The sequence below is a fragment of the Carassius carassius genome, chromosome 49, assembly GCF_963082965.1.
Source record: "Carassius carassius chromosome 49, fCarCar2.1, whole genome shotgun sequence".
NCBI classification, from domain to species: domain Eukaryota; kingdom Metazoa; phylum Chordata; class Actinopteri; order Cypriniformes; family Cyprinidae; genus Carassius; species Carassius carassius.
The window spans coordinates 18,114,192-18,186,280 of NC_081803.1; the positions used below are offsets into that span (position 1 = coordinate 18,114,192).

The 72,089-nt window shown below is 40.1% G+C and overlaps 7 protein-coding genes across 7 annotated transcripts; 4 read left to right on the forward strand and 3 right to left on the reverse strand.

Moving 5' to 3' along the window:
• The first annotated feature begins 9,476 nt into the window (after positions 1-9,476).
• LOC132132768 (trace amine-associated receptor 9-like) lies at positions 9,477-10,593 on the forward strand. Its single transcript, XM_059545290.1, has one exon. The coding sequence runs from the start codon at positions 9,477-9,479 to the stop codon at positions 10,473-10,475; it is 999 nt and encodes a 332-aa protein (XP_059401273.1). The 3' UTR covers positions 10,476-10,593.
• Positions 10,594-16,411: 5,818 nt separating this feature from the next.
• LOC132132387 (mucin-2-like) lies at positions 16,412-18,092 on the forward strand. Its single transcript, XM_059544752.1, has 2 exons — positions 16,412-17,597; positions 17,914-18,092. The coding sequence occupies exons 1-2, from the start codon at positions 16,412-16,414 to the stop codon at positions 18,090-18,092; spliced, it is 1,365 nt and encodes a 454-aa protein (XP_059400735.1).
• A 6,049-nt stretch (positions 18,093-24,141) lies between these two features.
• LOC132132963 (trace amine-associated receptor 13c-like) lies at positions 24,142-25,134 on the reverse strand. Its single transcript, XM_059545592.1, has one exon. It carries the CDS (start codon positions 25,132-25,134, stop codon positions 24,142-24,144), a length of 993 nt encoding a protein of 330 aa, XP_059401575.1.
• Positions 25,135-30,023: 4,889 nt separating this feature from the next.
• LOC132132929 (trace amine-associated receptor 13c-like) lies at positions 30,024-31,016 on the reverse strand. The gene has a single exon (XM_059545499.1). It carries the CDS (start codon positions 31,014-31,016, stop codon positions 30,024-30,026), a length of 993 nt encoding a protein of 330 aa, XP_059401482.1.
• Positions 31,017-36,274: 5,258 nt separating this feature from the next.
• LOC132132910 (trace amine-associated receptor 13c-like) lies at positions 36,275-37,261 on the reverse strand (the record flags this gene model as incomplete). Its single annotated transcript, XM_059545476.1, has 1 exon — positions 36,275-37,261. A coding segment is annotated over one exon (987 nt), but the record flags the coding sequence as incomplete, so codon positions are not given.
• Positions 37,262-43,746: 6,485 nt separating this feature from the next.
• On the forward strand, positions 43,747-44,712 carry LOC132132873 (trace amine-associated receptor 13c-like). Its single transcript, XM_059545414.1, has one exon. The coding sequence runs from the start codon at positions 43,747-43,749 to the stop codon at positions 44,710-44,712; it is 966 nt and encodes a 321-aa protein (XP_059401397.1).
• A 17,162-nt stretch (positions 44,713-61,874) lies between these two features.
• On the forward strand, positions 61,875-62,972 carry LOC132132849 (trace amine-associated receptor 13c-like). The gene has a single exon (XM_059545374.1). The coding sequence runs from the start codon at positions 61,971-61,973 to the stop codon at positions 62,970-62,972; it is 1,002 nt and encodes a 333-aa protein (XP_059401357.1). The 5' UTR covers positions 61,875-61,970.
• The last annotated feature ends 9,117 nt before the right edge of the window (positions 62,973-72,089 follow it).

Genomic DNA, 72,089 nt, shown 5'->3' on the forward strand with positions numbered 1-72,089 from the left:
ACTTTGTGAGTGAAAAGATCTGATTGGGAGATTTAAACTCTTAAAATGAGGCAACCGCAACCATGAAAGCTTGTGGAGGCTTGTTACCTCTGCAAGATACTGCAAATTGGAAATTAAAATTGTGACAATGAGGAATTTTTCGGAAAAACTAAAGACTCAGATTACTTCCAGCGACTCAGCATCATTGTGGAAAGGTCTGAAGGAGATCACCAACTACAAGACACCATCCCCCAGTACTGTGGAGAATCAACAACTGGCAGACAACCTGAATGAGTTTTACTACAGGTTTGAAAGAAAACCCCACACCCGCTCTGAACACCTCTCCACACAACCATTGACACCTCCTGTAACCCCTCTCTCCCCCACACCTGCACCTCAAATCAGTGAAGATGAGGTTTGCCAGGCCTTCCAGAAGCAGAAAAAAAAAAAAACATCAGGCCCACAATGCGTTACTCCAGCCTGTCTGAAATTCTGTGCTGACCAACTGGCCCCCATCTTCACCCATATCTTCAACAGATCACTGGAGCTGCGTTCCACCATCATCCCCATCTCAAAGAACCCAAAATTACAAAAATTAATTACTACAGGCCTGTGGCTCTGTCTTTTGAAAAACTGAAGGACATTACCGGAACCTTACTGGATCCTCTTCAGTTTGCATACAGAACAAACAGGTCTGTGGATGATGCAGTCAACATGGGATTGCCTTATGTTCTCTTTCAGGTTGTCACTTTTCAATGTCACGTCGGTGTCTGACGAATTGGGATCTCGCCAGAGAGCCCAATCTACTTCGAGTGTAACTATACGAGCCAATGCATCATCACTGCTCTCTACGAAAAGTGTTGCAGAGAGCCAATGAATGCGTGTGTTACAGTACAGCAGTGGTGGTCGTGGTCGTGCGGCAATGACAGAGTTTTCGCAGGGCAGACAGCCACACCAGGAGTGTGTGGTGGCCAGCTCCCCTGCGTGCTTCAGTACAAATGAGCATTTCTCTGAAAGAGCAACACGGGTGATCGCGTCTCTGTAAAGATGACTTATCACCTGTGCATTTCTGGATGCAGTTGCTATATGGCACCTCAGGACAGTCATGATTGCTGTCTCACGTGTCTGTGCATCGAGAACGCTTAGCGGGTGTTCGTGGACGGTGCTTGTTCTCCTAGTGGGAACTTGCCCGTCTCTGAGCTGCACGAAAGACTCTGTTACGTCAAACGTGGCGGGGTCCTTCTGCCTCTTCTGCGATTTAGTGTTCATCTTGGCAACCGGGGCAATGCTGCTTCTGATGGAGTCAAAGGTGTTGGAGGATGGTGGAAAAAAAAAATCCACGGCGTCCCTTGGGGTACACAAGCATTCCCTTGGTGGAATGTCTGTGGCCATGCAACTCTGTCCAACAGCAGCCCAGTCCTCAAAAGACCTCCACAGTGCCAGACACTGCCTGAAACACACGGTTCCACCACGATGCAGTCAGACTGGCAAGGACCCCGTGGAGACCCATCTGACCCAGCTGCCTGGTCCATGTTCTAAGGACCCCCCCTTTGATACAACAGAAGTTCAGCTTTCTCCAGGTCAGCGTATCAACAGCTACCGGAATGTAACTCTATGCCCTCCCCACTGCACACAGTCTGCATCACCAGTGGAAGACGTCTCTACCGCCGGACTGATCTCCCGCCTGTGGAACCACCTTAGCTAATACCGGCGGCCTATGTTTTTCTAACTTGTTTTTAAATAACATTTACTTGGGGTCAGCGTTACAAATAATAGCAATATTATTTATTCAGAGATAAATAAGCTGTTTATTAATCATTATTTCAACCAGAACACTTAAGTGGCTCCCGTTAGCAACATCATCTCTTCCATTGCCACATTCAGCTCAACAGCATTGCATTCAGCCATTCTGTTCATTGTTGTTGTTGTCTATTATCTATTAGCAGTGCATATTCATTTATTGATATCGTTACTAGTTGTTGTACTTACTCTTGCATATCTATTGCTAATAAATTTAATTAATCTTATTACAATTGTGTCTTCTTTGTGTTGATGATCCAAGGCTCTACTAGCTAGCTAAACCACCAATCTTTCAGATAAGTCAGTTGACCAACTCCCTCCAGTGTGTGAAATTGAAATTGTTGAACAGCTTGTGGGAAACATGCCCGTACATTGCCAAATTAACAGCCTTTGATTGGTGCACTAAACTAAGTGATGGGAAAGGTAATCTGATATACTCATAACTGCACCTTGAGTGACGTGTGATCCAAAAATCACAATGTCCTTGGTGACGTCTGTCTCACCTACTACACCTGTGGAGTCAGATGCATCTGAGGTCCCTTCGTGCAATCCACATCCCGGGAGTGTTCAATCAGGCTTCCGACAAGCTGTCTCGAGCAGTACTTCCAGGTAAGGGGAGACTCCACTCCCTAGCAGTTCAGCTAATTTGGAGTGGGTTTGGTGATGCTTGGGTAGACCTATTTGCATCTTCAGAAACCACCCACTGCCGGTGGTTCTACTCCCTAACCATGGCAATGCTTGGCATGGATGCACTGACACACAGCTGCACAAATATGCATTCCCCCCAGTGAGCCTGCTCACACAGACACTGTGGAAGGTCAGAGAGGATGAGGATAATGTATTGTCAGTGGCTCCATACTGGCCCAACAGGACCTGGTTCCCTCTGAGGCAGGATCTGCTCTCTCAGAGACAGGGCAACCTTTGGCACCTGCATCCAGACCTCTGGAAACTCCATGTGAAGTCCCTGGATGGGATGCGGAAGTTCTAAGTGACCTACCCCAGGAGGTAGCTCTCACTTTCACCTCAGCACACGCTCTGTCCACAAGACAGGCCTGAGCGCTGAAGTGGAACCTGTTTGTCAAATGGTGCTCCTCCCACCAGGAGGGCTGGCTGACTCCAGTGCAACACTGAGACACTGGCCCAGCTACATTCCCAAGGTTCCTACCACTCCCTTTAGGGACCAGGTGGTGAACCTGCAAGTGCTGCCACTGGAAGAGGCAGACCCAGCCCTAGTTTTCTCTTTCCTGTATGTGCACTACGACAGTACACCGATAGAACTCATAGCTTAGGACCTCAGAACAGTTCTTTTTCTGTTACGGTGGACAGCAGAAGGGGAAAGCTGTCTCCAAGCAGAGGATGGCCCACTGGATAGTGGATGCCATCACCTTGGCCTACGAAGAAGGTGTGCCCTGCCTGCTCAGGTTGTGTGCTCACTCCACTAGGGGTGTCACATCGTCCTGGGTGCTGGCTCATGGTGCCTCGCTAACAGACATCTGTAGAGCTGCAGGTTGAACAACTCCCAACATGTTAGCTAGGTTCATTAGCCTGCGTGTCGAACCGGTTTCCTCCTGTGTCCTCACCTCAAGTAGGTATTGGCACTGAAAGGCCCTGTTCAGAGTCGGCTTGTGGCATCCTAGATGCCTTGTTCTCCAAAGAGTCCCCTAACCAGGCAGACCCTGTTAAGTTCTCCAGCACTCCGGTAGCCAGACGTGGCGGATCCTCCGGCATCAGGCCTTTCAACCAATGAATTCCTGAAATCTGGTGTGAGGCTACTGCCCATATCAGTGACACGGTTGGGATGCCATATTTCACGGTACACCTACAAAGACAGCGATCCCCTGGCAGACCATGCTCTGCCCTCTCTAAAAGATGCAGCCATGAGCCGTCCTAGAGACTTCTATGTGCGGGAGGGACCCTTGGTGGTTATTCCACATTAGTAAATGTCACTTAACCCCCTCTGGGAGGAGGTGACTTCGCATTGTGCCTCTTTCAAATGGAAGGGCACACTTTCCCAGTGTTATCCTACTGTTGGGTTGTGAGGAACAACTGTAGTCGACCTTCTCAGTGTAGAGCCCGTCCTATTGTCTGCCTTATAGGAAGGATCAGGAGACCTACACAGGGCACTGGAAGAGGCAGCACCTGTGGCATGTTGGTAGGGGGTCCCAATTTGTTAGCCACCGACATGACATCAAAAATGACCGACTGAAAGGGAATGTCTCGGTTACGTATGGTAACCCTCATTCCCTGAAGGAGGGAACGGAAACGTTACATCCCGTGGCCACAGTTGCTGTACCACCGATGAGCTGCCAGGTCACCAGCTCGGCTCCTCAATGAAAGCATGACTGATGCAATGCACCTGCTGCCTCTTATACTCACGTTGTGATCAGCAGCAGCTGACTGCAATAATTGTATGCCACAACGTCTCCGTTCCCTCCTTCAGGGAAAGAGGTTTCCCAAACGAGGTGGTGGCAACTGTCCCTTTTAAAAAAGTACATGTCATTGAATCTTTCATTCAAAATATTCCAATTCCTTTATGAATTGGGACACTAACCTACATGAAAAAAAAAACATTATTTCTCAATTCATCCAGAATCTTGCAGCTCTAGTTTACATGTTGTTTATTGCTGCATATAATTCATAAAAATAGAAGTTTGATTTCATAAGGTACAAGTTGATTTCAAAATGCACCTACATTTTTTTTTACATTTGGTGTTTTTCAGTTGAATAAAAGACACATTTTCATATATATTTCATCATTGAGGATTTCTTCAAAAAAGTCAAAAAAGCTTGTCTTGTTCTGATGAACCCAGTTTTGTTGGATAAGTGTCTCGTCACACCCCTAATATACAGGTGCTTCTCAATAAATTAGAACAGGGATCCTCTAATCTGGCCCAAGAGGTCCACTTTCCTGCAGAGTTTAGCTCTAACCTTAATCAAACACACCTGAGCAAGCTAATCAGTGTCTTCAGGATCATTAGAAAAACACAGGTAGATAAGGTTGATCAGATTTGGAGCTAAACTCTGCAGTGCATTGTCCCTCCAGGGTAAGATTTGAGGAACCCTGAATTAGGAGTTTAAATCTTTAGTTATTTTAATTGTGATGGTTTTGGCTCACATTGGCTCAACAAAAACCCACCAATACACTATCTCAACAAATTAGAATATGGTGAAATGCCATCAGCTAATCAACTCATAACATCTGCAAAGGTTTCCTGAGCCTTCAGAATGGTCTCTCTGTATGATTCACTAGGCTACACAATCATGGGGAAGACTGCTGATCTGACAGTTTTCCAGAAGACAATCATTGACACCCTTCACAAGGAGGGTAAGCCACAAACATTCATTGCCAACGAAGCTGGCTGATCACAGAGTGCTGTATCCAAGCAGGTTAACAGAAAGTTGAGTGGAAGAAAAAGATGCACAACCAACCAAGAGAAACACAGACTTATGAGGATCGTCAAGCAAAATCGATTCAAGAATTTGAGTGAAATTCACAAGGAATGGACTGAGGCTTGGGTCAAGACATCAAGAGCCACCACACACATACGTGTCAAGGAATTTGGCTACAGTTGTCATATTCCTCTTGTTTAGCCACTCCTGAGGCGTCTTACCTGGGCTGAGGAGAAGAAGAACTGGACTTTTCAGATGAGAGCAAGCTTTGTATTTCATTTGGAAACCAAGGTCCTAGAGTCTGGATGAAGGGTGTTATAGCCCAAGTTGCTTGAAGTCCAGTGTTAAGTTTCCACAGTCCGTGATGATTTGGGGTGCAATGTCATCTGCTGGTGTTGGTCCATTGTGTTTTTAAAAAAAAAAAAGTCACTGCACCTGTTTACCAAGAAATTTGGAGCACTTCATCCTTTCTTTCCAGCAGGATTTGGCACCTGCCCACACTGCCAAAAGTACTAAAAGTTTTTTAATTGACCATGGTGTTGGTGTGCTTGAGAATCGACAAGGTATTGTCAAGAGGAAAATGAGAAACAAGACCAAAAAATGATGATGAGCTGAAGGCCACTGTCAAAGTGCTGAAGTGGCGCTTCGCGGGACTGCCAAGTATCGGTCTGCTAAATAGTGAGGCATGGCCAAAGCCAGTGAAAGTACTTAATCAGCTGTTTTAGACAACCTTGTCGGAAGAAACAGTCGAGCAACAGATAAGTGCATCAGTTTGTAAGTGTTTAGCCTCGTTTTCTTGTTAGACTACTGCGTGATCGTCGTTGCTAGGATACTTTGTTTTAATTTACTGTGTGTCTTACCCTGGTAAATATGTGCTGAAGTGGCGCTTGGTTTTGCGTTTCCTTGTTGCAGGACTGCCCAGTTTCGGTCTGCTAAATAGTGAGGCGTGACCAGCTGAGTTCAATCATAAGTAATCAGGCAAATATAAAAGTGGTAGTTTTCACAGCGGCAGACCTCGTATGAGGATGAGTGTAAAGACCGACAAATGTAAAGACCATCGACTCTACCTCCACTGAGCAAGGACACAGACAAGGTACTTGATCACTATGTGCTTTGTGATCTCTACTATCACTACTAACACTCAGAGAGCACGCAAGGTACGTCGATGGAAGGCCTATCCGACAAATCTACGGCCTGTCCCACTGACCTCTAATACTACAATCTCTATTCCAGTTGGTCTATGAAAGTGCCAGTCTGCTTTTAACAAAGCAGACTTCATTTCTTCTATTGCTACTCATTCCGGTCTCAACCTAATGGCACTAACTGAGACCACAGCCCTCTCCACTAATTTCACTTGTTCCCACACTCCTCGTGCCACTGGGAGGGATGGAGGTACTGGTCTCTTTATATCAAAAGAATGGAAATTTGATCTTCAACCATCCCCTACAGGTATCGGTTCATTTGAATCACATGCCATTACTGTAACCCACCCTGTTAAAATCCACTTTGTGGTCATTTATTGTCCCCCAGGTCAATTGGGAAACTTTTGGAGGAGCTGGATGTGCTGCTATCAAACTTTCCTGAAGATGGTAATCCTCTGGTACTGATTGGTGACTTCAACATCCACCTAGATAAACCCCAGGCTGTTGACTTCAACACTCTCCTTTCCTCATTTGATCTCAAGCTAGTGTCTACTACAGAGACTCACAAATCAGGTAACCAACTGGACCTCATCTACACATGCTGTTGCTCCGTGGACAACTCTTTAGTTGCTCCACTGCACACCTCAGACCACTTCCTCATTACTGCTGAACAATTTCGTATTTGGCGCCTAAACTCTGGAATAACCTACCTAACATTTTTCGGGAGGCAGACATACTCTTGCAGTTTAAATCTAGATTAAAGACCCATCTCTTTAACCTGGCTTACACATAACACACTAATATGCTTCTAATATCCAAATCCGTTAAAGGATTTTTAGGCTGCATTAATTAGGTAAACTGGAACCGGGAACACTTCCCATAACACCCGATGTACTTGCTACATCATTAGAAGAATGGCATCTATGCTAATATTAGTCTGTTTCTCTATTATTCCAAGGTCATCGTAGTCACCAGATCCAGTCGGTATCCAAGTCAGAGGGTCAATGCAGTCACCCGGATCCAGTATGTATCCAGACCAGATGGTGGATCAGCACCTTGAAAGGACCTCTACAGCCCTGAAAGACAGCAGAGACCAGGAATACTAGAGCCCCAGATACAGATCCCCTGTAAAGACCTTGTCCTTGACTTTTGTTTAAGGCGCTATATAAATAAAGGTGACTTGACTTGACTACTGCTAACCTAGCACTTACTCCTGAAGCGGCACACACTCCAACGCAGGTCACCTTTCGAAGGAACCTACGCTCACTCTCTCCATCTCGCCTATCCTCTGTGGTTTCATCCTCACTTCCTAGACCAGTCTAGACCAGCACGCACCATTCCATCTGCCGTCTGGCTGTCCGATGTTCTCCGTGAACATCGCTCTAAACTCAGTGCTGCAGAGGAAATAGCATTAAATCAAGAAACTCTACCGACCTCAATGTGTATCAGTCTCTTCTCTCTTCCTTCTCTGCAAATGTCTTCACTGCTAAAACATCATACTACCACAACAAAATTAACAACTGTTGTGATGCTCGGACACTATTCAAAACTTTCTCTTCTCTTCTTAATCTGCCTCCACCTCCTCCTCCATCGACTTTTACAGCTGACGACTTTTCAGTTTTCTTCACAAATAAGACAAGAACCATCAGTGATCAATTCTTCACACCGCAGACTGAGGATAACTTCACAATGACTAATGCACACTCCCTCTCCTCCTTCTCTCCAATCTCAGAGACAGACGTTTCCAAAATTATCCTGTCCAATCATCCTACTACTTGTCCACTTGATCCGATCCCCACTCACCTCCTTCAAGCAATTTCTTCAGTCAATTCAGTCATACCGTCACTTAATATATCCCCTCCGCTTCTAGTATGGAATGCAGTAATGCAGGAATGCATTTTACTCATTTAGTTCAGCTTCTAGAGAATAAATATGTATTTGTTTTTTAATAATTATTTATATATATATATATTGTGACGGGGTGAAGAAGTACACGATACGAGGATCAAGGTGAGTTCCCCGAAGGGTGGATTTTATTGACAACCGTGAAAGGGAAATAGCCAACGTGAGGGGTTTCTTCGGCCTTCTCTCTCCTTCTCTCTCTCTCGGTGCGCAGTGCTGTGTGGGTCCGTGAAGTCCGTGTCTGGTGAGGGCTGGCGGTCACACGCTGCTGTCTGGAGGGAAACACAGAGAAATATTAGCCGAGTCTTTTGGAGACATCCCTCACCTCTGTGTTCGTCGGCGCAGCTTATAAAGCCCGTCTTTGATGGGCTGCAGGTGTGACCGCTCAGCCTGGTTTCCAGGGCGACGCTGATGAGAGCTCGGGACACGCGTCACTATATATATATAATTATATTTATATATATATTGATATATATATATATATATTGATATATATATATATATTGATATATATTGAATATTTTTTCAATATATATAATATACATATTGAAAAATTGTTATCTGTAACCATTTTGTTCTTTTATTTTATTATATATTATATATATATATATATATATATATATATATATATATATATATATATATATATATATATATATATATATATATATATAATATATAATTATATTTTATTATGTGGTTCTCATGATAGCTGTAGAACACATGTTAAAACCTATAATGCTTATAGAGCCAAAGTCACTAAAGCACTATATGTGTCCACTCACTCTCATATATGTATTTATGATTCATGTTAGTATTTATAGCAACATTAGTTGCTATACTTTATGTCAAACTAACATTGAATCGTGTATAAGTTTGTATTAGTGCAGTGTGAGTGTACTGTTCTATTCCAGTGATGTGCTTCAGCTCAACCTTGAAGGGAAAACTGACTGAACTTGAAATTTGACTCCTAGACTTCATTAAGAATATTGGTCTCTCTATGGCGATTAACTGTAATTTCCCTACAAATCATGCTCTCTGTGCTTATGAATATTTAACTTATGGGTGTTGTTAAAAACATAACATCAACCCTCCTGTGTATTGATGAGACCAGGTTTCCTATAATATAAATGAATCCATTTGAAACTGGATTATTAAGACACATGACTAACAAGCTTGAGAATCCTTCTAGAACTACAAAATGTTGCTATGATGAAGCTGTTTTATTTTTGAGACCTGTGGTATTCCTAATATATTTTTGAAATGCTTAACAGGGGAATGACAGATGCAGACAAACAAGCAATCGAGTACTGCTTTTCAAACAACAATTTGTCGTGCATCAAGGAAATCAAACCTCAAGTGGAGAGCATTGTTTTATACACTTTTATTTCTTTAGCCTCTGTTATTACGGTGTTTCTGAACCTGCTGGTGATTATCTCTATCTCTCACTTCAAGCAACTGCACACTCCAACCAACCTACTCATTCTCTCTCTGGCTGTGGCTGACCTACTTGTTGGACTGATTGTTATACCACTGATGGGAATCAGATATATTGAGACATGTTGGTATTTTGGAGAGACATTTTGTTCCTTGTTTCCATTTATCCTTTATACACTTGTTTCAGCATCTCTTGGTAATTTAGTTTTCATATCTATAGATCGTTACATTGCTGTGAAAGATCCTCTGCAATATTCAACAAAGGTCACAACCAACAAAGCTGTTTTCTGTATCATTTTAAACTGGCTATGTTCAAGCATATATTCAGTTATCGTGTTATACGATGCTATCTTTAGAAAAGAAAACCCTATTACATGTTACGGGGACTGTATTGTTACTGTTAAGTTTGAGTATGTTATCACAGACCTTATTGTTTCATTAGTGGCCCCTTGTTCAGTAATCATATCTTTATATGGGCAGATCTTCTGTGTAGCAAAATATCAAGCTCGGCTTATAAACTCTGTCACAAATGCCAGCAAGTCAGAAAAAAAGGCAGCAAAAACACTGGGGATTGTTATAGCAGTTTATCTTCTGTGTTGGATACCATATTACATTGTCTCTCTTTTTCCAGGATACGATTCAAATGAATCAGCTGTAATGAACATTATGTGTTGGATTATGTATATGAATTCTTGCATGAATCCCCTTATCTATGCATTATTTTATCGATGGTTTAGAACATCAGCTAAACACATTCTGTCTCTGAAAATATTTGAACCATCTTCAGAATATTTAAGTCTGTTCCCAGAGGTAAATGATCAGTAATCTGTAATGTTAAAACTGATTTTAATATGTTTTTTGCTGGCCAGACTGTAGTAATTCACTCTATGTACTGCAAAATTTATGGACAAAACCTCCTGCTGTTTAATGGCACTTTTAAAGACAATCCACTGTTAATCTACAGCAGATACAACTGTGTGTCAGGAAATAAATAACTAGGAGATAAATAACTTTAATACAAACTATTACTCCATGTGTCTCCTGTTCCCTTGATGATATGCTTTCCTCTAAATCCCAAAACAGTCCGTTATATTCCTGAGACCTAATACAAAATGTTCAGCATTCAGATCTTTCTACATCTTTATTGTGATAACATTACTGAGATATTAAATAATAATAATAATAATAATAATAATAATCAGCTGTGTGTGAAAAATATAAGCAACAAAAATTACAAAATAAAAATGACTATATATATATATATATATATATATAAAATGTCACATTTACTTTAGTTTTCGGTTTGAAACTTACAAAGTAGTCTAATGATTCTATATATAAGCATCAAAATGTAGAAAATTGCTTCACTACAAATAATCAGATTAATGCTGCTTCAATCAACAGTTATGAGATACTATGGTGGTCTGTGGTGCTGTAACCAAATTCGCCAAGAGCAATGTGGCAATGACATATAAAGGTTTGTACAACAAGAAGTACAAGATTTGTAATCTGCCATCTTCACTAGTAACTATCCTGAGCAGCAAAAGATAGGAAAATGAAAAAGTATATTTCACACTTTTAAGACAGAAGAACAAAAAAGGCCCAGGCAAAAGATACACTATAATATTACTGTATGCTTACTAGGATGTTGTTTGCAATTTTTTCCAAAATGCATGGCTAATAAAAAATGCCAATCAATGGAGAAAAAAATCTGTTTGCTTCCAAATGGCATAATTATGACATCTACCTGCAGGAGCTAACAGGGCTACCCTCATGCAAAGAAAATATATTTCCTAATATTTTCCTAATAAAGATCAATATATTAAATTATATAACAGTATATTAGAAAATATATAGAATAATATTTTGTGTAAATATATTACGATATATTGAATAATATAAGGGATTGCCGCTTTCATTTAGTGAAAAATGTGACAATGTATTTACTTTTATATCACAATGAATGAAATTGTATATTCAGTTATACACTTTATAATATAAATGTGCAAGTGATAAGATATGGTACTTCATATGTATAACAATGATGAACATTTATTTACCCATGCTGTATATGCACACATATATTGAAATAAATATTTCTTATGTATAATAAAACATTATCAATATAAATGTTTAATTTAAAAAATAAAATAAATATAGTTTATAAGGGGTGGTGCTAGCGCAGTGGATAAGACACATGTCTTTGGTGTGAGAGACCCGGGTTCGAATCCACTGTGAGACACCAATGTGTCCCTGAGCAAGACACTTAACCCCTAGTTGCTCCAGAGGTGTGAGACCTCTGACATATGTGGCAATTGTAAGTCGCTTTGGATAAAAGTGTCAGCTAAGGGAATAAATGTAAAATGTAAATGTTATAATAGCATAAGCACACCAACTCACACTAAAGCACTTAGCAAACAGACTATCACTGTGTTGAAATGTGCACAAGCATTACTTCTAAATAATCAGAATCAGAATGAGCTTTTATTGCCAGGTATGTTTACACATACGAGGAATTTGTTTTTGTGACAGAAGCTCCGCAGTACAACAGAATGACAGCGACAGAACATAAAACACATAATAAAAGAATATAAAAATACAAAAAATACAAATAAGTAGACAAGGAATGACAATATACAAATTGACAATTGTAGGCAGGTATATTACAAAAATGCAGTTATGTATGTACATGTATATTATGTGCAAAATTTAAGTGTATACTAAGTATGTGTGTTAGATAAATTAAGTGTATGTGTATATAAATATAAAGTGTAGTGTGTTCAGTGTGTTCAGTGTGTATCAGCTGTTCATAAGATGGATTGCCTGAGGGAAGAAACTGTTCCTGTGTCTGGTCGTTCTGGTGCTCAGTGCTCTGTAGCGTCGACCAGATGGCAACAGTTCAAAGAGGGAGTGTGCTGGATGTGAGGAGTCCAGAGTGATTTTAACAGCCCTTTTGCTCACTCTGGATAAGTACAGTTCTTGAATAGATGGGAGAGTTGAACCGATGATTCGCTCAGCAGTCCGGACTACCCTCTGTAGTCTTCTGAGGTCCGATTTAGAAGCTGAGCTGAACCAGACAGTTACTGAAGTGCAGAGGATGGATTCGATGATGGTGGAGTAGAACTGTTTCAGCAGATCCTGTGGCAGGTTAAACTTCCTGGCGAAGGAAGTACAACCTCTGCTGGGCCTTTTTCACAATGGAGTCAATGTGAATGTCCCACTTCAGGTCCTGAGAGATAGTGGTGCCCAGGAACCTGAATGACTCCACTGCAGTCACAGTGCTGTTCATGATGGTGAGTGCGGGGAGTGCACAGGGGTGTCTCCTGAAGTCCACAGTCATCTCCACTGTTTTGAGGGAGAAGAGCAGTGGGGAGAGAACACAGCCCTGGGGAGCTCCGGTGCTGATTGTACGGGTGCTGGATGTGTATTTTCCCAGCCTCACTAGCTGCTGCCTGTCTGTCAGGAAGCTGTTGATCCACTGACAGACGGAGGTGGGCACGGAGAGCTGAGTTAGTTTGGGCAGGAGGAGGTTTGGCATGATCGTATTAAAAGCCGAGCTGAAGTCCACAAACAGGATCCTCACATAGGTCCCCGGTCTGTCTAGGTGTTGCAGAACATAATGCAGTCCAATGTTTACTGCATCGTCCACAGACCTGTTTGCTCTGTAGGCAAACTGAAGAGGATCTAGCAAGGGTCCAGTGAGGTCCTTCAGGTGGGCCAGCACCAGTTTTTCAAATGACTTCATGACTACAGACGTTAGAGCCACAGGCCTGTAGTCATTTAGTCCTGTAATTTTGGATCTCTTTGGGATGGGGATGATGGTGGAGCGTTTGAAGCATGAAGGGACTTCGCACAGCTCCAGCGATCTGTTGAAGATCTTTGTGAAGATGGGGGCCAGCTGGTCAGCACAGGATTTCAGACAGGCTGGTGTAACACAATCTGGGCCTGGTGCTTTTTTCCTTTTCTGCTTCCGGAAGACCTGGCGCACCGCATCCTCGCTGATCTGTATTGCGCACCGCAATCTAACAGTCTTATTGGTGTTTGGCCAATCCTAGCCACAGGCTCTACTCTTCAGCACAATGGTAAACCCACAAACTTACACATACCAGAAAATCATTTTAAATTAAAAAAGAATACAACATTAAACACTAGCATATCTCCCCATATAATATTATTGAGCAAAAACACATAAAATAACACTTAATTTAAAAAATTGTTTACTCTCCTTTAACAGTCTAAAGCAAAACATGCTGGGAACTAGAAATCTGCTTTAATAACTCATTCAGTTTACATGTGTGTATATGGCTGCATCCAAAAACTGAAAAATGCTGCCTTCGGAGAATGCATTCCAAGGTAGGAAGGCATCAAAGCACTTCCAAATTCATCGTTATCTTCAGTTCCTGTCTCCTGAGATGCCTTCATCTGGCCGATTTTTGATGGCAGCATAGATGTATCCTTTGCTGCCTTTGATATCTCACAATCCTGTGCATTCCATTCTGTGACAGTCAGGCACGTGCACACATAGACATGAAAGCGGGCTTGAGCACCTGCCCTTTTTATTCCTGGAGAGAAAGTGCCCTTTTTTCTGGGATGCTTTTTTTTTATTTTTGAAAAATAATATATATTTCTGTTTGCACACAGCATCCCTGTCAAACAAATATATTTATTGAAATATAGTATCTAAATATCAGGTCAGGAGTTCTGAAGCGCTCCCTCTCCCCCGATTGATAAACCTGATTGTATTGCTTCCGCTAAAGAAAATAGAACGCTCCGTCTCTACGGTTAGAATCCTGTGAGTCCATAGCAACGCTCTGTTTTTCATGGCAACGGTCTGTTATACTCCGCACAGCGGTCTGTTGGTTATAACAGACCGCATTCTACATTGGAATTCAACCAAGCCATGTAATAAAATAAGTTAATAAAATAAGCATATATCACCAACAGGTGATATGCTTTAGTTATTTTGTTTATCCTATTTACCTGCATTTCCCTGTCAATTAGATGCAAATGTGAGCATTTTAACTAGTTGACGCCTAATTTGCATACAGAACGTCCCCAGTTAATGACTTACATCAAGAATCTTTCCCCCCGAAATTTAGAAATCTAAATTGGTGAATTTAGAAGAAATCTACAGATGCAAACAGATGGAGGATACACTCTAAAAAATGTAGTAAATCTGAGTAACTGCATCTGGTACATTAATAAATAAAACTGAGTAGAAATAAGTTAACATTAAACTTTTAAAATAACAATATTTATAAATTAACTATTTAAGTAATTTAACTTTTTTTATTTCCTCGAAACCTTTATAAAATAGTATTCCATACCACCACAAATACATACATGACATTGGCTTTTATTGAATTTTTACTCAATTATTTTGGTAAGTTTAATTTTAAAGTGTTATGTATTCTGATAACACCAAAATAATTAAAACGATGTAGTGCCTTGTGCAAAAATAAACAAATTATTAGTAAAACACGCCCCTCTGTTTGATGCAGTTATTTAGGTTATTCTAAATATGAAGAGTTCAGATGAAAAATCCTCTAAGTGCCATCTGAAATTTCCTTCAATAATGATCATTTTTATCAAGCTTGTATGTTTATGTTCACTTATTTCACATTACTGGCAATGAAAATTACCTATTAATTGTCATTTAAGTTAAATTACTGAACTTAAATACGAGCTTGAAAAAAAAAAGCTCATAAGAAAATTTCAGATGGCACTTAGAGGCTTTTGTATCTGAACTCTTCATATATACTTGAAACTAGTAGCATAGAAAATGTTTTCAAAACATGCACATTGTGGAATGGTTTCCTTTGCTGCTCTATAAACCTAGTGAATACTAAGGCGACCATGGTTTCTGTGAACTGATTATTTTGTAGACATCTTTTGAAAATGAAACAATTGCGTAAGTTTGAGGAAAATAAAATATATTAACTTTTTAAATTATTTTTTTTTAAAAGGAAGTCAGAGTTGCGTTAATATATATATATATATATATATATATATATATATATATACTTTTTTGTTTAAAAAAAAAAAAACTAATTATGAGAAGTGCCCTTTATTTCACTTGAGCCCCTGCCCCTCAAAATGTCTGTGCACGCCCCTGGTGACAGTTAAGCCAAAAAAAATAAAGATGGCATCTTAAAGTTGTGGTCGGTGGTCAATTTGTGTGTAAATGTATGTTTTTGATCAACTTTTTCCACTTTTTATGTAATTTGTAGTGAGATATTAATATAGCAGTAATTAAATATCCACCTAGTTGTCACAAAAGCTCTCTATATTTTGCTGTAGATTAAAACATTACTCTGCCTCAGAAGCCTGTCTAAACTCAGTTTCATGAGAGGCCTTCGTGCAAAAATGCTGCCTGCAGTCAATGCCTGATACGGCAGTGAGGCAGCAATTCACCTGTCGGATGGAGCCTATGTGTGTACATATATTCACATATATACAGGTGCTGGTCATATAATTAGAATATCATTAAAAAAAAAATTATTTCACTAATTCCATTCAAAACGAAATAAACATTTGTAATCAGTCTGTTTGTAATGAATTAATACAAGTTTCACTTTTTGAATGGAATTAGTGAATTAAATGTAATTTTATTAATAAGATTCGGGAGGAGCGCGTCAGATACTTAGCCTAACCAACACAGGTGGACCATAATCAAGTAATCAATCCCATAGTATAAATATCGCTGACTTACCTCTATCCATTGACGGTTTATCAGCATTTTGGTCCGCACGCGTAGCACCATGTCCCAAAACCGAGACTCCTCGTCCGAAGACTCATCCAGCTCTTCGCTAGCCCCATCGCCGCAGCCAGTCAGCTCCAAGGCCACCCCTTCCCGGAGTGGCAACCAAATCGAGCCCCAGGCTCCAACCCGCGGGCGCGGTACGACGCGAGCAGCCACTCGCCTACCAAGACGCCTAGGCCTACCTTCGCCGCCTCCGGCGAGAACCGCGGCCGTCTCCCCCGCGTCCTCCTACCGCTCGGCCAGGCCTACGATTACGCCAATAGATAAATGGACGGTGTCGAGTCTGAGGCAGGCCCTGTCCAAAAATAACATCATACCTTTAAGCAAGTTGAATAAATCCGAACTTTACGACCTGTACGCAAACTCCCTAAATAATAACATTTCTCCTCAGTCAACCCCAATTCCAAAGAAAGGAAAAAAGAAAGGAATACCCCAAAATACGCCTCAAAGCACTCCACCATCCTCCGCCGCAAGGCCTAGCTCCCAGCGGCTATCAAGCCGCGGTAAAAGGCCCTCAACAAACCTGGGCCGCACTCCGATCCCGACCGCCGGGGTACCCGCTACGTCGGCTGGAGCCCAGCCTCCCACCGCGGCTTCAATCTCAACAGCACAAGGTGCTGAGGCTCAAGGAGGCTCCTGGCCGCCTCCTCCACCCATCTCAGCCCCATCGCACGGAACTTTTAATACCGTTCCTGGAGCCCGGGCAAGCGCCTGGCCGAACAGTTCGCCATATACAGCGCCGCCACTCGCTTCTTCCAGCTTCGGGCCCGAGGCTCAAGCTAGCGCTTGGTCGAACTGGCTGTCTCACAATGTCCCGCCCCCCGCTCCGCAGAGCTCCGAGCCCGCCGCTCAAGCTAACGTTTGGCCGATCTGGCCGCCTAACACAGCCCCGACTCTCGCCCATCCCAGCTTCGGGCCCGCGGCCCAAGCAAACGCCTGGCCATGCTGGCCGCCCAACACGGCCCCGCAACCCGCATCTTTCAACTCCGGGCCCGCGGCTCAAGCAAGCGCTTGGCCGCAATCGCTGTCAAACACAGCCCCGCCCCCAACCGTCGCCACCACCCTCCTCCAAGCGAAATCCCCCCACTCACTCTTCTCGGCTACACCGATGCCCGTCCCATCAAACGCTGTCGCCCTCGAACCTCCCCAAGTGACTCACAGCATCCGAGCACAGATATTAGCAGGTGCGGACGTAGACCTCTCGTCTCTCCTTTCTCTCCTGCCCACTACAGATTCAAACCGCCAAATCGATTGCGGGGATTTCTCAGTCACGCTAAAAAAAACCCAAACCCCCTTTCATCTCGATTACTCTCCTTCTCCGAATTCACCATTGCATTTAACCGCTTCACCGAGATAATCTGCTCAGCCTTCCCCCACAGGCGACGCGAACTCAACGACTATTTATCGATAATAGCCGAACTCGCGTTGTCCTACGGAGGGGGGCACTTCTACACTTACCACAAGCTTTTTTCCGCTAAATGCGCTATCCGCATCGCTCAGTGGAACCAATGCCCTTATTGGGGAGCAATCGACTCCGACCTGCACAGCCGCATATTCCTAGGCTGCAGGAGTATTTCGTGCGCAGTCTGCAGGTCCGTGGCTCACTTAACCACATCCTGCCCACAAATAAATCCGGACGCAACCCAGCACTCCGATACTCCCCCGGCAAAATCCACTAGCTACGTCCCAAGATCAGCAACCTCGGCAAACTCACGTCTAGCCCAACCAGGAGCAGAAAGCACATCGATATGCATCGCTTTCAACAACGGGAAATGCACCAGACAACACTGCCGCTACCTACACACCTGCAAGTTCTGTGGCGGTGCCCACGCACGCATAGTTTGCCCCGTGTATAAAGCCGTAAATAAAAAATCTAAAAATTACCTATCGACTCCTGTGAATATCTTTCGCATGACCATCGAACTAGCACACCATCCTGACAAAGAATTTACAAATTATCTCCTGTCTGGCCTCAGACACGGTTTTAACCCGGGCGTCGTCTGCGAGCTTTCCCAAAACACGGTCTGCCATAATCTCCAATCCGCCCTCGCAGAGCCCGACATAGTAGCTAACCTTATCAAAAAAGAAGTCGAGTCAGGCTTTATGATCGGGCCCTTCATTAAACCCCCCTTCAAAACGTTCAGAGTCAGCCCAATCGGAGTGGCTACTAGAAAATTTTCAGGTAAGAAACGCTTAATAGTAGACCTTTCATCTCCGCACCAATCCACAGTCCCGAGCATCAATAGTTTGATACCCCTCGACGAATTTTCACTCAAATACCAAGACATAGATCAGGCAGTCGAACTGATAAAAATCGCGGGCCGAGGAGCCTGGCTAGCAAAAATAGACATCACCTCTGCTTTCAAAGTGATGCCTATCCATCCCGACTTCTGGCACCTTTTCGGGATACGATGGCTCGAGAAATACTATTTCGCCGTCCGGTTAACCTTCGGATGCAAAAGCAGCCCCAAAATTTTCGATATGCTATCCGAAGCCGTTTGCTGGATCCTTTCCAACAATTACGCAATCCCACACATTATCCACCTTTTAGACGACTTTCTGGTCATTTCATCACCCAAGGCAATCCCAGCCGCCCATATCCTCACCGTCCAAAAAGTTTTTTCCGAGCTCGGGATTCCCATCGCTCAGGAAAAAACCTTGGGTCCTGCCACAACCCTAGAGTTCCTCGGCATCAACCTCGACTCAGCCGAATTTCAGCTCTCCCTGCCAAAGGAAAAGATCGATAGAATAATCCTCGTCTCCTCCACCTTCCTCGACAGCCCAAGTTGTTCAAAACGCGATCTCCTTTCTTTGCTCGGGCACCTAAATTTCGCCATGCGCATAATTCCCCAAGGACGCCCATTCATCACGCATCTCTTAACACTCGCATCATCAGTTCACGCGCTCGAGGACCTCATCCCCCTAACCCACGCATGCCGCGACGAACTTAAATTATGGATCCTGTTCCTTAGACAATGGAACGGGCTTTCTTTTTTTTATAATAATTTAATTTCGTCCCCCATCGACTTACAGCTGTTTACAGACGCAGCTCCCTCAATCGGTTTCGGAGGTTTCTACCAAGGCCGTTGGTTCGCGTCCACATGGCCCCCCCAGATGCAGGACTCGACCCAGTCCTCAGCTTTTTTCGAGCTCTACCCCCTCATAGTAGCAGCCTTTCTGTGGGGAAACGAATGGACATCTAAAAGCATCTTAGTGCACTGCGACAACGAAGCCGTAGTTCAGTGCATAAACAAAGGCCGTTCACACTCCCCCGCCCTCATGCCTCTCCTTAGACGTCTAATATGGATCGCAGCATGCGACCAATTTATAATTATCGCTAAGCACGTTCCAGGTACAGAAAACCAAATTGCTGACTCCCTGTCTCGTTTTCTGTTTCAGAAATTCAGGATGCTGGCTCCAGAGGCGGACCAATTCCCCACTCCGGTTCCTCACTATTCAGAATTAATATTCCCGTAACCCACCCTTTAAAACCACTCCTCGAAGCATCGCTTGACTCTATTCTCCAAGCAGTCTCTCCCAGAACCCTCCAGTCATACGTGACCGCGTGGAGATGCTTTAAATCATTTCACCTCACTCATAACATCCCTTTCCCTGATTTTTCCCTACTCTCCATAACCTCTTTCATCTCGTTCCTCAACCGCGCCAAGGGTCTCCAAGTCGGATCCATTAAAAGCTACCTGAGTGGAGTCCAGTTCTTCCACAAACTGACGACGGGCGCTCCCTCAGCCGAAATAAATAATTCACAAACCTCCCTCCTAATTAAAGGGATCCAGCGATCCCAGCCCACCCATCCAGACACCAGGAAACCCATAACGCTAGATATTCTCACAAAATGTATCCACACCCTCCGCACAAATTACCAACCCCTCAGCATCGCCCACACGCTCGACGCCATGTTCATCCTAGCTTTTTTCGGTTTTCTTAGGTGCTCGGAGCTTACGATCTCTTCTAAATTCAATCCTAAAATCAACCCCACCGTATCTGACCTAACCATCCTAGATGACGAAACAATCGCTTATTTAATCAAACAAAGCAAAACAGACCAATCCAACAAAGGCCATTTTATATACATTTTCAATCTCCCCTCCCCAATCCAGCCTTACCAATCCATCCTCGCATTTTTACACCGTAGGAATTCCCAGGCAAAGTCCCCGCACGAACCTCTATTCATCGACGAGTCTAAAAAACCAGTCACTCGTTTCTGGTTCCAGAAACACCTCAAATGCGTCCTGCAATTATCAGGCATCCCATCAAACAACTTCTCCACCCATTCCTTTCGCATCGGGGCAGCAACTTCAGCAGCACAAAAAGGCCTCTCTAAACAGCAAATCCAAACTCTCGGTAGATGGTCCTCAGAAGCATACCAAAGTTACATCAGAACAAACCAGTTCCACATAAAGAAAGCCCACCAAACCCTCATCGGCCACACGTAAAAAAAACAAAAAAAAAAAAAAAAAAAAAAAAAAAAAAAAAAAAATATATCATTCGTAATCAATACCGCCGACGCTAGCCAACCTTACCTTTTCGATCCTATGACCAGCGAGGCTTCTCTCTTCGATGACAGGAGCTTGAGCTCCCATCGGATGCCGACGAGAGCCTCCCGGCCAGACAACCTCACCTTTTCCATTCTGCGGCCAACAAGGCTTACCCGTTCGTTGCCTGGAGCTCACACTCCCTTCGGACGTAGGTAAAAGCCCCTGGCTACCTGTTTTGCCATTCTGTCTTACGTACGGAGAGGTTTACCCATCCAATGCACGGAGTCAGGGCTCCCATTGAATGTAGGTGAGAGCTTCCCGGCTAGACAACCTTACCTTTTCGTCCTTTTGGCCAGCGAGGCTTAACCGTTCGATTCCGGGAGCTAAGCTCCTGTCGGCCGAAGGTAAGAGCCTCCCGGCCGGACAACCTTTTCCGTCCTTCAGCCAGAGAGGTTTACCCGTTCGATTCCTGGAGCTAAGCTCCTATCGGACGTCGGTCAGAGCCTCCTGGCTAGACAACCTGACCTTTTCCATCCTTGGCCAGCGAGGCTCACCCGTTCGATGAGAGTGCTCCCATCGGACGCTGGCGAGAGCCTCCTGGCCAGCCAATCACGACCATTCCGCGTGGTCTAGGTTACAAAACCTACAAGCAAGCCGTTCGATGCCGCAGGCACCAAACACACAAATAAACCCTCTCTCCTTCCTACGGTCGCCAAGGCTTACCCGTCTCTTGCCGTGAGTAGCAAACTCCCATAAGACGCTGACGACAGCCTAACGACCACACAAACTTACCTTTTCCACCCTACGGCCTGCGAGGCTCACCCAGTTGTTTTTGGGGAACAGGAAGTCCCCGTTGGATGCGGACAAATGCCTCCTGGCCACCTATCTTTACCTTTTCTGTCACACATCCGGAGAGGCTTACCCGTTCGATGCGTGTGCTCCCTTCGGACGCCGGCGAGAGCCTCCCGGTTAGACAACCTTACCTTTTCCTTTTCTATGGTCAGCGAGGCTTACCCGTTCGATGCGCGTGCTCCCTTCGGACGCTGGCGAGAGCCTCCTGGACAGACTTGCTTTACGTTTCCACTCTACGGTCGGCGAGGCTTACCCGTTCGATGCGTGTGCTCCCTTCGGACGTCGGTAACAGTCTCTCGGCCACGCAACTTCCCTTTCCATTTGACGGTAGGCGAGGCTTAACCGTCCGACGCTACGAGTCTCGTCCTCTCGCCAAATCCTGCAAAAAAAAAAAAAAAAAAAAATTATAACTCAGCTACCCTCAGCTACCCTCACATCTTTTAACCCCGCCTGGCGAGGCTTACCCGTTCGATGTTCTGAGTCTAATGCCCCATCGGATGCTGCGAGAGACCTCCCAGTCGGGTTTTCCTTTCCACTCTCCCCGTCCGGCGAGGCTTACCCGTCTGATGCGTGCGCTCCCTTCAGACGTCTGGCGAGAGTTCTCCCGGGCGGGCCTATGCTTGCCGGCCGCAAGTGAGTCTCATCCATCTAATGCCGTGAGTCGGGATCTCCCATCAGATGTTGCCAGAGTCCTCCTTGTCGGCCAGCCCAAAGCTTTTTATCTGCCAAACCGAGAGGACCCAGACGTCCGTCATTCTGAGTCTCAATCTCCTGTCGGAGGCTTCATGGGCCCTCTCGGTCAGCACTAGGCCCTTCACCCACTGAATAGCAGGGGCTATCAGCCAGTAGGGCCCGTACGCCGACACCGTGACCTATTCCGGTCGAGGCAACTCGGGTCCTCCCGGTCGGGCACCACTACCACGCCGCTCCTCCTCATCGGCCGGTAGGGCTCACCGTTCCAACCCCAAAAAGCTTCAGTTGAGCATTGGCCCCGAGCCCTACCGACCGGGCGCCAACAACCACGTAGTTCACTAGCTAAAGCCGGTAGGGCCTACTCTCCCAATGCCCAAGTCGCTCTCTCCGGAGTACGTAGGCCCTTCCAACCTGCCAACGAGACGAATCCTCAGACACCAAATCAGCCCCCGCCAGTACTCTATGCTTTTGGGGGGGCATTCTCTAAACTGGCGGCTGTCCTCATGTACATTTGCTTTTTGGGGGGTACTCTAGGTTCGGGCCATTCCCGAGCTCGGAGCCCTTCCCCGGACAGCACGCCAAATACGCATTCCATACCTCAGCTAATTATATGTAAGCGTGAACTATTGAAATGTAATTTTATTAATAAGATTCGGGAGGAGCGCGTCAGATACTTAGCCTAACCAACACAGGTGGACCATAATCAAGTAATCAATCCCATAGTATAAATATCGCTGACTTACCTCTATCCATTGACGGTTTATCAGCATCCCTCCTCCACCCCATCTCCTCACTTCAAGTTCACTTTATAAATAGACGGGGAAGGGGGGGTACTCTAGGTTCGGGCCATTCCCGAGCTCGGAGCCCTTCCCCGGACAGCACGCCAAATACGCATTCCATACCTCAGCTAATTATATGTAAGCGTGAACTATTGAAATCAACTTTTTGATGACATTCTAATTATATGACTAGCACCTGTATGGCAATATATACTCAAAGGATCAAACATTAAATCTTGATTTCTAAATCTATTTTTATTTATCAATATATAGCCATACATTGTCAATGCATATATTGCTGTGAGTCCAAAATTTTGGCCATAAATGTTTGGACTAAGTTCTATCAGTGTCTGAATATATGTTGTAATATGAACATATCTTGTATAACGTATATATGTATGTAATATTTTCATTGAGAGAATGGTATACACTGACTTTAACATTCCAGTCATTCCAGCTGTTAAAGTAAAGCAAAGAGGATACAGATATTAGGTCAGCATACAAGGTCCATATTATAATTTTTGTCATGGTAAATGAGATTAAGTTTTTTTTTTTTTTTTTAAGATAACAGGATTAAGAGATGGTCTCAACATACAATGCCAATGTTAGACATTTTTATATGGTCAAGAGAAAACTGTTTACTGTTAAATTCAAAAATCCATCAGATAACTGTCACAGTGATTCCTAATATCAGAGTCAATTTGCTCTCAGATTTCCACCTCAACTAACTTTTCTTTACACATTTACCAACCTACATCAAGGAGTTTATAACATTCTCTTGCTGATGTACAATAAAGAATGCCTTCAAATACAAAGTAAAAATCCCTGTACAAGAAAACAAGAAAATTATATCAGATCAGTGACTTTCCACACAATTTAATAAAATTCCTTAAAAAATAATGAATTGATCATTTATCCTCTGGGAAAAGACTTAAGTATTCAGATGATGGTTTAAATATTTTTAGAGTAACAATATATAGTGCTGATATTCTAAACCATTTATAAAACAGTGCATAGATAAGCGGATTCATACAGGAATTCATGTACAAAATCCAGCACGTTACATTAAGTTCAACTGATTCTGTTGACTCATTTCCTTCAGTAAGGATGACAACATTGTAAGGTATCCAACACATGAAGAAAATGGCAACAACAATCCCCAGAGTTTTTCCTGCCTTTCTTTGTGATCTGCTGACACTTGTGACAGAGTTTACAACCTTGGCCTGGTATTTTGCAACACAGAAGATTTTCACATATATAGACATGATTGCAGAAGAAGGGGCAACAAACGTGACTACGAGATCTGTGACAAAATGTTCAAACTTAAAATATACTCTACAGTCTCCATAACACCTGTCATGTGTCTCTGGGTAGAACATAGTATTGTGTAAGATAATGACAGAATATATGCCACAACACAACCAATTTAGAATAATACAAAAAACAACTTTTTCAGTCGTGACCCTTACTGTGTATCTCAAAGGGTCACTAATAGCAATGTAACGATCTACAGATATAAAAAACAAATTACCAAGAGATGCTGTAACAACCATAAAAATTATAAATAAAAGAAGAAAACAAATTGTCTCTCCAAAGTACCAGCATGATTCTATGAATCTGATGCCCATTAAGGGTATAACAATCAGTCCCACGATCAGGTCTGCCACAGCCAGAGACAGAATGATCAGGTTGGTTGGAGTGTGGAGCTGCTTGAAGTGAGAGATGGAGATGATCACCAGCAGGTTCAGAAACACAGTGAACACTGATAATAAGGAAATGAACGTGTACAAAATGACATACTCCACTTCATGTTTGATTTCTTTGAAACACGACAAATTGTTGTTTGGAAAGCAATATTGGATTTCTTGACTGTTGTCCTCCATGATGATCTGGTCAGACATTTTCACAATTGATTATATCCTTTGTAGACTTCCACTGTTGTATACTGTGTTCCTCAAAGCTGCCACTTCAAAGCTGTGATACAATATTTCAGCTGTCAGTTTGACTTTCTACTTTCTATCATAGATTAGACTAATTTATATGAAGAAAAAAAATCAGGGACATCCCATTAAATGTGAGGTTGGATTATACTCATTAATCCCACCTACTAGATAAATATTCAAAGCAATCAGTGATGAATTGGATCTCATATAATATTTGTAATGTACAAATATTTCATAAAATGCAAACATTGAAATGTAATCTTAATTTTTGTCTGCAAGAAGTTGAATATTATCATCTTTATGACCTTCTGAATATAAAACACTTGGCAGATGTCTAAGGTCTTTGGATCAGAGATTTTTATTGGTCCCTAGTAGAGCCCTGCACGGGACTGTTTTCTTAAACCCACACCCGACCTCTCCCGCTGAATGTATGACCAGGCCCGCCTGCTCCTGCAACCTATGAGTTCCACTCCCACCCACCCGCACCCCACTCCCGCCCGCTCCCGCGGACTTTAACTCAGATCTTGTAAAAAATGTACACACATAGGTACTCAGACTAAATATTATATAAGATAAATATTATTATTATTATTGATGACTTTCACCTTGATAGTTTAGCGCGAATGTGTACCTAGCCGAATCTGTAGGGGGCGAGAACGAGTCTTTAAACCTGTGTGTATGCCTACTGTGAAATTACCACATCAAACGTGACGTGCTAACATGGATGCAGCTAAGATGCCACCAGCTTTGCTTCAGGGATTTTTTTTTTTTTTAAAGAAGCTTCCCAATGGAAACCTCAACAAGACTCAGGCCTGTTTCACACATCCGTCTGCAGTGCGTATGCAGTCCGTGTGCATTTCGTATGTGGTGCAGAAGCAGCACGGACTCATACTCATTTTGCTTTCACACAGGACGTGTTTGCAGTCCGCTACTCGGTATAATAATCGGTATAAATTTGCAGTCCGCTACTCGGTATAAATAAAACAAAATAGAATGCTTTTAAAAAATCTCACAGGTTTCACATTCAAAATAGCTTGCTAAACAGGCTATTGCAAAAAAAATTAATAAATAATAATAATTATATATATATATATATATATATATATATTGTGACGAGTGGGGCGGGGCCGAGAGCCGTGGGAATGGGGTGAGGCCGGTGGAGTGATTGAGAAATGAGCAACACCTGCTCGACCCACAGGTCTTCAGTCCCACGGATGAGATGGAAGGATATAAAACAGGAGCGACGAGAGTGAAGGACGAGAGAGGACCAGGCCTGGATTTTAGTTTGTGTTTTGGTTCTGTTTTGTATTTATTTTGATTATTAAAATGTAATTTGATTGTACGCTGGTTCCCGCCTCCTTCTTCCCGAGATTATGAAGTTTTTATTGTTACATATATATATATATATATATTTTTTTTTTTTTTTTTTTTTTTACATAACGTAGAGTCTAGTCATAGCCTACTTAACAAACAAATGAATTTGATCACTGGGCCTTATTGCTTTGCTTACTACGTATTACTATTACAGAAAAGTACATTGCTGACTGAACGCGGACCCAGACTTGCGGACTAGCATATCTCCCCATATAATATTATTGAGCAAAAACACATAAAATAACACTTAATTTAAAAAATTGTTTACTCTCCTTTAACAGTCTAAAGCAAAGCATGCTGGGAACTAGAAATCTGCTTTAATAACTCATTCAGTTTACGTGTGTGTATATGGCTGCATCCAAAAACTGAAAAATGCTGCCTTCGGAGAATGCATTCCAAGGTAGGAAGGCATCAAGGCACGTCCAAATTCATCGTTATCTTCAGTTTCTGTCTCCTGAGATGCCTTCATCTGGCCGATTTTTGATGGCAGCATAGATGTATCCTTTGCTGCCTTTGATATCCCACAATCCTGTGCATTCCATTCTGTGACAGTCAGGCACGTGCACACATAGACATGAAAGCGGGCTTGAGCACCTGCCCTTTTTATTCCTAGAGAGAAAGTGCCCTTTTTTCTGGGATGCTTTTTTTTATTTTTGAAAAATAATATATATTTCTGTTTGCACACAGCTTCCCTGTCAAACAAATATATTTATTGAAATATAGTATCTAAATATCAGGTCAGGAGTTCTGAAGCGCTCCCTCTCCCCCGATTGATAAACCTGATTGTATTGCTTCCGCTAAAGAAAATAGTCCGCTCCGTCTCTACGGTTAGAATCCTGTGAGTCCATAGCAATGCTCTGTTTTTCATGGCAACGGTCTGTTATACTCCGCACAGCGGTCTGTTGGTTATAACAGACCGCATTCTACATTGGAATTCAACCAAGCCATGTAATAAAATAAGTTAATAAAATAAGCATATATCACCAACAGGTGATATGCTTTAGTTATTTTGTTTATCCTATTTACCTGCATTTCCCTGTCAGTTAGATGCAAATGTGAGCATTTTAACTAGTTGATGCCTAATTTGCATACAGAACGTCCCCAGTTATTGACTTACATCAAGAGTCTTTCCCCCTGAAATTTAGAAATCTAAATTGGTGAATTTAGAAGAAATCTACAGATGCAAACAGATGGAGGATACACTCTAATAAATGTAGTAAACCTGAGTAACTGCATCTGGTACATTAATAAATAAAACTGAGTAGAAATAAGTTAACATTAAACTTTTAAAATAACAATATTTATAAATTAACTATTTAAGTAATTTAACTTTTTTTATTTCCTCCAAACCTTTATAAAATAGTATTCCATACCACCACAAATACATACATGACATTGGCTTTTATTGAATTTTTACTCAATTATTTTGGTAAGTTTAATTTTAAAGTGTTATGTATTCTGATAACACCAAAATAATTAAAACGATGTAGTGCCTTGTGCAAAAATAAACAAATTATTAGTAAAACACGCCCCTCTTTTTGATGCAGTTATTTAGGTTATTCTAAATATGAAGAGTTCAGATGAAAAATCCTCTAAGTGCCATCTGAAATTTCCTTCAATAATGATCATTTTTATCAAGCTTGTATGTTTATGTTCACTTATTTCACATTACTGGCAATGAAAATTACCTATTAATTGTCATTTAAGTTAAATTACTGAACTTAAATACGAGCTTGAAAAAAAAAGCTCATAAGAAAATTTCAGATGGCACTTAGAGGCTTTTGCATCTGAACTCTTCATATATACTTGAAACTAGTAGCATAGAAAATGTTTTCAAAACATGCACATTGTGGAATGGTTTCCTTTGCTGCTCTATAAACCTAGTGAATACTAAGAAGACCATGGTTTCTATGAACTGATTATTTTGTAGACATCCTTTGAAAATGAAACAATTGCGTGAGTTTGAGGAAGATAAAATTTATTAACTTTTTAAATTATTTTTTTTTAAAAGGAAGTCAGAGTTGTGTTAATATATATATATATACTTTTTTGTTTAAAAAAAAAAAAACTAATTATGAGAAGTGCCCTTTATTTCACTTGAGCCCCTGCCCCTCAAAATGTCTGTGCACGTCCCTGGTGGCAGTTAAGCCAAAAAAAAAAAAAAATGGCATCTTAAAGTTGTGGTCGGTGGTCAATTTGTGTGTAAATGTATGTTTTTGATTAACGTTTTCCACTTTTTATGTAATTTGTAGTGAGATATTAATATAGCAGTAATTAAATATCCACCTAGTTGTCACAAAAGCTCTCTATATTTTGCTGTAGATCATTAAAGCATTACTCTGCCTCAGAACCCTGTCTAAACTCAGTTTCATGAGAGGCCTTCGTGCAAAAATGCTGCCTACAGTCAATGCCTGATACGGCAGTGAGGCAGCAATTCACCTGTCGGATGGAGCCTATGTGTGTACATACATTCACATATATACAGGTGCTGGTCATATAATTAGAATATCATAAAAAAAAAAAATATTTCACTAATTCCATTCAAAACGAAATAAACATTTGTAATCAGTCTGTTTGTAATTAATTGATATACAAGTTTCACTTTTTGAATGGAATTAGTGAATTAAATCAACTTTTTGATGACATTCTAATTATATGACTAGCACCTGTATGGCAATAGATACTCAAAGGATCAAACATTAAATCTTGATTTCTAAATATATTTTTATTTATCAATATATAGCCATACATTGTCAATGCATATATTGCTGTGTGTATATACATATGGAGTGCAAATATTCCAGTAGATGGCGCTGTTAATAAATTGAACAACTTTAAGATCCCAAAGATGTTTTGTAGTTAGGGAGTCCAAAATTTGGGCCATAAATGTTTGGACTAAGTTCTATCAGTGTCTGAATATATGTTGTAATATGAACATATCTTGTATACCGTATATATGTATGTAATATTTTCATTGAGATAATGGTATACACTGACTTTAACATTCCAGTCATTCCAGCTGTTTAAGTAAAGCAAAGAGGATACAGATATTAGGTCAGCATACAAGGTCCATATTATAATTTTTGTCATGGTAAATGAGATTAAGTTTTTTTTTTTTTTTTTTTTAAGATAACAGGATTAAGAGATGGTCTCAACATACAATGCCAATGTTAGACATTTTTATATGGTCAAGAGAAAACTGTTTACTGTTAAATTCAAAAATCCATCAGATAACTGTCACAGTGATTCCTAATATCAGAGTCAATTTGCTCTCAGATTTCCACCTCAACAAACTTTTCTTTACACATTAACCAACCTACATCAAGGAGTTTATAACATTCTCTTGCTGATGTACAATAAAGAATGCCTTCAAATACAAAGTAAAAATCCCTGTACAAGAAAACAAGAAAATTATATCAGATCAGTGACTTTTCACACAATTTAATAAAATTTCTTAAAAAATAATGAATTGATCATTTATCCTCTGGGAAAAGACTTAAGTATTCAGATGATGGTTTAAATATTTTTAGAGTAACAATATATAGTGCTGATATTCTAAACCATTTATAAAACAGTGCATAGATAAGCGGATTCATACAGGAATTCATGTACAAAATCCAGCACGTTACATTAAGTTCAACTGATTCTGTTGACTCATTTCCTTCAGTAAGGATGACGACATAGTAAGGTATCCAACACATGAAGAAAATGGCAACAACAATCCCCAGAGTTTTTCCTGCCTTTCTTTGTGATCTGCTGACACTTGTGACAGAGTTTACAACCTTGGCCTGGTATTTTGCAACACAGAAGATTTTCACATATATAGACATGATTACAGAAGAAGGGGCAACAAACGTGACTATGAGATCTGTGACAAAATGTTCAAACTTAAAATATACTCTACAGTCTCCATAACACCTGTCATGTGTCTCTGGGTAGAACATAGTATTGTGTAAGATAATGACAGAATATATGCCACAACACAACCAATTTAGAATAATACAAAAAACAACTTTTTCAGTCGTGACCCTTACTGTGTATCTCAAAGGGTCACTAATAGCAATGTAACGATCTACAGATATAAAAAACAAATTACCAAGAGATGCTGTAACAACCATAAAAATTATAAATAAAAGAAGAAAACAAATTGTCTCTCCAAAGTACCAGCATGATTCTATGAATCTGATGCCCATTAAGGGTATAACAATCAGTCCCACGATCAGGTCTGCCACAGCCAGAGACAGAATGAGCAGGTTGGTTGGAGTGTGGAGCTGCTTGAAGTGAGAGATGGAGATGATCACCAGCAGGTTCAGAAACACAGTGAACACTGATAATAAAGAAATGAACGTGTACAAAATGACATACTCCACTTCATGTTTGATTTCTTTAAAACACGACAAATTGTTGTTTGGAAAGCAATATTGGATTTCTTGACTGTTGTCCTCCATGATGATCTGGTCAGACATTTTCACAATTGATTATATCCTTTGTAGACTTCCACTGTTGTTTACTGTGTTCCTCAAAGCTGCCACTTTAAAGCTGTGATACAATATTTCAGCTGTCAGTTTGACTTTCTACTTTCTATCATAGATTAGACTAATTTATATGAAGAGTAAACATCAGGGACATCCCATTAAATGGGAGGTTGGATTATACTCATTAATCCCACCTACTAGATAAATATTCAAAGCAATCAGCGATGAATTGGATCTCATATAATATTTGTAATGTACAAATATTTCATAAAATGCAAACACTGAAATGTAATCTTAATTTTTGTCTGCACAAAGTTGAATATTATCATCTTTATGACCTTCTGAATATAAAACACTTGGCAGATGTCTAAGGTCTTTGGATCAGAGATTTTTATTGGTCCCTAGTAGAGCCCTGCACGGGATTGTTTTCTTAAACCCACACCCGACCTCTCCCGCTGAATGTATGACCAGGCCCGCCTGCTCCTGCAACCTATGAGTTCCACTCCCACCCACCCGCACCCCACTCCCGCCCGCTCCCGCGGACTTTAACTCAGATCTTGTAAAAAATGTACACACATAGGTACTCAGACTAAATATTATATAAGATAAATATTATTATTATTATTGATGACTTTCACCTTGATAGTTTAGCGCGAATGTGTACCTAGCCAAATCTGTAGGGGGCGAGAATGAGTCTTTAAACCTGTGTGTTTGCCTACTGTGAAATTGCCACATCAAACGTGACGTGCTAACATGGATGCAGCTAAGATGCCACCAGCTTTGCTTCAGGGAATTTTTTTTTTTTTTAAAGAAGCTTCCAAATGGAAACCTCAACAAGACTCAGGCCTGTTTCACACATCCGTCTGCAGTGCGTATGCAGTCCGTGTGCATTTCGTATGTGGTGCAGAAGCAGCACGGACTCATACTCATTGTGCTTTCACACAGGACGTGTTTGCAGTCCTCTACTCGGTATAATAATCGGTATAAATTTGCAGTCCGCTACTTGGTATAAATAAAACAAAATAGAATGCTTTTAAAAAATCTCATAGGTTTCACATTCAAAATAGCTTGCTAAACAGGCTATTGCTAATTTTTTTTATAAATAATAATAATAATTATTATTATATTAATATATATATATATATTGTGACAAGTGGGGCGGTGGAGTGATTGAGAAATGAGCCACATCTTCTCGACCCACGGGTCTTCAGTCCCACGGAGGAGATGGAAGGATATAAAACAGGAGCGACGACAGTGAAGGACGAGAGAGGACCAGGCCTGGATTTTAGTTTGTGTTTTGGTTCTGTTTTGTATTTATTTTGATTATTAAAATGTAATTTGATTGTACGCCGGTTCCCGCCTCCTTCTTCCCGATATTATGAAGTTTTTATCGTTACATATATATATATTTATAATATATTTTTTTATTTTATTTTTTTTTACATAACGTAGTCTAGTCATAGACTACTTAAGAAACAAATGAATTTGATCACTGGGCCTTATTGCTTTGCTTACTACGTATTACTATTACAGAAAAGTACATTGCTTACTGAACGCGGACCCAGACTTGTGCGTCTTTCTTCCAAGATCCGCCCATACACAATGCTCAAAATAAAATGTCTAAATTTTGAGAGGAAAGGAAATCACTCTTTCACATTTTTTTAAGTGACAAATGAGAATTGCTTCCAGATGTCTGATTTGCCTTGCTTTGCTTTTGTCAAGGAAACAGCAGCTTTATTTTTCTTCTCAACTTCTTGTTTTGACTCCATTTCTACTACCGACCACCGTTCCCCGCGGGTCTCCTGAGAAATGTTCTGACCGCCCACTCCCGCCCGCAGCAAAGGTAAAACCCCTGGAATAAACCTTTGTTTTAAATATTCAGTTTATCTTAGGCTGGTGAAAGCTTCAAAATGACCCTATAATGCCATTTTTAAGGTGCATGTCAGAAACTAAAATGCCCTAACTTAATGACAACTCTCGAGAGAATGTATAGAGAGAAAAGATGGTATTGATTTTACGTTATAAATTCAAGCCTGAGTCCAGTGATGAAATGTCTAGTTGATTAACCAGACATTGATTCACAAGCATGACTGGAGCAGGATGTTTCTCAGTGGTAAGTGTCAACTTAGACATGAGTCTAAGACATGATTGCAGCATCATTGTTATAATTTATGTAGGTGTATGATGGGTCTCCTGGCCGCTTAGTGGTGGTGTCCCATCTAGTGAGAAGTGGAGGTGGCAGTTAGAGAAGTCTTCTTGTATATGCTGCCTCAGGTGATGCTCCCCTCACCCGAGGTTTGTAAAATTGAGCTTGCCTCTCCCGTGAGATTCAGCGCCTCTGCGATGCTTAGGAACCTTTAAGTACACACGCTAAGCTTTGTGTACTTCCTCAAAACCACATGGTGGTCAGTGTGCACGTGAACACTTTGCGCACTTTCTAAAATCCACAAGTGGTAAGTTTATACGCAAGACTCTGCACACTTTCTGAAATCCTGTACGGTAAGGGTTATGAGCTCCGCTTCATTCCCTTTTTTGAGATGATTAGACCTTGGTTCCTTGGGCTTCATTCAGCCAGTGTGTATTTATTTATACACCTCAAGCTTCCCTCAACATGAGGGGCTATTTGGGTGATTCTCGTGGTAGTTTAGCAGCGCTCCCCTTTTTCCAAGAAGGGTCGCCTATGAGCTCGCTACTCTGAGTTCTCTTCTCATATGAGACTGAATTCTCTGTTTTTTCACCATAGCGCTACAGTATTGTTTCCATAGATCGAGTTGATGACTCTCAAACATACTGTTTTGAGATACACTATTCCATCTATGAGCTGCTCTATCGGAGTGCCATGAGAGCCCCTCCTTAGAATAGTATTTGAAAATCCATGTTATGGTAAGTGTGCACGTGAAGTCTTTGCACACTTTCTGAAATCCACAACTGTGGTAAGTTCGGACACTAGTATTCTGCGTTCTTTCTAAAATCCTATAGGGTGAGGGCTTCGCGCGGTTGTTTTGTGCCCTTTCTTGAGTCGGTTAAAGCCCCATTCATCTTGGGTGCCACTCCACCCATGTATCCTCGGAAACCTATTTAAATCAGGGTGTTGCTACTAGAGAACTGTTGAGACAGCTCTTTCAGCAAGCTTATGCGGAAGCTAGCGGTAGCCCCTGTGTGACAGGCAAGACTTGGTATAAAATGCTAGGTTCTTAGCCGTATCCCTTTAAAGGAATCTCACTTGATTCCAAGCCTTCAGCTCTACCCTGGGCTGAGGCCCTAACAATTAAGTTGGTTATGTAGCTTAGGCCTTTGGCCATAAGGGGTACTGTCACAGACAGCCGTCTAAACGTCCGAGGGGCGACTCCCATGGAAATGGTAGAGTTGGTACTTAGTGCTCGCCATGATTCTGGCCTGCACTTCCCTCAGCATGATGGCATGGGTATACTGTTCCCCATAGCTCCCCCTAGAGGACGCAGTTCGAAGTTCCCTTGAAAGGGAACATCTCAGGTTAGGAATATAACCATGGTTCCCTGAGTAGGGAACGAGACACTGCGTTCTCTAGCTCCCTGCCATGCTTCGGACGCAAGCTTCAGACGAAGAAGTGAATGACGTGTGTTCCCGCTGCTTGTTCATAGTCGCGGCAGTAGTGACATCAGAGGCTGTCGCCGGCCAACAAGTTGGTGTATTTTCAATGTATGCTTCAGACACGGGTCACGACAAGGTGTTCCCCATAGCGACCTCTAGAGGATGCAGTGTCTTGTTCCCTACCCAGGGAACCATGGTTACATTTGTAACCTGAGATGTTTTTTTGTATTGATCTTCATATCTCACTCTTGCCCTCAATTGGTAAAACATACCTAAAACATAAACATACTTATTGGGGGTATTTCTCTGGCCCTCTACGAGGGAGGTGTAGTCAGATGAAACTAATTGTGATTTAGGGCCTTTTTGACCAATGTGAGTGCCACATAGGGTTTGTCAGATAATTAAGGAAATTAGCCCTAAGTTTCATATTAACACTAATACCTGGAAGGTATCTGAAAGTGTTCTCTAATTTTGATCAGTTATTTTTTTAAATATCTCATTTAAGTTTTTATACTGTGCTTCATATTTAACTCATGAAATATGCTTTAAAAACTGTGTTTTTACTCCTGTTAGGATAACTTCAAATAGGACTATGCAAAGACTTATAAATTTATGAAATTGTATACTGTTATCTAATTTTGATCTCCACTGTGTGGATCTCACACCACCCCTTTAATTATTTTATTAAGAAAATATACATATGTGAGCCTAAATATCTAAATATTGAGAAAATTGTCTTTAAAATTTCCCAAATAAAGTTCTTAGCAATGCATATTACTAATAAAAAAATGAAGTTTTAATATATTTACAGAAGAAAATTAACAAAATATCTTCATGGCATATGAGCTTTACATAAAAGAATCATGATTTTTGGCATAAAAGAAAAATCTATAATTTTCACCCATATTGCCACAAATATACCCCAGCAACTTAAGACTAGTTTTGTGGTCCAGGACCACAGATATGATATCACCTTACATATCTGTTCAATGAAAAGAGGTTGTTGCCTTTTGTTTGGGGGTGCAAGAATCCTCTCAGGAAGCAAAGAAACCTGCGACATAGTGCCACTAATATCAGTCAGTTTTTAATGTTTTAAATTTAAATAAAGTTGTGTATGGATGTGTGTGTGTGTGTGTGTGTGTGTGTGTGTATATATATATATATATATATATATATATGTATATATATATTCATGTGACCGTTTTTTTTTTATTGCAGCATTGTGCAGTTATTGTTATAAAATTTGAGGACATTTCTCTTTTCACTATACTACTCCTAAAATATTTTAAACAGCATTATTTTTGTATAATTATTATATGAGCAGGTTCAATGACTTCATATTAATACACATCATAATTTTTCTGCACATTTTTAGACCACGTGAAATGCAAGAAGGTGAGAAAGAAATGCCATACTTTCCTTTGCATACTTATTTAAATTCATAATCTACTGCAAATTCTCATGTTTGCACTAGTTCTACGAATGTTACAGATTTACAGTACCAGCCTTTATTGGGGAGTTTATAACTTTCACTTGCTAATATAAAGCACAGAATATTCTCAAATACAATTCTCAAAAACTGGACAATCACTGTACAAGGACACAGAATGCAATGGACCAGTGGCTCTACAAGAAAAGCTCTTAAAAAATGAAAAAATATATATCTATCTATCAATTGATCATTTACCTTCTGGAAAAAGACTGAAGTATTCTGATGAGAGTTTAAATATTTTTAGAGTCAGAATGTGTTTAGCAGATTTTCTAAACCATTTGTAAAACAGTGCATAGATAAGTGGATTCATACAGGAATTCATGTATACAATCCAGCATGTTACATTAAATTCAACTGATTCTTTTGTTTCATTTCCTTCAATAAGTATGACTACATAGTAAGGTATCCAACACATAAAGTAAACCATTACCACAATCCCCAGAGTTTTTGCTGCCTTTCTTTGTGATCTGCTGGCACCTGTGACAGAATTTATAACCTTGGCCTGATATTTTGCAACACAGAAGATTTTCACATATACTGACATGATTACAGAAGAAGGGGCAACAAAAGTGACTATGAGGTCTGTGACAACATGTTCAAATTTGAAAGAAACTGAACAGTCTCCATAACACCTGTCTTGTGTGTCTGGGTAGAACATAGTATTGTATAAGATAATGACAGAATATATACTAGAACATAGCCAGTTTATTATAATACAAAAAATTACTTTATCATTTGTGACTCTTACTGTGTATCTCAAAGGGTCACGCACTGCAATGTAACGATCTACAGATATAAAGACTAAATTACCCAGAGATGCTGAAACAACCACAAAAACTGTAAATAAAAATAGAGAACAAAATATCTCTCCAAAGTACCAGCATGATTCTATGAATCTGATGCCCATTAAGGGTATAACAATCAGTCCCACGATCAGGTCTGCCACAGCCAGAGACAGAATGAGCAGGTTGGTTGGAGTGTGGAGCTGCTTGAAGTGAGAGATGGAGATGATCACCAGCAGGTTCAGAAACACTGTAAAAACTGATGCTAAAGAAATGAAAGTAAACAAAATGGCATACTCGACTTCAGGTTTAATATCTTTTAAACAAGACAAATTGTTATTTGGAAAGCAATACTGTATTTCTTGACTGATATCCTCCATGATGCTCATTTTTCACAACTGATTATGTCCTCATTTGTATCCTGCCCCTGATGTTCACTCCATACTTCATCAACAATCCCATGATATGAGAGGTTTTTATACTGCATTAAACCCACCTACTATTTAAATATTCATAGTATTCAGTGATGAATCAGATAATATATAATATTGCTGTCAACATTTGAATTTAAGATGTTTTGCAGGTGCATATTAATATCAGTGTTATGAGTGAGAAATTATGATATTGTAGATGTACATTAAAGTTAATATTATCAAATAAATCAATGACAAAAATGACTGTTAATCATTGACATACACAAGAGGAAAAATGTGCATCATAACAGTAATTTAACATTTGCAGTAATTAAATCTTTTTTTTTTTTTTTTTTTTTTGGAAGGTTCAGGGTTCAACACTAAAGATTTTAACTTACCCTGCCAAAATTTTTATTGGCCCTGCCACAAGAAAAATTACATAAATGAATAACTAAATAATAGTTAATGCATATATAAATATCTCTGTGCACAATAGTACAGAGTCTCGGTTACTATTTTAACCCTTGTTCTCTGAAGGAGGGAACTGAGACGTCACATCGGTGACCGACGAATTGAGAATCTCACCAGAGAGACCAATCTACTTTGAATGTAAACTAAACAAGCCAATGCACATTGGCATGCGATGATTGCATCCAGCTGCCGCTGATCGCAAAACGAGTATAAATAGGCAGCAGGTGCAACGCATACTCAGGTTTTCACTGAGGAGCAGAGCTGCTTAACGGGCCACTCAGCAGTGGGGAATGAGGATTACAATATGTAACAGAGATGTTCCCTTTCAGTCAATCATTTTTTAAGTCATGTCAGTGACCGATGAATTGGGAATCCCTATCAAAGCGCTATGGATGCTGCCTCTTCCATTGTCCTGTGCGAGCCTCCGGTGCTCCTCTAGGTATAGGCCAGGGCTTGCAACAAGAAGACCAGTCGCTGTTGTCGTAGCACTACCCACTCATTAGGATTGGATAACACTGGGAAAACGTACCCATTCCAATTGGAACAGGAACATTGCGGAAGCCCCCATCCTTCCCAAAGGAGGTTTGGGAGCACTTACACATATGGAAACCCTTATGGAAGATTTAGAGGTGATTGCTAACCATCACCAAATGGCAGAAAGACTGCTGGGGAAACATGGGCTCTGAGGCTATACTGTGGACGTTACACATAAGGGGTCCACTTAGGTCTCTACATATGTAACCCATCCCTGCATTGGTTCTCACAGATTCATCAAGTGAGCCAGACGTTCCACCACATCTGGCTGCCGAGGGGATGGAGGAGCTTTTACCCATTTGAGGTGAGAACACAGGATGATAACAGCTCAACATGAAGGCTATAGAACCTAGTGAACATTTTGGGGGTCGACCAGCCCACAGCTCTACAAATGTCAGTCAGCGTGGCACCACAAGCCAGTGTCCAGGAGGATGCAACACTTCTAGCTAAGTAAGCTCGCAACCTGAGTGGGCATGGCACGCCCTGTGCCTGATAAGCCAGCCTCCATAACAAACAAAGAGCTGTTCTGAGGTCATGATGCAATGTGTCCAATTCAAGTACAATCTTAAAGTGGAGATGTGAAAAAGCAAACCTAAGGCTGGGTCTGCCTCTTCTGGGGGCAAGGTACTGACAAGGTCAAGGCAAGACCAAGAGTGCATCCAACTTCTCCAAGACAAAACAGTGAGAGTGGATGTTAATGGAATCCAGCGTTATGCTACCCCTCTCCTACACACCAGAAGTATGCCATGTCTACATGCCCTCAAAGAAGCTGTCCTGCCGCAATTAAGGGGAATAGAAAATCGGCTCAACAAGAATCCTGAACAAGCTGCAGCCTACCAAGAGGAGATAGCAAGGTTACAGCAAGCTGGCTACATCAACAAACTCCATCCTGAACAGGTGGACTGTTCCAGAGTGAGTTGGTACATCCCACATCATCTGGTGGAATACAATGGAAAGAAAAATGTCGTCTTCAACTGTTCATTTGCTTACCAAGGTTACAACATGAATGAGTACTTGCTCCCAGGTCCAACATGAATGAGTCCTTGCTCCTGCATTTTCGAGAGCATTCCATCTCCATTAATATTGACATTCGTGGGATGTTCCACCAGGTATGCCTTTTACCTGAAGACAAATCACTACTGAGATTTATTTTGAGAGATTTTCAGATAGATAAAGCACCAGACGTCTACGAATGGCAAGTTCTACCCTTCGGAACCACATGTAGCCCTTGCTGTGCAACATTTGCTCTACAGAAGCACATCCTGAATAACAGTGAGTCTGAAGACACAAGGTTCTCAATAGAGAAATCTTTCTATGTTGACAACTGCCTTCAGAGTTTTTCCTCAAGTGAAACTGCAAAAGATTTTGTTGACAGCCTCAGCAACCTCATACATTCAAGAAGCTTTGACTTGAGACAGTGGGCGAGCAATGATCCATCAGTCATCAGTCACCTGCCAGCTGATGCTCGATCCCAAAGCAATATCCAGTGGCTCAGCGAAGGCCATCAAGATGCACAAGAGTCAATACCATACCCTCGCTAGCCAGTATGACCCCATTGGCTATATTACGGCAGTCACAACATGGGCCAAAGTAATTGTACAGAGGTTATGGGACAAGAAAAGAGAGTGGGGCGATACCAGACTGCCTGAGGAACTGTTGAACTTGTGGAAAGCTTGGGAGAGTGAGCTGGATGATCTACAGCACATTGCGTGGATGAGATGGTACTACAGCAAAGAACTAGATTACCCTACTAGCTCCTGGCAGATCCATATTTTCTGCGATGCTTCAGAGCAAGCCTATGGTTCTGTGACCTACTTACGAACTGAAAACCCTGAAGGTAAAGTGGAAGTTGCCTTTGTAGCTGCTAGATCTTGGGTAGCCCCGAAAAAACAACAAACCATTCCACGGTTAGAATTATGTGCAGAAGTGACTGGCCACCAGCTCACAAAGATTCTGAAGACAGAACTGACTTAGCACATACACAGTGTCACCTTGTGGTCTGATTCCACAACTGTTCTAAACTGGTTACTATCCCCCTCCTGTCACTTTAAAGTGTTTGTAGACACCAGAGTGGCAGAAATCCAGGAACTCACAGAGTCTGATAAATGGAAGTATGTGTCATCAAAAGAGAATCCCTCAGATGACACCACCTAGGGAAAATCTCTCTGTGACATAAACCAGGAATTCAGATGGAACAAAGGTCCCAAATTTCTCAGAGAAACAACTGACCACTGGCCAGAGATGCTGCTGTTACTGACCAATGATCAAGACTGTGAACTAAGAAAGCTAGTCTTCTGTGGTCTATCAACATCTTCCCCACCCACTCCTGATCCACAGAAGTATGATACACTCCCAGAGATGCTAAAGGCTTACATCCAGCAGATCAATGGGGCAGCCACTAATATCCCAACAGCAGACGATTACAAAGAGGCAGAATGTGCAGTCCTTCGTCAAAGCCAGTACGGGTCATTTCCAGAGGAAATGTCCTACCTTAACCTATAGAGAGCATCTTCAACTCCAAGCCCATTGGCTATACCTCTTCAGACATTGCCGATCCAGATCCTGTGACTCCTAACATCTTGCTGATGGGGCAGCGGGATGCCTCATTACCACAAGTGGGATATCAGGACCCTGAGCTCTTAAGCCGTAGGAGATGGAGACATAGCCAGAAAATGGAAAACCGAAGAAGCCAACTTGCAGATCGGGGAAACGGTCATGATCGTGGACCAGCAACTACCTGGTACCCTTTGGCAGGTAGGCATAATTGTTCAGGCCTTTCATGGGTCCGACCAAAGAATTAGATCTGCAGAAATATGGATCAAAGACAAGACTTACACCCAACCTGTTACCAAGATTATTTGTCTGTCCCCACTTCCTGACTGAACACTGTGCCAGTGTTCCCTGGGTCAGGGAGTAGAACAGCAGGCAGTTAGAGGTTCCTGGAGACGCAAACAGGTCTACCTGCGTGGCTCCAAGATTTCTCCAAATCAGCTGGACCGTCTGGGGATGGAGTCTCCATTCTCCCGGGAGGGTAGTTCATGACAGCTTGTTGGCTGCACGGTTGAGTACATGAAGCGACCTGAGATGCTTTTGACTCCAAGGTTTTATATATTCATGGTAGGAAATTTACAAAATATCTTCATGGAACATGATCTTTACTTAATATCCTAATGCTTTTTGGCATAAAAGAAAAATCTATCATTTTGACCCATACAATGTTTTTTGGCTGTTGCTAACTCTGGGTCATAAAACTGTATTTTAATGTAATTCAGTCTTGTCTCCTTGTCCTCAAAACCAGAGAAAAATAACAAAAAACCAGAGAAAAACAACAGAAAACTGCACTGCAACATGCGATCGCCAACATCTTCTGGAAATCGGTAGTGCATGCAACTATCACCCATCACCACTGAATGCTGAGAAGCTAAGAGACCTTTCTTTACTGTGGAAGCCATACCCTGAGACCGCAGACTCGCTGCTACCAGCACGAGGAGGTGCTGCAAGCGGTGTGAGAGTGGACGCAAATGTGGCAAACATGGAGGCTTATGAGCTAGTCTAATGGGTAACCCCAAAAGATCAGCACTTCCAACAATCTTGCTGTTAAACATATGCTCACGTTTTTTAGGATTGTAAATCTAGTAAAAGAAATGGACAAATACAAGCAGTGTGTGGACAGTGCACAGTAAAAGTGTACAGCATGTGCGCAGCTTTCATAATACGATACATACATTTAATTAACTTTTTTTTTTTTAATTCTTCAATTTTGCGCCCTGTCTGGCAGATGGCGCCCCAGGCGGCCGCCTGTGTCGCCTGTCGGCAAACCCGGCCCTGGCTGCACGGGCTAACGTGCTACAGAGCGGACAGAGATACAGTGCTGTGTAGTAAGACTCGCGGAGGCGGTTTGTGTGTGTATATTAACAAAGAATGATGCAGTAATGCTGTGTTAGTGTCAAAAGAGTGTTTTTCACTGGTGGAGTTTATAATTGTGAAGTGCCGATCCTTCTATCTGCCAAGGTAGTTCACGGCCATTGTTATTGTTGCTGTGTATATACTCCCTTGTGCAAACACTTAAGGATGTGATATGCAAACTGTGCAGCGCTATCAGCGAGCAACAAACAACCCTGAAGGCTTTTTCATAATATCCAGTGACTTTAATAATGCAAACTTAAAGACAGTTTTGCCAAAGTTCTATCAAAACGTGGACTTTGCATCAAGAGAAAACAACACATTGGACATGGTTTACAGAACAGGAAAAAAAGGTTTCAAAGCTACCCCCGCCCCCATCTCGGGTACTCAGACCACATCTCTGTTATGCTAATACCAGCATACAAACCACTTCTCAAACTTGCCAAACTGGTCCAAAGCAGATCACAGTATGGCCAGATGATGCTAACTCAGTACTAAAGGACTGCTTTCAGGACACAGACTGGAACATGTTTAAAGTATGGAGGTAAATCAGTAGCTAAACTCAAGAGGTTGAAAATCTTAATGTGAGAACTTGTCATATTAACATTTGTATGCGTAAGTTGAAATTTACACTCACAGCTTTGATGTGAAAAGCTGAATACAGTTTGGTTATTTTACTGGTTAATAGTTACACTTAAGGTGTTTGATCACATTTGACTGCAAATGAGCTTGCTTGATTGGGGACACTTCATTTCCAGCTATTTCGTCGACTTGATAGCACAGATACTAATTAAACTGAACTGAGCTGTATGATGACATCATTGAATTCAATGATGAACTCCATTTTTGCTTTATTGACACACTATTTTCATATGTAATGCTGTTCAGTTGCTTTGCAACAATCTATGTTGTTAATAGGGCTATATAAATAAAGGTGACATGACTTGACTTGATTACACAGTTTCTTGTTTTATTTTTACATTTGATTATAACATTTTTGTAGTATTTCTAATATAAACATACTGTACCCCCAAAAAAACTTTAATTTGTTTATTTAATATGTATCTTTCTCTATCCTATACAGAAGCAGAAGTCATCATAGTGGGGTTATTAGCATTAGAAACACTCTCACAGCAGCATTAATTCATTTTTTTGTCATTTAATTGAAAGGTAATAGTAATACAAAGTATGTTATAAATGTACACACATTTTGTGAAGAATGAAAACATAGAAAACTATGCTGATCAGTCTGTGAAAAAAGTCCAGTACCTTGATACTACAGATCGTGTAATTTAGATTTATTAAAATTACAATGATATTCAGGGATAAGAACTAAGATGGTTTAGATCCTGTTTCTTTGACTGCTACCATTTTGTTCTCTAATCTAACAGTAGTGAACAGAAGTGTTCTAAGGATCTGTGTTAGTCCCTCTTGCATGTAAATTGATGACATCATTATGCATCATAATCGGAATGAGTCAGTCTGATCCAGTCACTGTATAAATGACAGGACAGTAAGCAGAGCAGAACAAACACCTAACAGAAGGAGATTCACTCATGGCCTATGAAACAGAGGATCATATGACTCAATACTGCTTTCCTGCCATCAACTCATCATGTATCAAAGGAATGCGCTCTACATATGAATACAATTTTATGTTTGTGTTTTTCTCATTACTGTCAGCATGGACTGTGTTTCTGAACCTGCTGGTGATCATCTCAATCTCTCACTTCAAAAAGCTTCACACTCCAACCAACCTGCTCATTCTCTCTCTAGCTGTGGCTGACATGCTTGTTGGACTTATTGTGATGCCCATAGAGGCTACTAGGCTCATTGAAACATGTTGGTACTTTGGAGACACTTTCTGTAGGCTATTTTTAACAATAATGGGACTTCTTTTCTCAGCATCTCTTGGTAATTTGGTTTTAATTGCTATTGATCGTTTTGTGGCTGTGTGTCACCCTTTATTGTACCCACAGAAAATAACCACAACTAAAACATTAATCATTGTCAGTCTTTGCTGGTTTTGCTCTTCAGCATATAACACTGCAATAGTTACGAGTATTTCACACAAGAAATATGCATGTTATGGAGAATGTACAATTATGATTACTTCTGACTGGACAGTCATTGATCTATTCTTTTCCTTCTTGATTCCTTGTACCATTATCATAACCTTATATTTGAGGATATTTTATGTTGCACATCAGCAAGTGAAAGTTATAAACTCACTGGTGAAGTGTGGAAAACATGTAAATGATGGTTTTGTGAAGAGGAAATCTGAAAGAAAAGCTGCTCTGACATTAGGAATAATTGTCACAATTTATCTAGTTTGCTGGATTCCCTTCTTTATTTTGTCTTTAACAGGAAATACAGGAATGGCTTCCACCACAGCCTATATTCTATTATGGATTTTGTATATTAACTCAGGTCTGAATCCTCTTATCTATGCTTTATTTTACCCCTGGTTTAAAATGTCAGTTAAACACATCTTAACTTGTAAAATATTTCACCAAGCATAATATATTTTCTTACTTGACCATAATAATGAATATGATTCACTTTCATTCATTTTTCCTCAATGGGTCAGTGGAGTCATTACAAAATATTATTAATGGCAAAACAATTCTATGATTATAATAAAAAGCTTTTAATTTGACAGGGATTCAGAAATTGTTTCAGTCAATTATTTATAATAGGGAGAAAAGTCAAATAGTGCAAAGTGGTGCATGTATTTACATGCTACTGCAGATCAGGGATTTTCAACCCTGGTCCTGGAAAGCTACTGTGCTGCAGACTTCAGTCACAACCCTGCTCCAACACACATCTCTGTAATTATCAAGTAAACCTGATTACCTTGATTAGATGGTTCAGGGTGTTTTGGAATTGTAGCTGAAATCTGCAGGACTGTAGCTCTCCAGGAGCAGGGTTGGAGACCCCTACGATAGATATAAAAAAAAAAATAATAATAATAAATCATAAGAGTAGAAGTTATGTCAGTTTATTTCAGCATACGTCCATGTTATATGAGAAAGCATAGCAGAAAAATATCATGTAATCATGTCAATCTGTAGATGAACAGATGAGTATGATGAAAATGTGAGCAAAAAGAAATACACACTCATAAGTTCAGGTTTACATTGCACTGTATCATATTCAAATCTGCTTTGAATTATAGTTTTGTAGCACAAAAGCTAAACCATATTAAGTTAAACCACATATATAAGTGTGATTCACCTATCAGCTGAAAGAACATTTATAGTAAATTACAGTAAATTAATAATTATTTACTGAACCTCTATGTTGCATCAGAGTGGGCAGAAGAGCGGGTTAGCAAGCCTGACGTAAACTACACGAATATTGATAATAAACCAAATGTGGCATTACGTCTGTGATTGTCACACCTTCTAAAAGGATAACCATTGTAAAAATGAAAATTCTTTCATCATTCAAATCATCAGCACCTAAAGAAAATATAACAAATAATACTGTGGTTCAAACAAAGTTTTTTAATATAATATTTTCTGTTCCAAATGTTAGGTTTGGAACAACATGAGGGGAAGTCAATGATGACAGACTTTTCATGTCTGTGCTCAAAATGATTTATTTTCCATCACTTAAACAAAATTTAAGCTGCAAGCAGCGATGAAAGGGCCCTCACACCCGTGCTCACTGCTACTCGGTGTCCATAGGAGAACAGCGAATGTTGGGCCATATGCTTAAATAATGGTACATATTTGTGCCACATTTCCTGCTGCCAACCGGTAGCGCTATGATTATAACTGAATATTGGCATGTAAATATCTTCAGGCCAGGACTCTTACCAAACATGTAAAGTTTGGGGCAGATCGGACATTGCATATTTAAGTTAGTTTAAAACAAGTCACTTCCTGTTTTCAGCAGGTGGCGCTTTAGTTATAATTGAATATTGGCCTTCAGATGTGTTCAGGCCAGAACTCTTATAAAACGTGTGAAGTTTGGGGCAGATTGGGCATTGTATCCATGATTTACAACAACTTCCTGTTTCATAGTATTAATAGCATGCTTTAGCACATAGTAAGTGTTACTTGCATGTTTGAGAATATTTCTAGCATGTTTAGCCCACAATGGCATATTTTATTGTGTTGCTAACAGTGCATAACAGTGTAAAACATGTCATTTCCTGTTGCCAGCAGGTGGCGCTATGACTACAACCGAAAACAGACATGTTGATGTGTTCAGGACGAGTACTGAACTGTGACTGGAGCTGAGATGGTTGGAAGTGACGATGAATCAGGAAGTGAACAGGAGGAATGGATGGAAGAAGTTGGTGAGGGAGGTAGGACTGAAATGGAGTAGAACCTAGAAATAGAAATAGAAAAGGAAGAAAGTATATCAACATAATACGAGTTATAACACTAGTACGTGTTCAGTGTTGTCTGACACGATGTCAGACAACAAACTCATGTTCGAGCTGACTGCAGCATTTTCTCTGCTGGGGATTTGATCCTCCAGAGAAACCAAGCAAAAGTGATCGAAGTGCCTGTTTAGTATTACAACAACGACAAAGCTTACGATTATCGTCAATATGAAAAGCTGAAAAGAACGCGAGGAGCAACTTGTTTTGATGCCACTCTGTTTTTGTTGTTGCTTTGTACGCTTGCTTTCAGTAACCCTTTTGTTTTCGTTGCCATCTTGTATTGAACATCGTTTTGACATTTGTTTTACTTTATGTTTGATTTCGGACTTTTTGATGGTATTGAGTAAAAGACCCAGAGTAAAGTGGACAGGTAAAATGTCACGTGACTTACATAAAACAACACCTAGGTGACTTGATGTATATACACCCCAGGTAAGAAAGTGAATGCCAACTTCTGTATGTTTTGTTTGTTAGCTAGGGTAAGTAAGTTAGGGCGTTTTTTGACGCTGAAGATTTGACGTCTTTTCTTTTCTTTATTTTATTAGTCAGGTAAGAGGTTTACTTACAAGTTAGAATGAGTTTTGTTTTGTTCTTTTCATTTCTTTGGCTTCACTAATTGTCCCCTTTTTCTCTTGGGTTATTTATTTTTCTGAGATCTTTTTGAGTTGTAAATACTAATTATTTCGCCTTTCTTATATTCACCATTATTACTATTACACATTTTTGTATACTTATTTTCATTTAATGTATAATAAATCATTTTTCTTTCACCATTAGTTCGTTACGTGTTGTCTCTTGTCACCCCAATCACACCGAAAAACTATCATGACCTCAATGTTACCTCTTTTGACCTTAGGCCATAAGAGTTCGTAACAGAAGATATTAAAAAGACTCTGGCCTCAATCCAACTAGAGGTCGGCAAAATAGCAACGCAACAAACGGAGATCCTGCAGCTCACGAAACAGGTGAATCTACTACAAGCTCAGGTGAGCGGTTATGAAGTTAAACTGAAGAAGAAAGACGATCAGATCAAAGAATTGGAAAAGAGACTGGATGATGTAGAGCAATATTACCGTATGGATGATCTGATTATCTCTGGATTGCAACACGACACCGTGCCTATTCCAATGTCGCTGCGGGAAACAATGCTGATGACACTGCTGAGACGGAGACCCTGGAAGTCCAGGTTATCCAATTCTTCGGTAGTAAGGATATTCCCATTCACAGTAATCAGATCTCGGCCTGTCATACACTCCCTCGGAATAACAAAAATAGTCCTACCCCACCGGCAATCATAATCCGTTTTATCAACAGAAAGGACAAGATCGCCTTGTTACAACAAGGGTTCAAGTTAAAAGGCACGGGAGTGTTTGTGAATGAACATCTAACGAGAAAGAATGGGAATATTGCTTATGCAGCGCGGCAACTGAAAAAGGCTAAAAAGATCAAAGCGACCTGGTCTCGGAATGGTAAAGTTTATTTTCGAACGATTAGAGCAACACCAGAAGAGGAAAGAGCAGTGATGGTGAAGGAAATGGACGAATTGAACCTGTACAAATGATGATTAGAGTTGAGTCACAATATAAACTGTGGATGTGCGCACCTACTACTTTATTTTTTTTTTTTGTGTCGTAGATTGTGGACGATGATTATCCAATTCTCTGGGACAGATGGAATATTCAGTTAACTTTGGTTATTAGTCTTTTTGAAGTAGGAGGCCTTCTCAACCAGGGGACTGCCAGTTTTTCTCACGTGAATCTGTGTCGATTCTTTAACCAGTTTAAATTTCTATGCCTTCTATTGACTGATGCATTTTTGACGATAATTCTTTTATTTTCAACCTGTTTGAGCAAAACATGGACAGTTGTGGCATCTATGATAGTTTCTTTAATCCTGATGTAAATCAACCTAATTTAAACTTATTAAAACTGTCTTGTAACTATTACTCTGAAGGGCAAGTAAACTCACTGCATCAGACCATAAAATGTTCTAAAAATCTTTTCTCTACTTTCCATTGGAATATTCGTAGTATGTCTAAAAATCATGACGAATTGAGAACTTTCCTGTCTACCTTAAGTTTTTCCTTCTCAGTCTTGGCCTTTTCTGAGACTTGGCTGACTGATGATGTATTTTCTTTATTCCCCCTACCTAATTATGTATCATTTCATTCTTGTAGAAAAAACAAAAGAGGAGGGGGTGTCTCTCTATATATTTTGAATTCCTTTGATGCTGGTGCTAGAGATGATCTTAGTGCAGAATTTGACACCACTAATACAGAGTCTATATTTATTGAAATTCCATCTTGTCAGCAATTCAATGGTAAGAGTATTCTGATCGGATGCATCTATAGACCAACAGATTCAGACCATAATACATTTATTGATGCACTTCAATCAACACTTGAGTTAATAACCAAAGAAAGCAAACTATGTTTTTTACTCGGTGACTATAATATTAATTTACTTAAATGTGATTTAACACAAACAGTTGATTCTTTTAATTTTTTCCCTCTTATTACTAAACCATCTAGAATCACTTCCTCATCTGCTACTCTGATTGATAATATTCTGTTTAATTCTTATAATTTTGAGGTCACTCCAGGCCTCCTGATGTGTGATGTCTCTGACCACCTTCCTGTCTTTCAGTTTATCCAATCCTGCTAATTAATGTCTAGTTATCCTAAGAATGGGCCAAATACATATCGTAAATTTTCTAGAAACAACATTGATCATTTTAAGTCTGCCATTGGCAATATCATATGGGATGAGGTACTTGTGTCACAAGATGTTAATAGTGCATACAGTTTATTCTTAAAGTCTTTTAATAAGGCCTTAGATTTATCATTTTCGTTGACGAGTATAAAATCCAGAAATAAATATTCTAAGGGGAAGCCGTGGATATCTGATGAATTAAAAAAGCTTTCCTGGAAAAAAAGGTCTATTTTTAATCCTTCTTCAATTCATACTGAAACTTATAAGAAATGTAAAAACCACTTCACATCTTTAGTAAGAAAAGCAAAGAAAGCATATTATTCAAATCAATTTGCACAAGCTTCTAAAAACATTAAGACAACATGGCACCTCATTAATCACTTACTGAACCGGCAATTAACCTCATAAATCACTTACTGAAAGGGGCAATAAAAGTCCAAAATGTCAAGATGACAGAAGGAATATCATATGCTGTTGCTATTAAAAGAGTGAATAAATGAATCAAATGAAATGAAAAATAAATGAATCCACAAGCGTGAAAATCCAAAATCAAAATAATCAGTGCAGAATCAAGAATGGATTCATTAGTGGTTGATAAAATTTAATTTGTAACATTCGTGGCAGAGGTGATTAATTGCTCTGCTCAAACGACAAGTAGAACAGAAATAATTAAGATAATAATTAGAACAGCTGAGAAATATTTGGACATAATAGAAACAGCAGTAGAGTCAGTTAAAGAAGCACTTGTAGGTGGTCCCCAAGGTTCGCAGGCTACTAATGGGGTAGGTACTTAATGTATTTTGAGATAATTCAGTGGAATGCAAGGAATTTTTTAGCAAATGGGCAGGAATTTAAAAAGTATATTGAATATTTACAACAGAAACCAAAGGTTATTTGTGTACAAGAAACGTTGTTAAAACATCTTGATTTTAGAATTGAAGGCTGTGAAAATGTAAGGAAAGACAGGGAACAGGTGGAGGTGTAATAACTTTTAATGAACAAGGAGTTAGGTATAGAGAGATTAGTAATAATGAAAAAGAAGTTGTTATGGTAGAAATCTGGACTGATAAAGGTAGTGTCAGGGTGATCAACTTACATAACCCATGTAAAAAATTACAAAAAGAAAAATTAGAAGAGTTGGTGGAATTAAAGGAACACTCCACCGTTTTTTGAAATCGGGCTTATTCACATTATTTCCTACATTTAGATAGGTGGGCAAATGCATTTTTGCGTCCGTGCATGCATTGTTTTAGTTTGACTGGGTCGGCGTTAGCTTAGCTTAGCACAATGAATGGAATCCTTTGTTGCCAGCTAGCATGGCCTGAGTAAAAGTGATCAAAAAAATTTAAAAAACCCACCTAATTACTTCTTGTGGCCTGCGTATTCACAACGAGTACAAATAGCAATCCAGATTAACACTAGGCGATTTCCTAGGCAGATATTGACTTGGGACTATATTATGGGGAAGCACAGGCGAAGCACTGCTGCTTAGGCGAAGCACTGCTACTTCGGCGCAGAGATATCACGCAACACGAGGGATCTTCAGCAGCGCGTCCCTCCTTCTCCCGGGTTTCGGCACCACTGTAACGATAAAACCTTTGTATTCATCGGGAAGAAGGAGGCGGGAACCGGCGGACAATCAAAATGAAACTTTAATTACAAAACAAACACAAAACAGCGCACCAGCCCCTCACGGACGACTGGTGCGCGCAAATAAAAATCTAAACACAACTAAAAGCCCAGGCCTGGTCCTCTCTCGTCCTTCACTGTCGTCGCTCCAGTTTTATATCCTTCCATCTCCTCCGTGGGCCTCGAGACCGGTGGGTCGAACAGGTGTAGCTCATCTCCAATCACTCCACCGGCCTCGCTCCCATGTCCCTCGGCCCCACCCCACTCGTCACAATCTTGTTCTACTGTTTATGCAGTTGAAAATGGAACTCCTCAAGGGAGTATGTGTAGCCCTCTTCTATTCAATATAATGATAAATGATATATTCAATGATTTACAACAAGATATGGGTAGATCGTTATATGCGGATGATGGTGCTCTTTGGAAAAGAGGCCGAAATGTATCATATACAGTTAAGAAAGTTCAGGCTGCAATAAATAAAGTTGAAGAGTGGGCACTGAAATGGGGTTTTCGAATATCAGTAGCCAAAACAAAAATCATTTGTTTTTTACAAAGAAGAGAAATATGAATATTAATTAATCATTATATGGACAGCTTCTGGAACAGGTGTCAGTGCTAAAATTTCTTGAAGTGTGGTTGGATTCGAGATTGACTTTAAATACACATGTAGAGAAACTGCTGACCAAGTGCAAAAAGGCACTGAATGTTACTCGATGTCTAGCAGGTAGTGATTAGAGTGCAAGTAGAAGTTCTCTTAGGAATATATATATGGCTATCATCCAATTAGGAATAAATTATGGTAGTATGATTCATGGGTCGGCGAGTAAGTGTCTACTAAAAAAAAGTAGATGCTGTACAGATGAAGGCCTTGAGAATATGTTGTGGGCCATTTAAAACTTCCCCTAGAGCTTCCATGCAAGTTGAAATGGGAGAAATTGCATTGGAAATAAGACGTAAACAACTGAAAATGGTATATCAGGCATCTTTGATGGGGCACAACAATGAACACCCTAATAAAGCAATATTGTTAAAAAGCTGGGAAAATGGAAAAAGTAATATTAAGAATATTGGTCAAGAAATGGAGGAAATATCGGAATCAATAGAGGTAAAAAACATAAAATTCAGTAATACAGTACACGTGTCAGCAGTTCCACCATGGATGTGTGTAATGCCTATAGTAGATCTTTATTTAACAGATGAATTGAAGAAACAGGATTGTGATCCAATAAAAATAAGAGTTAATAAATATATGGATCAATATTATAAAATGATAAGATACAGATATACAGATATATAAAAATATTTATTAAGAAGTGAACCCCATTCATTGGCTGCGTTAAAGAGCATCCAATCAGGCCAGTCTAACTGCAGACAAGATGTAATATTTGAAATACTCCAGTATACATATAGAATGGAAAATCAGGGCATTTTAATTTCATTTATTTGGGTTCCAGCACATGTTGGAGTTGAAGGAAATGAGAAGGCAGATAAGCATGCTAAGATTTCTTTGAACTTGAATCAGATAGTAATTTACATAAAAATTAGTAAGGCAGTAGCAAAAACAATAATTAGCAAAGCTCTTATAAATGCATGGCAGAGATTTTGGGAGAAAGAGAAGAATGGATGACATCTATATAGAATTCAAAGGGAAGTAGGAATACATAACAATGACATGGGATTAAGAAGACGAGAAGAATCAGTAATAATAAGAATTAAACTAGGACATACTGCAATGAATGGAAATTTAAATAGAATTAATAAACATCCGAATGGATTATGCATGCATTGTGGGATTTGTGAAACTGTACAGCATGTACTGTTGTATTGAAGAGCATATAACAACGAACGACAAATGCTAGAAGCTAAAGTAATAAAATAAGGTGGAAGCATGATGGTAGTAGCTATATTAAGTAAGCTGAAAATGAATAAGAATATTAGATTTGCTTTGCTGAAATATCTTAAAGATACTGGAAATTATATAAGAATATAATAATGTTCATTTATTTATTTATTTATTTATTTATGACTATAAATATTATTATTTAGTATGATATACATACATATATGATACATATACATGCATCGATGCTCCACACTGCAGCGGATCTGACCCAAATCAGACAAATAAAAGAGTCGATCAGGACTGTGGTTGAAACATGAGCCAAATTCCTCAGGAAGGCAACCGGAGGTCAAAAATCAGTCCTAGTGCCACAAGTCAGAAACAAGTTAACCAACCAGCCAACTCTTTCACAGAACAGCTTTCGACATTAACACCATTAGAACAATTATTGACAATTTCAATTCGGAGAAGAGATTGTCAAATTTGGGGCAAGTAATTGAGATGCAACGCTGGACATCACATGTAAACCCATGAGAGTACTACACAAGATCCTTTGGATTGACTTCCCCCAGCAGAACCAGACTGCAATTCCTAAGGGGGGGCCTTTTAACCTCTGGTCTCCACAGAAATCTTGGTCAAGAGAATGGCACAGAAACTGTCTTTTCTACATATATATTGACCAAAATGAACTCAAAAAGACTTATAAATGAATGTCAGTCCATCGCTTCACTCCATATTCATTTATATGTAACCCACACATTTGACTATCATGTTATAATTACTTATTGTGTATGTCTTTTAATAACTATTGGATAGCTTAAGGATACATATCCATGTCTAGTATGTATGTGTGGCGAGTGGGGCAGGGCCGAGGGACATGGGAACAAGGAGTGAGGCCGGCAGTGATTGGGAAATCAGCATCACCTGCGACCCACCGCCGGTCTCGAGTCCCACGTAGGAGATGGAAGGATATAAAACTGGAGCGACGACAGTGAAGGACGAGAGAGGACCAGGCCTGGGCTTTTAGTTGTGTTTTGGTTTTTATTTGAGCGCACCAGTCGTCCGTGATGGGCTGGTGCGCTGTTTTGTGTTTATTTTTGTAATTAAAATGTTTTTTGATTGTCCGCCGGTTCCCGCCTCCTTCTTCCCGATGATTATTAAGGTATAAATCATTACAGTATGTGTTCGAATCTGTTAGCTTGAAACAGTCCTGACCATCAGTTATTTGTCAAATGTATCATATTCTTGTTCTAGGAATCATGTCCAAAATTACACCCTTCAAGAGCGGGAAAATTCGGACCAAGTGCTTGATAAGATAACATATGATTTATGATACCCCGAGCCAAGACAATATCTGATTGGTCAAGACAAAATTTGAGGTGTGGCCAGCAGGCCAGTTTAAATACTTAGGACACCATAAAATTTAGCTTTTAGCTTTTAGCTTGCGTTAAGCTTTTGCTATTAGTCATGTCTGCTGTTTAGCTTTTAGCTTTTGTTAAGCTTTTGCTATTAGTCATGTCTGCTTTTAGCTTGTAGCTTTGCTTCCTAGCTTTTGCTTCTAGCGATGCTTTTAGTCATCACTGTTCTTTGAGCGCGGTTCCAGCGTGCTTCGGCCTGCACGCCTGCTGCTACTTAGCCACGATGAGAAGAAACACCACCTAGTCTCGTCAAACTTTACTTCTTTTCTTTTCCGTTTGAGAGTTCGTGTTCTGAGTTAAGTTTTTTAATGCTGTGTCTCCGAGTCTGACCTCGACTGCCCGTTCAAATTCAACCAGCCCACACAACTCTGCAACATATGCCAACGCCCAACCACGGGCTTCCCAAGACGTCACTTCAGCAACTACTGAACTTCCAGCCAATCAGCGACAACAAAAGGGACTCCCTTTACACGGGAGACGCAAGTAACTTTACCTCCAGACTCTGACCTTTACTGGTGTATCTAATATAATTTTAACCTTATTGAGAAACTCAATGCGAGGGCTCATTAAGTGATTGATGGTTGTTCATGGCTATGCAGTTTAACGTATTGCTGTAAACTTGGGATTGCACATTTGCATTCTCTTAAACTCATCTTTCCCTAACTTTCGATCTTCCTGCAACTTGTGTGAATGTGTGAGTGTGTGCGTTTATGTGTTAGATTAGTTTATATGTCTTAGATTTATCTAATAAAGCCTTATTCATATTGAAAGGAGAAGTATCTTGTGTTTTGTGCTTACAAGTTAATGTCTTATACTGCCGATCTTGTTACTGTGCTAATTGATAGTGTTTCCACTATACTTTGGATATTAATATCCAGAGCAGATTTGATGTTAAACGGCTCGTCCAGTGAATCGCAGGGCGTCTCAGTGATCAGTCGTGAAACAGTGATTCTGTTCAAATTCCCTTTAAAATCTTAAATGATTCCCTTTGAGCTAAATTAACCTGTTTCCCTTACAACACTCCAGTTCAGTTGGTGGTGGTAATGCACTAATAAGCATGTCTGCCAACCGCCTATAAACAGAAAGAAAGAAAGAAGAAAGATGTGTTCAGGACAGGACTCTTGTCAAACATGTGAAGTTTGGGGCAGATCGGACATTGCTAGCCTGAGTTACAGCAACTTCCTTTTTCACTGCATTAGTAGCATGCTTTAGTATTAAGCTAAGTGTTGCTAAGATGTTTTAGTATGTTTCTGGAATGTTGCCAGCCTATTTAACACTTGTTGACATGTTTCAATATGTTCCTAGGTATCCATAACTGTGATAACCATGTCACTTCCTGTTGCCAGCAGATGGCACTATGACTATAACTGAATTTGGGAACGGGTGTTCGTTCAGGACAGAACACCTATCAAACTTGTGAAGTTTGGGGAAGATCAGACATTGCTTTCCTGAGTTACAGCAACTTCCTGTTTCCTGGAGAAACATCTAATTTGTCAGGCTGCCAGGCCCACGCCCCAGGGTGAAAACTCAAGATCTTCACAATTTACTGTCACAAAGGTCTTATGATGACCCTCACCAAATTTGAAGATGATCCGATTAAAACTGTAGGAGGAGTTTGTCAAAGTACTAGGCATGAAAATGGCAAAAAAGAAAACTGCACAAAAATCATACAGGAAATTCAAAATAATGTACTTCCTGGTGGGATTTGGATTTTGTACCAAGAGAATTTTTAGTAGGTAATGGTGGGTTACATGTGGGTACCAATTTTCATGCATGTACGTAAAACGTAGTTCGAGGTGCACTCCATTGAAATTTTCAGGTGGCGCTATCAAGCCATTTTGCCACACCCACTTCTGAAACCTATATCAGATGTCAGTTTTCACCAGTTCTGAGTTTCGTGAGTTATGTTTTCGTGTGTTTCACAATAATGGACATGGAATGTTGACGTATAAGTAAAGCGATTGAAAGAACAGAAAGAAGGAATCTCCAACAACAACTGGCAGTACTTGTAATAACCTAGAACACTGTCTAAGACTTGATGGTTGCTCTGTCAATTCTTAGTCATCAGTTAGGAACCTAGGTGTGCTATTTGATCGCAATCTTTCTTTAGAAAGCCATGTTGCTAGCATTTGTAAAACTGCATTTTTCCATCTTAAAAATATATCTAAATTACGGCCTATGCTCTCAATGTCAAATTCAGAAATGTTAATCCATGCATTTATGACCTCAAGGTTAGATTATTGTAATGCTTTATTGGGTGGTTGTTCTGCAAGCTTAGTAAACAAACTATAGCTAGTCCAAAATGCAGCAGCAAGAGTTCTTACTAGAACCAGGAAGTATGACCATATTAGCCCGGTCCTGTCAACACTGCACTGGCTCCCTATCAAACATCGTATAGATTATAAATATTGCTTATTACTTATAAATCCCTGAATGGTTTAGCACCTCAGTATTTGAATGAGCTCCTTTTACATTATAATCCTCTATGTCCACTACGTTCTCAAAACTCATAATACCTAGAATATCAAAATCAACTGCGGGTGGCAGATCATTTTCCTATTTCCTATAGGGAAACTAAAATCTGCTAAACCTGTAGTAAAGACTGTAAAGAGATGGACCAGCGAAACAGAGCAGGATTTACAATCTTGTTTTGACATCACAGACTGGAGCGTTTTTGAAGCTGCTACCACCGATCTGGACGAACTCACAGAGACTGTAACATCCTATATTAGTTTCTGTGAGGATATATGCATTCCTACCAGGACTTATTTAACATTCAACAATGATAAGCCATGGTTTACAGTAAAACTCAGACACCTTCGTCAGGCCAAAGAGGATGCCTACAGAAATGGGGACAGGGTCTTGTACAATCAGGCCCGGAACACACTGAACAAAGAGATTAGAGCGGCTAAAAAGACCCACGCTAAAAAGTTGGAAGACCAGTTTACTTCCAACGACTCTACTTCAGTTTGGAGAGGACTGAGAGCCATCACAAACTACAAGCACCATCCCCTTGCACTGAGGCTAATCAACAACTTGCTAACGACCTGAATTAGTTTTATTGTAGATTTGAAACCCCCAACACCCACTCTGACCATCTCCCTACACAACCATTAACACCTCCTGCAATCCCCCTCTCCATACCTCCTGCTCTTCAAATCTGTGAAGATGATGTGCACCAGGTCTTCAAGAAAAACAAAAGAAGAAAAGCACCAGGCCCAGATGGCGTTACACCAGCCTGTCTGAAAATCTGTGCTGACCAGCTGGCCCCCATCTTTTCACAGATCTTCAACAGATCTCTGGAGTTGTGTGAAGTTCCTTCCTGCTTCAAACGCTCCACCATAATCCCCATTCCAAAGAAACCCAAGATAACAGGACTTAACGACTACAGACCTGTGGCTCTAACGTCTGTCGTCATGAAGTCGTTTGAAAAACTGGTTCTGGCTTATCTGAAGGACATCACTGGACCCTTACTGGACCCCCTGCAGTTTGCGTACCGAGCAAACAGGTCCGTGGATGATGCAATCAACATGGCATTGCACTTCATCCTGCAACATCTGGACAAAACAGGGACTTATGTGAGGATCCTGTTTGTGGACTTTAGTTCGGCTTTCAACAACATCATCCCAACAACCCTCCAGACCAGACTGACCCAGCTCTCTGTTCCTAGCTCTATCTGTCAGTGGATCACCAGCTTTCTGACAGATAGGCAACAGTTAGTGAGACTGGGGAAATTCATGTCAAACAGCTGCTCCACCAACACTGGTGCCCCTCAGGTATGTGTTCTCTCCCCTCTGCTCTTCTCCCTGTACACCAACGACTGCACCTCTAAAGACCCCTCTGTCAAGCTCCTGAAGTTTGCAGACGACACTACAGTCATCGGCCTCATCCAGGACGGTGACGAGTCTGCTTACAGACAGGAGGTTGAGCAGCTGGCTGTCTGGTGCAGTCTTAACAACCTGGAGCTGAACACGCTCAAAACAGTGGAGATGACTGTGGACTTTAGGAGAAACCCCCCTGCACTTTCCCCACTCACCATCATGAACAGCACTGTGGCTGCAGTGGAGTCATTCAGATTCCTGGGAACCACCATCTCTCAGGACCTGAAGTGGGACAATCACATTGGCTCCATTGTGAAAAAAAGCCCAACAAAGGTTGTACTTCCTTCGCCAGCTGAGGAAGTTTAACCTGCCACAGGAGCTGCTGAAACAGTTCTACTCAGCCGTCATTGAGTCAGTCCTGTGTACTTCAATTACTGTCTGGTTTGGTTCAGCTACAAAATCAGATATCAGAAGACTACAGAGAACTGTTCGGACTGCTGAAAGGATTATTGGTGCTCCCCTGCCCACCCTCCAAGAACTGTACACATCCAGAGTGAGGAAAAGGACTCAGAAAATCACCCTGGATCCCTCACATCCAAGTCACCCCATCTTTGAACTTTTGCCATCTGGCCGGCGCCTCAGAGCCGCAAATACTAGAACAGCAAGGCACAAGAATAGTTTCTTCCCCCAGGCAATCTACCTCATGAACAGTTAAATGTTTCCCACTTAAACTTATGCTTATGCACAAATGTGCAATATCCTTATATTTATTTGTTACCCCTCCATCCTAGAACATTCCTGCATCTCACTCAATCCTATTCCATTATCATTTATAGCACAATTGTTTATACACTTATTTATTTGCCAATTTGTAATTCTCCTGTAAATTTTTTTTTTTTTTTGTCTGTGTGTTGTTGTCTCTGTTTACTGGAAGCTTATGTCACTAAAACAAATTCCTTGTATGCGCAAGCATACTTGGCAATAAAGCTCTTTCTGATTCTGATTCTGATTCTATTTGGCGCCTAAACTCTGGAATAACCTACCTAACATTGTTCGGGAGGCAGACACACTCTTGCAGTTTAAATCTAGATTAAAGACCCATCTCTTTAACCTGGCTTACACATAACATACTAATATGCTTTTAATATCCAAATCCGTTAAAGGATTTTTAGGCTGCATTAATTAGGTAAACCGGAACCAGAAACACTTCCCATAACACCCTGTGTACTTGCTACATCATTAGAAGAATGGCATCTACGCTAATATTTGTCTGTTTCTCTCTTATTCCGAGGTCACCGTAGCCACCAGATCCAGTCTGTATCCATATCAGAGGGTCACTACAGTCACCCGGATCCAGTACGTATCCTGACCAGATGGTGGATCAGCACCTAGAAAGGACCTCTATTGCCCTGAAAGACAGCGGAGACCAGGACAACTAGAGCCCCAGATACAGATCCTCTGTAAAGACCTTGTCTCAGAGGACCACCAGGACAAGACCACAGGAAACAGATGATTCTTCTGCATAATCTGACTTTGCTGCAGCCTGGAATTGAACTACTGGTTTCGTCTGGTCAGAGGAGAACTGGCCCCCCAACTGAGCCTGGTTTCTCCCAAGGTTTTTTTCTCCATTCTGTCACCGATGGAGTTTCGGTTCCTTGCCACTGTCGCCTCTGGCTTGCTTAGTTGGGGTCACTTCATCTATAGCGATATCGTTGACTTGATTGCAGTGTTGAGTACTCGAGACTCGGACTCGGTCTTGGACTCGGTCTCGAGACCGTATTTTAATGGTCTCGGTCTTGTCATGGACTCGTGTGCATTTTGACTTGGTATTGCCTCGGACTCGAACATATTAGGAATCGGACTTATGTCCGAGTCCACTCGAGTCCCAATCAAAATATTTCATGATTATTACTGTATGTTAATGTTTCTTTAAATTGATGTATGATTGACACATCCAATGGCTGGTGATTTTCTTGTGACGTGAGACCATAGACTGTATAAAAACAGCGTGAGACATTAGCGTAATGTTAGTGCAGAGGCAGCTGGATTTTTTTTTTTTTAAATGTCTGTTACATCAAGCATTATTCAGTTTGCATATAAGAACCACAAAGAGTTCGTATGCAGTAAGACTTTAAAAAAGAAACATTCTGGGATATGTAAATTCTGTGGTACATCAATCACCGAAGCAAAGGGAACAACTTCAAATTTTCATCGACATGTGGAGCGAAAGATTACGATTAAGAACTCATAATTTCTTGTATTTGCATACATTTTACACATCAGCTAATGCTTAGTTCGACCGCAGCGCAGAAGTCTACTTTTTAGTCCGGCTCCCGTCAGTTTCTCTCCCACATCTTGACCCGCCCGCTCGCTTCTATTTTACGCTAAGTTACCCTCCTGCCATCCGCCTGTAGTGATCCCGCTTTGCAGAAAGCAACATTGCTACATTATTTCTCTCAACTGTGTTATTTTTACAAAGTAGGACAAAATGGTCACAAAACGAGCACTTAATACTGACAAGTAACAATTCATAATTCTAATAAAATTACTTTTACACCACATACTATGTGGCCATTTTACCCTTATTTCCACCAAACATTTTACATACTCTTGAAGATTTCTTTAGGTCTTGTCTCAGAGCCAATCTCTCTGGTCTCGGTCTAGACTCGGACTCGACCCTTTCTGAACTCGGTCTTGACTCGGACTCGACCCTTTCTGAACTCTGACTTGACTCGGACTCAACCCTCTCTGGAGTCGATCTGGACTCGGACTCGAATGAGGTCTCGACTACAACACTGCTTGATTGCAAATAAATGCACAGACACTATTTAACTGAACAGAGATGACATCACTGAATTCAATGATGAACTGCCTTTAACTATCATTTTGCATTATTGACACACTGTTTTCCTAATGAATGTTGTTCAGTTGCTTTGACGCAATGTATTTTGTTTAAAGCGCTATATAAATAAAGGTGACTTGACTTGACTTGACTACTACATTTGCTACAAGTGCCTGCACTTCAGCGTCTTCCCATTTATCGCTGTTCATTATACTTGCAAAATAAGTTGACACAATGTTTACAGTATGTTTACACTGCATTTTAAATCATGATGGGTGAGGGCATTTTCGAACTCGTCTGGCGAATCAATGTCTACTTACATCATGGATAGTACCGATTGTCCTGGTTAGATCCTGCTCCAGAGCTAATTTGGTTCTTGAAAAAGGCAGCCCTGTACTAAAATCACACCCAGTTCTGGCAGTGAGAAAACCCCCAAAAGTGGGTAGTTCCACAATTAGTTCTGGTACTTTGAAAAGGTTCCCCTGGTGCGAAAGGACCTATTGATGAGGAAACAAGACAAAGGTGAATGTAATCAGAGATGATGAGTACGGCAAAGGATAACAGTGTGTGAACTGTATTCTGTGGCAAGAGTCAGAGGTGGAGTGCCCCCTGATGGAGTTCATAGGTGTTTAATTCTATTCTCTATCATTAATAGAATGTACCATTAACGCCAAAATAGCGTACTCTTTATTGAACACTGCTAAACCCATGGTCAGTAACACTGAGACTGTCAAACAGGAAGTCTGCTGGTGTGGCACCGAATACAGTCCATAATGCAACAACACTAATTACAACAATAGGCACTCCAGCTGAAGATCGGGACAAAAAAATACATTTTTATGACTGCATACTGCAATTCAGTCTGCATTTTATGCACCACAAAAATCATTGGACGCTATATAAGCTATTCATATATGCATGAATTCAACGAAGTGAATAGTCTGAGCAGATGTATATATATTTTTATTTTTTTATTTATTTATTTGTGTATTTATGGGGAAAAGCATGCCATTATGTCATTTGTGAATGGGCGGTAGATGGGTGGGTTTGATCCAGAGTATTATAAAAGAAAGGACAGTAAGAAGAGCAGAACAAACTCCTAACAGGAGGAGACTCACACATGGCCTATGATACAGATGATCATGAGATTCATTACTGCTTTCCTGACATCAATTCATCATGTATCAAGGGAAAACGCACCAGTTATGATTACTATTTTATGTACATGTTTTTTTCACTTCTGTCAGCAGGTACTGTGTTTCTGAACCTGCTGGTGATCATCTCCATCTCTCACTTCAAGAAGCTTCACACTCCAACCAACCTGATCATTCTCTCTCTGGCTGTTGCTGATATGCTTGTTGGACTAATTGTCATGCCTATACAGGCCATCAAGTTGATTGAGACTTGCTGGCACTTCGGAGACACTGTCTGTAGACTGTTTATGTTAATCATGGGACTGCTTCTCACAGCATCCCTCAGTAATGTAGTTTTAATTGCCATTGATCGTTTTGTGGCTGTATGTCACCCTTTACAGTACCCACAGAAAATAACCATGATTAGAATGTTAATAATTATCTTTCTTTGCTGGTTTTTTTCTTCAGCTTATAATATTGCAATTGTAATAAGTATCTCACACAGAACAGATGTGTGTTATGGTGAATGTATTATTATGCTTACATTTGAATGGAGAGTAATTGATTTAATATTTTCCTTCCTGTTTCCCTGTACCCTAATCATAATTTTACATTTAAGGATATTTTATGTTGCACAAAAGCAAGTGAAAGTCATAAACTCTCTAATGAAGAGTGGTAAATTTATAATGGAAGGTTCAGTAAGAAGGAAATCTGAGAGCAAAGCTGCTTTGACATTAGGAATCATTGTGGCAATTCATCTGCTTTGCTGGATTCCATACTATATCTTGACTCTAACTGAAAACACAGCAATCCCACCGAACATACTCTATTGTCTAATATGGGTCTTATATGTTAACTCATGTGTGTATCCTCTTATATATGCTTTATTTTACCCCTGGTTTAGAAAATCAATTAAATACATCTTAACTTTTAGAATATGTCGGCCAGCATCCTCTCGTGTCAATATTTTTACAAATCAACCTTCTTGATATCTTTAACACTATTTATGCCTAAAACCAGTAAAGCAATTCCTAATAAAGTACACTATACATTGTCATTTAGAATGCATTTGATATATATATTTTAATAATAAATCTATGTCTCAAATAAATAAATGTAACTTGTTTTATAAGTTGTTTATATAGACCAGGGGTTGGCAACCAACGGCACGCGTGCCAACAGTGGCACGCAGAGGGATAATCGCTGGCACGCAAGCAATAAGGAAAACTGTATAATGACGTACAGTTTGATGTAATAACTTCTCATAGTCACACAGCCTGTTAGGAGCTACAAATACTATTAAAGTGTGAGAATTAACTTGCATGGATGCACGTGCAAACACTGCACATACTAGGTGCTTCAGATCAAAGCCTCGGTCTAACAGCACTCGTCAATGTCAAAATGACTGAGATGGCCAATCAGATCAAAGTAGGCGGGGTTTACTGTTCACAGAAGCAGAGCGCGAAGCGTCAGTTTAACGTTAAAGAGAGTGAGGTAAGATGAAGCTGCAAATCAATTAACATTAGTCAACTTTTAATAATACGTTTTACCATAGAAATGTTAAATGACCTAAAGCTATATCCAGTGATGAAAAATTTTCTGAAATATGGCCATTTTGAGAGAAAGAAAGTGGGGGGGGGGTAAATTATCTCTCTCTGCAGACAATGAAGCGATTTTGCCCCTTTGTTGTTGAGAAATATAATGTAGCGATTCAGTATCGATTAATAAAAGTAGCGTGACAACACTCTGAATGCTACTTTTTGCACAGCACGATCTCAGATCTCTGTGTGCGAGTGGTGTGTGTTGTGTGTGTGTGTGTGTCTGTGTGTGCACGTTCATCAATTAAAGCAGTGCATTAACGTTGATTAAACGTTAAAAAAACGTTTTTTTTATCGTATAATAAAAAATTGTGTATGTACCGTTTAAATAAAGAATTATATTGGGGTGTGTGGGGGGGGGGCTGTGTTGGCACAGTGGTTAACCATAAAAATAAAAAATGGCACGTCATGCCGAAATGGTTGCTGATCCCTGATATAGACTGTAACCTTTAACTTGAGTTTTTTCTGTGACATTTCAGCCAAAGAGAGAAATTTAAACAGCTAGTATGCCTCACATGTTGTGTTATCAGAACATTGATTATTAACAATATTTCACTTTTTTTCTTCACAAAACAAACCTGTAAATTTTTTCTCAATTTGTCAGGAATCTTAATTATGTTTATATTGCACTTATATTCATTATGTTTTTATTCATAATGGTATTTATAATGTATCAACTAATTTTTACATACATGTGCATCCTAAATTTGTTTTGAACAACTAAGGAATAAAATATTAAATTTAATGTCACAATTTGTTACATCACGTTACCCGGGATCACATGAAGCATTCAAATTAAATTTTTTACAAGAATTTATTATAACCTTACAGCCGCCAAGAAAATAGTGGCAACAAGATGGAAGCCCTCACATTCTCTATATAAGCAATACTGGGTGCTCACTTTTATAGAAGTGATGCAACTGTCCACTGTGGACTAGGGCTGCAACTAACGACTATTTTAATAGTCGACTAGTCACCGACTATTGAAACGATTAGTCGACTAATCGAATAATTATAACAGTCGGGCATAACGTTAAATCCTTTTTTTTTTTTTTGTGAAAATACACTTATAAAATGTGACCCTGGATCACAAAACCAGTCTTATGTTGCATGGGTATATTTGTGGCAATAGCCAACAAAACATTGTATGGGTCAAAATTATAGATTTTTCTTTTATGTCAAAAATCATTAGGATAATGATATTAAGTAAAGATCATGTTCCATGAAGATATTTTGTAAATTTCCCACCTTAAATATATAAAACATTTATTTGTGTGAATGGATGCAGCACTATCGTCAATAGAAATGGACAACTTTGAAGGCTATTTTCTCAATATTTCGATTTTTTTGCACCCTCAGATTCCAGATTTTCAAATAGTTGTATCTCTGCCAAATATTATCCTATCATAACAATATATCAATGGAAAGATTATGTATTCAGCTTTCAGAGGATGTATAAATCTCAATTTAAAAAAAATTACACATAAGACTGTTTTAGAAGGTTTTGTGATCCATTTCACAAATGTTCAATGTACATCCAAAACAAAACGTATTGGCTTCCATGTTATTTAAATCTTACCGAGGCGAGTCAAACTCCGTTTCATTCAACTGTCCGACGTGCTTTCTCTTTAAATGTTCATGCATCACCGAGGTGCTGCCGTGATACGCAAGGACTGCTTTGCAAACCATGCAGGTAATCTTTTTATTCGACGTATCCTGGCTAAAATGATCCCAAACTTTAGATGTTTTGGTACGCGCAGCTGCTGCGTTGGACGCCGCCATTTCTGTATGTTATCGCTCAGCAGAGAAGCTAATGCGCATGTGTGACTCTCGGCAGAAATTGTAATGAAGAGAGATGCCTCACTCGGTCGGAAAAAAACATGTCTGGCGACAACTTCGACAATGAAATTCATTGTCGACTATTTCTATTATCGATTTTTGTCGACAACGTCGACGAATCGTTGCAGCCCTACTGTGGACATTCATGGTGCAAGAAAGAGCACTATAAGATTTTGGCTGAAACTTAGTAGAAGCTCATGTTTAATTCTAACATTCATGAGAAACTGCATACAGCATGTCATATTTATTCTGCTTTAAAATCTTCTCAGGCCATCTGCCAAGAGGTCTCTTAATAAATTGAAAGAGCAAAAAAGATTACTAGATTCTTGTAAAACTAAAGTAGGCTTTTACATTTCCAGGTTTTCGCTTCAATTTTCTTAAAGCTTCACAGTAATTTGTGGAAACGGAAGCATCAGCACAAGTTCTACTATGAAAACTTGCAGTAATGCAATGCCAGGTATTAGATCTAGCCAATCGGCACTCAACACGAAGAATATAAAAGCCCTTTACTCGCTCTTCATTGTGTTTGCAGATACTGCCGCAACGTTTCCCTCCATCCTCCCCACCACCACCAGGTTGGCCACGTCCATTCGGGGGTATGCTCCGCCCAGCCTTCATCTTTGGCAGGAATAGCTGGAATCTACAACGTCTTTCTGGTAGAACTATATAGGGGCCTATGAAAACATTTTAAATCAGTTTTAGTAATTGTAAATCACCAGGCCCTATACAGGTATATGCCATCTGTTTTTATATGCTTTCATTTAATATGAGTATTCTGAGCTAGCAGTAGACAGTTGTGTGGCGAGTGGGGCGGGGCCGAGGGACGTGGGAACAAGGAGTGAGGCCGGCAGTGATTGGGAAATCAGCAACACCTGCGACCCACCGCTGGTCTCGAGTCCCACGTAGGAGATGGAAGGATATAAAACTGGAGCGACGACAGTGAAGGACGAGAGAGGACCAGTCCTGGGCTTTTAGTTGTGTTTTGGTTTCATTTTATGCGCATCAGTCGTCCGTGAGGGGCTGATGCACTGTTTTGTGTTTATTTTTATTATTAAAGTTTCATTTGATTGTCCGCCGGTTCCTGCCTCCTTCTTCCGGATGAATATGAAAGGTTTAATTCATTACAAGTTGCATTATTCCTAAAAGGGGGTGGGGGAAGAGAGGTCATTTCATTGCAGAATTTCAGATTGAGATGGGTTTGTTAGTTTGATTCAAGGACTTTGAATGAAAACAGAAAAAAAACAGAACAAACTCCTAACAGGAAGAGACTCACTCGTGACCTGTGAGACTGAGGATCATAAGACTCAATACTGCTTTCCTGCCTTCAACTCATTGTGTATCAAGGGAAAATGTTCCACACATGAATACAATGTTTTATATGTGTGTTTTTTTTTCCATTGCATTCAGCATGGACTGTGTTTCTGAACCTGCTGGTGATCATCTTAAACTCTCACTTAAAGAAGCATCACACTCCAACTAACCTGATCATTCTCTGTCTGGCTGTGACTGACGTGCTTATATGACTTATTGATTCATTGAGTCCATCATACTAATTGAGACATGCTGGTACTTTGAAGAATTTTGTGCAGTGTTTATAAATACCCTTGGATTGCTCCTTTCATCAACTGTCTGTAATTTAGTTTTAATAGAAAATAACCACAACTACAACTTAACGATCTTTATTCTCTCTTTTGGTCCTTAGCTTACAACACTGCCATTGTAATTAACAATGGATATTTTGACACTTTTCACAGAACAGATGTGTACTATGGAGAGTGCCCTTATATGATGAGTATTGCCTGGAGAGCCAGTGACCTGAACTTGTCATTGACTGCCTAAAGTGGTCCTCCCCTGACTTCTGCCAAGAAAAGATCTAGATCAAGGCAGAGGCACCGGAACTCCACCCCTTTTGAGGTAATGGAGCCTGGCCCGCAACTCCGAGATGGCCATCTTCCTGCAATGAGAACATGACTCACCGTGCTCTACGCCCAGGAACGTGAGGCAGCAATCGTGACCATCACCCACCACCAGGTAATGACTGCATCCAGAAACGCACGGGTAAAATGGCCCTTTTAGTGAAAATAGGGCTCTTTTAAAATGCTGACACACACAGGGGAAATGGCCCCCTGCAACACAAACCGGCGTAGTACAGCCTGATGTGTGCAACTTATTCAACAGGAAAAATTACCACCACTGTAGCACCGTTCTGCCAACAGAAGAAACTCCAAGAGATCGCAATGAACTCTATTCACTCAAATCTTGAATGGAGATGATATCGCTCAGCAAAGCGAAAAGAGTATGCATTGCAACCAGTGTTTGAATTGTGTCAAAGCTCTTGGTGGCAGTATTCTGGGACAGTATTTCACTTCATCACTAACAATTGATAATCAGATGATATTTTGCTGAGTGTGTTGTGCTGCAGGACTTCGATGGACAGCTGACTCTGTGTGGTGGTCAGTTCACAGCAGTGGCAGATATCAATCGTTTCCTAAAAGTTTAAAATTATTTTATGGACTTTATGGACATTTTTACCTTTGTAAAGCCTTTTTGGTCTTAAATTTAATCAATAAAATCAATTACAATAATAAGACATTTGAGGCAGTTACCAAAAAAATAAAATCATTATAAACAGAATTCATGCAAAGCAGAGGAAACAAAGAAGCTGCATTTGAAGTGGCATTTAGATGCATTTACACATAGTTTTATGCAAGGCATGAACGCTTCAACATGCAGTTTCAAATGAATAAATAATGTTTTGATATTTTAATCTTAATAAGTTGAATACTGAAATTTGAAATGATAAAAAAATATGTATGTATAAAAAGGTACTTTAAATTGTGAAATTAAAACAGCCAGTAAGTGGCAGCAAGTCACTGTTAACAATGACTTGAGTTATTGCGATTGAACAGAATCATTTAAAAATATGAAGGAACGAAATACTGTCATGTTTTTCAGAAATGCAAAACAGTGCTGTACCTTTGTTTGGAACAATTTTTGTTTGCAAAATAGAGCAAAAAATAGGCGATGGTGTTTAAAACGAAAGTCTCTTAATATTAACTTCTTGATTATTGAACTGATGTATAAAATCAATATCACATTTGTGATTTTTGTGAAGAAAAAAAATTAACTCTTCATGTGCTATTGATCAACTGTATGAAATTATATAAACAAATTTTCTTTCCCCGATATCTTGAATTTTGGGAGCATTCTTAATGCATTTTATGACACTGAATCATGCAGTGAAAGAAAACTCTTAATGAGCATTCAGTTTAGCTAGTGTTTAAGCACTCATGACTCCTCTAATCATTGAAGCTGCCCATACACGGTATAATAAATGAATCTCTAAATAACATCGTATATAGCCTACATCTGCACTTTGTTGTTTGATGATGAGGGAATTTGCGAGTTTCAGTCTGAACAAAACTCTGGGGTTTCTGAGATGACTCATCTGAATGCCTCTTAAGGGAAGTCGTGGCCTAATGGTTAGAGAGTCGGACTTGCAATCGAAAGGTTGTGAGTTCAAGTCTCGGGCTGGCAGGAATTGTAGGTGGGGGGAGTGCATGTACATCTCTCTTCAATACCACGATTTAGGTGCCCTTGAGCAAGGCACTGAACCCCCAACTGCTCCCTGGGTGCTGCAGCATAAATGGCTGCCCACTGCTCTGGGTGTGTGTTCACAGTGTGTGTGTGTTCTCTGTGTGTGTGCATGGGATGGGTTAAATGCAGAGCACAAATTCTGAGTATGGCTCACCATACTTGGCTGAATGTCATGTCACTTTAATTGGCTACTGCATTCCTAAACTCAACAGAATCATGTGTGATTGTTTATAATGAGCAATGCTATAAAAAAATAACATAAGCAAGTAGAAATTGCAATCAAAATTTCCTTTTAAGTATTAAAGGGAACCACCAGCATGTTCAAGTTCCTGCCAATATCCAGCAACTTGCCCTTGAAGAGGAGTGGACCAACATTCTATAGCCCACTATCAATTAACTGATCAACTCTATGTGAAGGATAGAGTTGCACTGCGTGAGACAAATGGTGGTCACACCAGATCCTGACTGGATTTCGGACCACTCACTCGGACCATTAGTTTTTGTAATTTGATTGAAAGGTTATATGATGCAAAGTATGTTATACATGTACATACATAGAAAAATTAAAACAGAGAAAACTATGCTGATCAGTCTGTGAAAAAAGTCCATTGCAGTACTTTGATACTACAGATTGTGTCATTTAGATTTATTACAGAATTACAATGATATTCAGTAATAGGCATTAAGATGGTTTAGATCCTATTTCTCTGACTTTTACAATTTTGTTCTCTAAGCTAACAGCAGTTAAGTGCGGTAAGATTCCTTGTTAGGCTCTCTTGCATGTAAAATGATATCATTTTGCATCATCAGAATGGGTCAGTCTGATCCATTCACTGTATAAATGACAGGACAGTAAGCAGAGCAGAACAAACACCTAACAGGAGGAGATTCTCTCATGGCCTATGAAACAGAGGGGACTCAACACTGCTTTCCTGCCATCAATTCATCATGTATCAAAGGAATGCGCTCTACATATGAATACAATATCATGTTTGTGTTCTTTTCATTGCTGTCAGCATGGACTGTGTTTCTAAACCTGCTGGTGATCATCTCAATCTCTCACTTCAAAAAGCTTCACACTCCAACCAACCTGCTCATTCTCTCTCTGGCTGTGGCTGACATGCTTGTTGGACTTATTGTGATGCCCATAGAGGCTACTAGGCTCATTGAAACATGTTGGTACTTTGGAGACACTTTCTGCAGGCTATTTTTTACAATGATTGTACTTCTCTTCTCAGCATCTCTCAGTAATTTGGTTTTAGTTGCTGTTGATCTTTTTTGGCTGTGTGTCACCCTTTATTGTACCCACAGAAAATAACCACAACTAAAACATTAATCATTGTCAGTCTTTACTGGTTTTGCTCTTCAGCATATAACACTGCAATAGTTACAAGTATCCCACACAATAAATATGAATGTTATGGAGAATGTACAACTATGGTTACTTTTGAATGGACAGTCATTGATCTATTCTTTTCTTTCTTGATTCCTTGTACCATTATCATAACCTTATATTTGAGGATATTTTATGTTGCACATCAGCAAGTGAAAGTTATAAACTCACTGCTGAAGAATGGAAAACATCTAAATGATGGTTCTGTGAAGAGGAAATCTGAAAGAAAAGCTGCTCTGACATTAGGAATCATTGTCACAGTTTATCTAATTTGATGGATTCCCTTCTTTATTTTGTCTTTCACTGGAAACAAAGGAATGACTTCCAATGGCTTATTATGGATTTTGTATATTAACTCAGGTTTAAATCCTCTTATCTATGCTTTCTTTTACCCCTGATTTAAAATGTCAGTAGAAACACATCTTAACTTGTAAAATATTTCACCAAGCATAATACCTTTTTTGGACTTGACCATAATAATTAATAGGATTCACTGGCATTAATTTTTTTTTCAATGGGTCAGTGGAGTCATTACAAAATATTATTAATGGCAAAACAATTATCTGATTATAATAAAAAGCCTTTCATTTGACAGGGATTCAGAAATTGTTTCGGTCAATTATTAATAACAGGAAGAAAATTCAAATAGGTGCATGTATTTACTCACTCCTTTAAATACTACTGCAGATCAGGGATTTCAACCCTGCTCCTGGAAAGCTACCGTCCTGCAGATTTCAGTCTCAACCCTGCACCAACACACATCTCTGTAATTATCAAATAACCATGAATACCTTGATTAGATAGTTCAGGGTGTTTTGGGATTGGAGCTGAAATCTGCAGGACTGTAGCTCTCCAGGAGCAGTGTTGGAGACCCTTACTATAGATGTAAAAAAAAAAAAATAATAATAATAATAAATCATAAGAGTAGAAGTAATGTCAGTTTATTCAGCATTCTTCCATGTTATATGAGAAAGCATAGCAGAAAAATATGGGTAAATCATGCCAATCTGTAGATGAACAGATGAGTGTGATGAAAATGTGAGCAAAAAGAAATACACACTCATAAGTTCAGGTTTACATTGCACTATACCATATTTGCTTTGAATTATATTGAATTATTTTTGCTTTGAATTATATTATATTGTAGCACAAAAGTTAAACCATATTAAGTTAAACCACAGATTTAAGTTTGATTCCCCTATCAGCTGATAGAACAGTTATAGTTAATTATAGTAAATTAATAATTATTTTCTGAACCTCTATGTTGCATCAGAGTGGGCAGAAGAGCGGGTTAGCAAGCCTGACCTAAACAGGAATATTGATAATAAACAATACACAATCTCAAAAAGGATAGCTCAACTAAAAATGAAAATTATGTCATCACTTTAATCATCAGCACCAAAAGAAGATATTATAAACAACATTGTGGTTTAAACAAAGAGGACTAACTCATTTTTCTTCCAGGTCAGGAAGCAGGCAGACAGACAGACTGGCTAAACCGGCCATCTGCGAGCCGCCTCACGTCACAGAATTCAGTTAATTCTCAGCACACAAAGACTCTTTCACCTAGATGATATCACACTATAGAGACTGTGTCTGTTTAAGAGTAAGAATTTAATTGAGGTTCAACAAATAAAAAACGGATGCGATACGTATAAACAAATGATAAAGCTTGGCTT

What these genes read in the sequence shown, in the direction of transcription:
- LOC132132768 (XM_059545290.1), top strand. Translation starts at nt 9,477, where the DNA reads ATGCTTAACAGGGGAATGACAGATGCAGACAAACAAGCAATCGAGTAC.
- LOC132132387 (XM_059544752.1), top strand. Translation starts at nt 16,412, where the DNA reads ATGTCCCAAAACCGAGACTCCTCGTCCGAAGACTCATCCAGCTCTTCG. An exon ending in CCGAGCACAGATATTAGCAG is followed by an intron (nt 17,598 to 17,913) that starts GTGCGGACGTAG and finishes CGCATCGCTCAG; the next exon opens with TGGAACCAATGCCCTTATTG.
- LOC132132963 (XM_059545592.1), bottom strand. Translation starts at nt 25,134, where the DNA reads ATGTCTGACCAGATCATCATGGAGGACAACAGTCAAGAAATCCAATAT.
- LOC132132929 (XM_059545499.1), bottom strand. Translation starts at nt 31,016, where the DNA reads ATGTCTGACCAGATCATCATGGAGGACAACAGTCAAGAAATCCAATAT.
- LOC132132873 (XM_059545414.1), top strand. Translation starts at nt 43,747, where the DNA reads ATGGCCTATGAAACAGAGGATCATATGACTCAATACTGCTTTCCTGCC.
- LOC132132849 (XM_059545374.1), top strand. Translation starts at nt 61,971, where the DNA reads ATGGCCTATGATACAGATGATCATGAGATTCATTACTGCTTTCCTGAC.